The sequence below is a fragment of the Zingiber officinale genome, chromosome 8B (assembly GCF_018446385.1).
Source record: "Zingiber officinale cultivar Zhangliang chromosome 8B, Zo_v1.1, whole genome shotgun sequence".
Taxonomy (NCBI): domain Eukaryota; kingdom Viridiplantae; phylum Streptophyta; class Magnoliopsida; order Zingiberales; family Zingiberaceae; genus Zingiber; species Zingiber officinale.
In genome coordinates, this window is record NC_056001.1 from 18,923,780 (window position 1) to 18,984,727 (window position 60,948).

Below are 60,948 nucleotides of genomic sequence, written 5' to 3' on the forward strand. Positions count from 1 at the left end.
TCAGAACTCTCTACTCCCATAGAATTGCAGATTGGGCGTAAGTCTAGTCTGAAGCATATTCGGATTTGGGTGGTCTAGCATATGAGAGACACTGATAAAGTTGGACAGGAATTCACTTGTTTGTGGGTTATCCTAGAGAAACGAAAGTAGGTTTATAGTCTTAAAAATCAGAAGGTCATTGTTAGCATCAATGACCGATTTTTAGAAAAGGACTATGTAATAAACCACAAGCCCATAAGTAAATTTGTTCTTAAAGAAATTATAAAGGACATGTCTAATCTAGTACCAACTGTACAAGATGAAATATCACAAGAAACTGCAACACGTATCATAAATGATACACAACTACAGACAGTAGCTCATCGTAGTGGGAGGGTTGTCAAGCAAACATAAAAGATTCATGTTTTGGGAGAGTTTTTGGACTTGATCCTAAATGAACATGAGCCTGATCCCGGATATATGATGAAGCACTCCAAGATAACGATGCAACATCTTGGCAAAGAGCAATGAATACAGAATTAGAATATATGTATTCTAATAAAATCTGGAAGCTTGTAGAACCACCAGATGGTGTAAAAGTCATTGGGTGAAAATAGGTCTACAATAGGAAAAGATGGATAGACAGGAAGGTGGAAACTTTCAAAGCAAGGCTTGATGAAAAAGGAAACTTTTTCACTGGTAGTCATGCTTAAGTCTATCGGGATTCTTTTATCTATTTGGCAAGTGGATGTCAAGACAACATTCCTTAATGGAAGTCTTGAAGAAAACATTCATACAAAGCAACCAGAAGGGTTCATTGAAAAGGGCAAAGAGCATCTTGTGTGCAAGCTCAATCAGTCTATGGACTGAGGCAAAGCTTCAAGGTCTTGGAACATCCGGTTTATCAAAGTAATCCATACCTATGGATTTATTTAGTAACCGAATAAGTCTTGTGTATACAAAAAGTGTGATGGAAACATGGTGGTATTTCTTGTACTATACGTAGATAACATTTTTTTTAGTTGGAAACAATATCAAAGTATTGTCAGAAGTAAGGGTATGGTTGTCCAAATAATACGATATGAAGGACTTGGGAGAATGTATATATTCTTGGGATCAAAGTAATAAGGGATCGCAAGAAAAGAATATTTTACTTATCCTAAGCTTCATATATTGAAAAAATCATTGCTCGTTTTAAGCATGCAAAACTCCAAGAAAGGTTTCTTACCTTTTTAGCATAGAGTAACTTTATCTAAAGAGATGTCTCCGTAGACATCAAAGGAGATAGAGGAAATGAAGGCAGTTTTTTATGCTTCAGCTGTCGGAAGTCTAATGTATGCTATGCACGAGATTAGAAATCTGTTTTGCCAAGGGCATATTTAGCAGATATCAAAGTAACCCTGGACTGCAGTAAAGCATATATTGAAGTACCTTAGAGGCACTAGAGATTATATGCTAGCTTACAAGGCAGTTAATTTGGTCCCTGTGGGTTGCACGGATTTTGACTTCCAATCGGATAGGGACATTAGTAAGTCAACCTCAGGATTTTGTGTTTACTTTAGGAGGTAAAGTCATAACTATGGAAGAGTGATAAGCATAGGCATTTTTCTGGACTCCACCATAGAAGATGAGTATATGGCAAGCCTCTGAGGTAGCCATAAAAGCTGAATGACTCAATAACCTCAAGATAGACTTAGATATGATTTCTGGTTTGTCCAAAGATTATTACAATTTATTGTAATAATAGTGGTGCAGTAGCAAACTTGAAGAAACCATGAGTCTATAAGGCAAGTAAACACAATAGAGCGCAAGTACCACCCAATACGAGAAATCGTATAAACGAGGAGAAGTTGTTGCCACCTAGATTGCATCAGATGATGACCTATAGATCTTTTCACTAAGGCCCTTAAGGCAAGAGCTTTTGATGGGCATGTTGAAGGGTTGGGAATCAGATTTATGACAGCAGATATAGTAGCTTAGTCTTTTAGTATAAGTGGGAGATTGTTAGGATGTATACTAAAAGTCTAGCTTTTGGTATAAACATTTATCTAGAAATAAGAATCACATTGGTCAAATGTCTACATTTATGATAAATGTAGTTGTTCAATTAATTTATATTGTAGATAACATGGTGTGTGGTGTCACACACAGAGGATCATGTTATCAGTACCTTATAAATTATAAATAGTAGCTCACGACCAAGATGGAAAGGAACAAACCATTGGAAGGTTGTAGTGTAATTAGGTATTAGTTTATCTTAACTATATAATTACACTAGTACACTTAGAGTGTATTGAGTAGGACCATTAGAGGTCGTTTCTTTTTATACTGACTTTATAAAGGAACAAAGACCTCAGTTATTATGGAAGTGTGTGCTCTTAATCCTAATATAATAACAAGCACATATATTTGATATTTATTTCTTTAATTTATCAATGGGTGAGATTTAGTTCGATAAATCAATAAGCCCGATAAGTTGGGAAATGATATCACTTATAGTGTGTGTTGTTGATTATAGAAGGAAACTGTGTCCTAGTAATCTAGGTTGAGAATATTCCCAAGAGGAGCTCATAAGGATTGTCATGTTAAACCCTGCAGGTGGACTTAGTCCGACATGATGATAAGGTTGAGTGGTACTACTCTTGGACTAAGATATTAATTAAGTGAGTTGTCAGTAACTCATTTAATTAGTGGACATTCATTATCTTAAACACAGGGAGACTAACACACTCATAATAAGAAGGAGACAAAAAAATATAATTTGGGATTGATGCGGTAGTTCAATAATAGTTCTCTAGTGGAATGAATTATTATTGATAAAATTAAGTTGTGTGTTCGGGGCGAACACGGGATGCTTAATTTTATCGGGAGACCAAAACTAATTCCTCCTCTCGGTCCCTATCGTAGCCTCTTAATTATAGAGTACTATACTCACTTATACACACCTTCACACCCATCTAAAGGGGGCCGGCCAAGCTTTGCTTGGAGCCCAAGCAAGGGCCGGCCAAACCATGTTTAGATGGGATTGATTGTGGCCGGCCCAAGCATGGGTTCAACCTATGTGTGGCCGGCCATTAGAAATAGAAAAGGAATTTTAATTTTAAATTTTTTCTTATGTGGAATACATGATTTAAAAGAGAGTTTAAAAATTAAAATATTTCCTTTTATAAGATTCTACAAAAGATTAAGAGAAGAGTTAAATCTCTTTCCTTATTTGTAGATTAAAAAGTTGATTTTAATTTTGGTAAAAACTTTCCTTATTAATCATCCACGTGCTGAAAAGATAAATTTTAAAATTATAGAAATTTCCTTTTATAACATCAACCATGAAGGGATTATTAAAGAGAAATTTTATTTTAAAATTTTTCCGGAAGTAAATTAGGAAACTTTAATTTTTCTAGCGAAAAATTTCCTTGTTTGTTTGTTTTGATGTGGCCGGTCATATGCATTAAGAAAAGGATTTTAATTTTAATTAATTAAAATTTTCCTTTTCAATGGCAAAAGAATTAAGGAAGGTTTTATTAAATTTTCCTTATTTGCCAAGGCTAAGGATTATAAAAGAGGGGGTTTGGGTGCCTTCATTGATACAACCTCTATTCTATTTCTCCCTCTTTTCTTCCTTGGTGTGGTCGGCCTCTCCCTTTTCTCTTCTCTCCATCTTTGTGGCCGAACCTCCTCTTCCTCTTGGAGACCAAGTGGTGGCCGGATCCTAGCTTGGAGAAGAAGAAGAGGAAGTTTGCATCCCTTTGAGCTTGGTTGGTGGAAAAGGTTCTTCATCCTTTGGAGGTTTTGTGCTTGGCCGAAACTTGAAGGAAGAAGAAGAAGGTGCTAGGTGGTTCTCGTCTCGGAAGATCGTTGCCCACACAACATCCGAGATTAGAAGAGGAATACGGTAGAAGATCAAGAGGTCATTATTCACAAAGAAAGGTATAACTAATAATTATTTTCCGCATCATGTTAGTTTTGTTTCTTTGTAAAAAAAATATATCAAATACAAGAGGCATGCGATTCTAGTTTTTCGAATTAGTTTTCGAAGTTGTGTTCTTTTGTTTTTTCTTTTCCTTGTGATTTGATTGTTCTTAGCGGTTAACCTAGGGTTACTATGGGAAGGTTAAATATTTAATTTCCTTAAAAGGCTTTGTCTAATCGGTGGTGGTTGCTCCCATATCCAAGAAGGCCAAGTGCCTCGCCATGTAGTACTGGAAGCCGATTTTGGAAATAGATATTTAATTGTCTTCGTGACCTAGGTGATTTGGATCGAACGTGTTAAGTTCCGTAGGAGATCCAAGTCTAAACCTAAAAGAACAAATAAATTAAACTTAGGATCAAACGTGTTAAGTTCCGCAGGCGATCCAAGTTTAATTTAAAAGAATACATGGTAGCTAGGAAAATGTTCAGACCTTTGTACAAAATTTTTGTACAGTGGAACCGTTAGATTTTCTGAGTAGCAACCAACAGAAGAGAAAGATCAGTCCTACAGAGACCGAGCGGGATCCAACTCATCTATTAGCCGACCGGCCAACCATTCACCAGGCTACTTGTCCAGTTAGTCGGACTTGCAGCCTCCTTCGACTAGACTTGAGGGGGAGGCACGTGATCCGGTGGTAAGATGGGGCTCGCCCGGTAGGAAGTCAAAGTGGTCAACATCCAGGGTAGGCTTCCGATCGGGCGAGCTACCTTCTGATCAGCAGGAAGAGTAGCCAGCCCGGCACCTCGACAACTCGACCTGACACCCAGCTTCTGACGCTCATAAGGCAAAGCGGGAAGAGACGAAGGTCGAGCGGCCATCCCGCTCGACTAACAAGGGACACGACATCGTCCCGGCAGTTAAGGCTCCCTCGATCGACAGGGTGGAGTCAGACATCAAATCACCAGCCGAGTAGACATCCAGATCGGCCCGGCCTTGGTGTCACCTGGAAGGCGCTAGCTGAGCGGTTCCTCCGCTCGACCTGGTAGGGGACAAAGGAAGCAGTTGGCGATACCTTCTTAGGGACCAGTGTCACCGATAAGAGATATGGTCAGCAGCATGGTCAGACAGAGAATCATACGGTGGAAACTTCCACTGTCACATCAGGGATATGCTTGTGCTATTAAGGTATGGCGTCAGACACACTTTTCTGGTACGTCCATTCCAGGTATGTTTTGAAGAGTGTGCACACCTCGGGGAGCGTGCACCCGCCTTTGGGGAGCCCTATATAAGGACCCCCAGACTTCGACGGAGGTACGCTCACTTTCTTACTGTAGCTACAGTTCTCGTTTCCTCTTTGCTCTACTTCTTTCCGCCAGAGATTTTACTTGAGCGTCGGAGGGTTATCGCCGGGGAACCCCTCCCCTCCCTGGCTCAGCGTTGTGCTTGCAGGTCCACGTCAGTAGGAGATCTACATCTTCGACCAATCAGCAGGAGCATTACATCTCCAGCGTCTATCAACTCAGCTCTCGGACAGGATTACTCCCTTTTTTTTTAAAAAAAAATCATATCTAATTTACCCACTTTCATATTTCTAAATCTTAACCACTTCTAGGATATGATAGCTCTTAAGTAATTTTAACTAGGTGATAGAAATAGAAAAATTAATTTAAGAAATTGATATAAATAAAAATTTGAAATATGACTCACTGGTCACCTCACTAATAAGAGCAACTGTTGAAATGTTAAATAACAATAGAAGCTGAGTGGAGATGCGATTGATCGTGACAGATACCAATAGGTAAGAATCGATGGAAGCTACAGATTGTTGATAGGAACAAGAGACGACAAATAAGAGATGCATAGTCCAAAGATCGATGTCATATGAGGATGTGTAAGCTGACGGAAAACTAGATAAGTGTAGGCAAAGATTGAAGGGAGTGGCGTCGACAGAGATCAATGCAAGCGAAGGCTGAAGATCAAAGGGAGTAATGTCGGGCTAGCGGAGATCAATACGATCATGTGAGGGGAGCAAGGATCTTTAGAGTTTAGAGTTTAAATAATAATAATTGATCCTGTCCGAACCGCTGAACCAAAGGACGCTGGGCACGTGGCGCGCTCCTAGTCGATGGAGTGGATCTCCGGCTGGTCAAACGAAGCTCCGGCGATCCTGCACCAAAGTCGAGCCGGGAAGGGATTCCCGGCGGCGACCCTCCGACGCTCAAGTCAGGTAAGTGGTGGAAAAAGTGGCTGCCAAGCTTGTATCATGCGTACCTTTGGCGGAGTAATATGCTCTTTATATAGGACGGAGAAGGAACTAATGCACGTCCACCGAGGTGCATACGTGTCAGCAACCCATACCCCGGTATGCACCTGTCAGAGAGCTTACCTGACACCATACTGCTACATTCTGAGCATGTTCTTCGATGGGACAACAGGACCCCCCGTTGTCAGACTAGGAGTATGGCGTAGTCATACGACTTGACGGCTGTCAGAAGATATTCTCGTCTTTTACCCACCGCCTGACCGGAACGTCCGACCGGCCGAGCGGGCGAAGAACGTCGTCCGGACGGCCTTAATTCCTTGCGCCGACCGGGAGGCACGTCCTTCCGCTCGGTCATTATGTACTGCTTCATTTGAGCGTCGGAACCCTGGTCCTTACCAGGGTGCCTTTTACTATCAGATTTCCCTTTCTTCCGAGTCCGGTCGGCTCGTCCCTTTCCGGCGAGCCACTGGACCCTTTGACCTCCCCGTGGCGTTGACCCCTCCTTATGGGGTTCCGGATTCTTACCGCCAGATCACTTGTCTTCCTCTCGAGTCTAGTCGAAGGAGGCAAAGTCCGACTGACTGGACTGCCGATCTGCCTGAGCCATGATCATCGCATTAGGCCGCTCGGCCAGGCCTAAGGATGCTTATCCGTGCGGCGGTATCTGTCCGTTCGGCGATATTTTGTCCATGCCTTATGTTTTCTTGAAATCCACGCCCGTTGCTACCCATCACGTGCTCTGCGTACGGTAAGGGGAGCTCATTAAATGCGACTAGTAACCGGCTGACACGTGGCGATCGTGCATTTGTCAGCGTATGGCGGTTGCGTCACTTCCGATGGGACAGCCGCCGTTTGAAATGGACGGCTAGATGACAACCTCGATATCAACGACCTGGATCGGACGGTGGAGATCGCTCCCGGGCGGCGATATAAAGTCCTTGACTCCATTTCCGCCGCATTTCGCCCTCTTCGTTTCCAGACCCCTGTCGTTCCTCCTTTCGCCGGCAACCTTGTGCTCAGGCTTTCCGACGACCATACGGCTTCTTCCGATCATCTTCCTCGCTTGTAAGACCTTTTTCTCGCTCCCGACGCTTTCTTCTTTCTGTTAATCATCTTTTTCAGTCGGTTTTCCTCCATTGCTTGAACCCTCCTCTTCTATCCCGCATTCTGTCCTTTCGATCATGACCAGTACCTCGCAGTCGACCGGCGGTACTCCGGGTCTTTGGTACTCGAACATGGAAAGCCGGTTCGACGAGGAAGACGCCTTGCACCTCACTCGAGCATATGACCTACCGATCGACCACCAAATAGTGTTAGCCACACCGTCCGATCGGCCTCACAATCCGCCGCCCGGCACTGTTGTTTTCTTCCGGGACCAATTTCTGGCCGGCCTACGTTTTCCACCCCACAAGTTTTTCTTAGAAGTTTGCAATTATTTCCGCATTCCGCTCGGCCAGGTAGTTCCCAACTCTATTAGGTTGCTGAGCAGAGTGATAGTTTTGTTCAAACTGAACGACGTTCCCTTAACGCCAAAAATCTTCCACTACTTCTACTATCCCAAGCAAGCCGAGTGGGGCACTTTTGTTTTCCAGTCTAAGATAGGCTTCGTCCTTTTCGATAATATGCCGAGCTCCAACAAACATTGGAAGGAGCATTTTTCTATGTACGTTTTCCCGAACGGCCAACTTTTCGCACCAAGTGGCAGACGGCGATGCCATCACAACCGGAGCTCGGCAAATTTAGAGGTGACGCGGCCTACCTTCATGCAGCCGAACGGCTAGTTGGCCAGCGCTATCATATTGACAAACTACTCCTCCCGGGAGTAATGCACATATTCGGCTTGTCCTCTACCACAGCCGATCTGCCCTGCAGCATGAGTAAGTTTCCTTATCTTCCCATTTGTTTTGTTCTAACTGATTTATTTTTTGCTCCTGCAGCTGAAGTCATGTGGCGCGCCAAAGCTACCGAGAAGCTCAAACTGAAGGCCGCTCAGATTGAGGCGGTGACGAACAAGGAGGCCGCCGAACGGGGCCTTGCTCCGGCTGATCCGGCAGGCGAAGAAGGTGAGGGGATGCCAACTGTCCCCGAAGCCTCAGACGCCCCAACTCCTCATGATGAGGCCACGGGCGACATAGAACCTCCTATCGAAACTGAGGTGGAGGGCCGCTCGGCAGATGATGTGCCGCTACGCACTAGGAAACGCCGACGACCGGAATCCGCCCCTGCCTCTACACTTGATGAGTCACAACCCGAGCGGGGCGCGGATGCACCGATGCAGTCTGGGACGGTTTCCCTCGAGAGTACCCCGACCCCTCAGGGTTCTCTGAGGGCCAGTTCGGAGGTGCCGTCTTCCATCCCTCCAAGAACTTTGCGTCGTATCAGGCGTTTAGGCGAGCTACCCTCCTCGTCTGCTGGTGGGCCGTCTCAGAGCGAGCCGAGCGGCCAGAATTTACTTAAAACTGTTCTGCGCCTTCCTTCGGAGGAGTACATGGCTGCTATTGATCGGCCAGTGTTTCCTGAGCAGATGATCACCCTGACGGGCCCTCTCGCTCAAGCTTGGTTGGATGCTCGGCGACGAATAGCCGCGCTAACTCCCGGGCAGCTCGGCGACAGCAACCTTCAGTCAGCCACAGGGGTATGCTCTTCCCCCCTCTTTTTTTTCGTATATTTGAATTAAGTTTTTAACCTGCCCACGTTTGCTAGCAGAACTGGGTGGAGCAGATCGCCATTAGCGATCGGTTGGCCGAACTGGAGGATGAACTGAAGAAACAGAAAGCAGCGGGGGAGGCCAGGCAGTCGACGGCCGCTCTGGAGAAGTCCCAAAAACTGCTGGATGCCGAGCGGAAAAGGGTGTCCGATCTGGCGAGCAAGGTCGTTCGGCTTGAAACAATGATTAAACAACGAGACAAGGAGATCAAGACGGCGACCACTCGGAAGCAACAAGCCATCAATGATATGGACCGCATGAAGGTGGATATCCGGGGGCTGGAGCAACGCATCCAAGACTTGGACGCCCTGCTGACCACCAAGAAGGAGAGCCGCTCGGCTGATCTCCAGAGATTCGATGGGGACTTGAAGGAGCTTCAAGCTGCCAGTGATGCCGCCCACTCCGCGCTCAAGGAATACCAAGAGGGGGAGTCGGCCCGCTCGGATGAAGTGAGGAAGGCGTTCCTTCGTTCGGAAAACTTCGGAGAGAAGTTTACCGAGAAGATATCCCTCACTTTCGAGGAGGCGATCAAGGCGGCGGTGGGCTATCTGAACACCAAAGGTCACCTGTCTGCCGAGCTGACCATCCCCCCCGAGGATCTAGCGAGCGTGATGGACACCATCCCCGACGCTCTTTTTGATTTTGATGTGTGAGGAGCGTTTCTGTAAACTTTTTTGAATTCCCACCGGTCGGCCCCGCTTATCTTTATAATGACTTTTTTGGCTTGCATATTAGATAATCTTCTGTTTCTTTCACTTTCTATTTTGGCAAGAAATTTTTCTCTCGTCCCAACTTTAAGTGTTTTTTTTTTTTTTAACTCTTCCGCTCGGCACCACGCTATGCCAGATAAGCGAATTGTCTTTAATGTCTTTCATCATGCGACTAAGCAGCCGCTCGGCGCACGGACGACGCTCGTTCATTTGCTCGCATTTTTAATTCCGATTAACCATCTTTTGCTTCGCGCCTCGCCTCAAAGGAGTTTTTGCTAGATTTTCGCAAGGCCTTCCGCTCGGACGTTTATAGACGCCGGCCCGTCTCTCGATCTTTAACGTCGGAGCTCGACGGCGCGGATATTTATAGCCGGTCGGCGCGGCTCTCGATCTTTAACGACGGGGCTCGTCGGCCTTCCGGACGCGTTATAGACGCCGCCCGTCTCGATCTTTAACGCCGAGCTCGACGCGCGGATATTCTACAGGCGCGCCTCGATCTTTAACGACGGGCTCGTCGGCCTCCGCTCGGACGTTTATAGATGCCGGCCCGTCTCTCGATTTTAACGTCCGAGCTCGACGGCGCGGATATTTATAGCCGGCGGGCCTCGATCTTTAACGACGGGCTCGTCGGCCTTCCGCCGGGACGTTTATAGACGCGGCCCTCGATCTTTAACGTCGGAGCTCGACGGCGCGGATATTTATAGCCGGTCGGCGCGGCTCTCGATCTTTAACGACGGGGCTCGTCGGCCTTCCGCTCGGACGTTTATAGACGTCGGCCCGTCTCTCGATCTTTAACGTCTGAGCTCGACGGCGCGGATATTTATAGCCGGTCGGCGCTGTAAGACCGTTAGATTCGATAGAGGGGGGGTGAATATCGATTCGAAAATCTCGAGTTAAAACGCAGCGGAAAAGTAAAGAAGTAAATAGATGAACACTGTTGATTTTTACTTCGTTCGGAGCCTGTGACGACTCCTACTCGAAGGCCCGTACTCCTTGAGTACTTTCGTTGGGCAATTCACTAGCAATTCGGATAATTACAGTTTACGTACAAATATTGCTAATGAAAAAGAAAGAAAACAAAGCTAACCGACAAACAATGAATTAAAAAGAGAGCCGGAGTGAGTCGTCGGAGCTTTGTGAACGTTGTTGGAGCGCAGAGCAGCAGAGTGATTGGACTCAGAGTTCTCAGAAGACTTATGTATTGAAGCTCCTGCCTGGGGCTTCTTTTAACATTCCGGCGCCTGGATCCCTTCCGGCGCCGGAATGTGACGTAACACTCCCAACCAAAGATGCTCCAAGTGTCAACGCCGTCTGGATAAAACTTGCCTCCGGCGCCCGGATCCTTCCGGCGCCGGACCTCTTCTCCGTAAAGTCCTTCTCCGCAAGAAAAGGTTAGTCCAAGGCAAATGTACCCTGCAGCAAAGATTGTTAGCACAGCTTTATAGATAAGCAAGTATGACTTAGATTCCGCTTTCCGAGACCGGAATCTAGTCACGATCTCGACTTAGACATCCAAATGGATCTAAGCCGGATCGACGCCTAATGTCCCTTCCCGGAACGCGTCCTCCCACATTCACTCCCCTCAGTGACTTACCGCCAGACGTCCGGTCGACCCGTCTGGACTTCTCGCCAAGTGTCCGGCCAGCCCGTCGACTTCTCGCCAACTATCCGGTCGACCTAGCTGGACTTCTCGCCAAACGTCCGGTCCCGTCGACCCGCTTGGACTTCTCGCCAACTATCCGGCCACCACGACCTAGCCGGACTTCTAAACGTCCGGCCACCTGTCGACCGCTTGACTTCTCGCCAACTATCCGGCCAGCCCGCTGACCTAGTCGGACTTTCCTGCACACTTGATCAAAGTGTCAGACAACAACACAACTAACTTAACCTATTTGTCATTCATCAAAACCTGGGTTAGACCGTTAGTGCTACCCGCACCAACAATCTCCCCCTTTTTGATGGAATGACAACCTGGTTAAGTTAGTGAAAGCATATGTACGAAACAACATGCATTTGTGTGGTTTTAAAGTCAGTTTGTGTTTTCAAATTGGTTTAGCTAACTTAACCTCCTAACCCTTCTCCCCCTTTGGCATTCATCATCAAAAAAAACAAGGGAAGACAATTATAGTGTAGAGTTACTGAATAACACTTAAACAATCATAGTCCAGAATTTAAGGACAAAAGTACAATTTTTCAATCCAAGAAAAGATCAAGTTGACTTGGGGGAGTATAAAGTTTTGAAAACTTGTATAAAGCAGTAGTTTTTAGCTTTTTAGAAAAATTTCAAAATTTACAAACATAAGTGTATAAGGTCTAAATTTTAAGATTAAATATTCAAAACAAGTTTCAACTTTGAAACGCTTTTTCAAACATAAGTTTTCAAAACCAAAAATTCCAAAACTAAGTTTGAAAAACTTATTTTTTCAAAACGGATTTATTTTTCACCACTAAATTTGTAAACGATTTAATTTTCAAAATCAATTTTCAATAAGATGTAAAACCTAATTCTTAAAAACAGCTTAGTTTTATAAGAGTTAGTTTTCAAAAGTAGGTTTAAGAAAACATTTTTCAAACAAAATTTAAAATATTTTATATAAAGGAAAAATTTTTAATTAATTCCTCCCCCTGAACCTGACATAACTTTTGAAAATATTAGCTAAAAATATTCAAAGTAAATTTTTTTTTTTTAAAATAAGGTAGAATTTTCTAGAGAGATTTTTAAAGAGAAGATTAAAAAATAACGCTTAAGGATATAATTAAAAATAAACCTCCCCCTGAATTTGATATTCCTTTATTAATCCTCCTTATTTATTAATTTTTCTAGGGGATTTAAAAGAAATTGAACCTCCCCCTGAATTGGTTACTCCCCTTAATTTAATATCTCCCCTTTAATACTAAGGTTTGGTTGTGTTAAATTTCAAAGCTCTAACACATTTGTCTAATTAGTAATACATATATTATTATCTCTGTATCCTTGGTATAACTGTTTATTTGAATTTGATTGATCAATTATTAATTAATGTTAGATTCAGGTGCTTAACTTTAGTTTAAGGTTAAATAAGATAAGATTTTATTAATTCAATAACAGTTAAGCATTATCAATAATTTATTGATTAGTTTTTACTTGATTTAATAATTTAATAGTTAGTGAAATAATTTAAATTTCATATGACTTTATTGAGTTGGTTAATGAAAGTGTTAGTTATAATAATAATTATTTTTATTTATTTATTTATTATTTTTTTTAAGGGATTTCTAAAACAGCATTTAAAAAGAATTTAAAATGATTTTTATAATATGTTTTATGTCAATTAACATATGTTTGATTCAGTTTTGATTTCAGATTTAAATTAATATTAGTGGTTAATTTAAGTTTAAGTTTAATTTTAAGTTTAAGTTAAAATTTTTTATTTTGATTGTAATTTCAATATTAAGTTTTAATTTAAGATTTAATTTTCAGTTAAGTTAAATTTAAAAATAATTTTAAGGTTAAAATGATGTTTAAGATTAAAAATGAGTTTAAAGTCAAAATAATAATTTTTAAAGTGAAAATAATCTATAGAAATAATTTATTATTACTATTTTTAAGTATCAAAATTTCATTATAGTGAAAAAATAAGAAGAATTTTTCAAAATGATACAAAATTTTTAGAAAGTTTTAAAATTATTTTTAAAATATTTTTTAAATGATTATTAAAAGTTTTTTTTTTTAAATAATTTTTGAAATAATTTTTAAGTTAAAATAATTTAAAATAACAATAATTTTTAAAAGGTTTTAAAAGAATTTTTTAAAAGAATTTTTAAAGTTTTTAAAATGATTTTTAAAAGAGTTTTTAAAATAAATTTTAAAAGAGTTTTTAAAATACTTTTTTAAAATGTTTTAAAAGAATTTTTAAGAGAATTTTTAAAAGAATTTTTTAAAGTTTTTTTTTTAAAATGATTTTTAAAATAGTTTTTTTTTTAAAATAATTTTTAAAATGTTTTAAAATAATTTTTAAAAGAATTTTTAAAAGTTTTTAAAATGATTTTTAAAAGAGTTTTTAAAATAATTTTTAAAATTGTTTTAAAAGAATTTTTAAAATAGAATTTAAAGAATTTTTAAAAATAGTTTTTAAAATAGATTTTAAAGAATTTTTAAAATAGTTTTTAAAGAATTTTTAAAATAGTTTTTAAAGAATTTTTTAAAATAGTTTTTTAAAGAATTTTTTAAAAATAGTTTTTTAAAGAATTTTTAAAAATAGTTTTTAAAGAATTTTTAAAATAGTTTTTAAAAATTCTTTAAAATAGTTTTTTAATGAATTTTTAAAATTGTTTTTTTAAAGAATTTTTAAAATAGTTTTTGACGAATTTTTAAAATGGTTTTTTAAAGAATTTTTAAAATGGTTTTTAAAGTTAATATAATTTGAATTTGAAATTCAATTTGAAATTTAATTTTAATTAATTTTAATTTAATTTGAAATTTGAAAATTAATTTTAATTTAATTTGAAATTTGAAATTTAATTTTAATTAATTTTAATTTAATTTGAAATTTGAAAATTAATTTTAATTTGAAAATTATTTAATTTAATCCTTATTCATCTCACCCGATCTAGATTATCAATCAGGGAATCCTATAATTTTGTGAGATGAATTAGATTTAATTACAGAGTTTGGTTTAACTTGTGTTAGATTCAGGTTTAGCTTTGGTCTCAACAAATAGGCATTCTTCGGATAAACTTCTAAGCTTGGTGAGTCATCTGGACATCATTAGAAGTAACCAACCCTTCGAGGTTTTCCGAATAGTCCTATCCACGGAGCTTAGTACTAAACCTTGGTCTACCTAGTTAGGATCCGTAAGGGGTAGCTTCGGTCAGTTCCACTTGGCCAAATGCACCAGATCGAAGCCATATCTTTCTAGACATGCGATGCCCAAGCTTCCCAACGTACTATCATCCAAAACTTCACCAGTACTACTTGTCAAGTTAAACTTTTGTCCCTGTTTATTCTATTCCTAACTACCCTGCCAGGTAGGTTGGTTTTTGGGTACCCTACCGGGTAAGTTATTTTTGGAGGTGCCAGCTATTCTGGAGTCTCCCCCTAAATTGTTGATTTTTATTTTTAAGATTTCTTGTATAATTAGAGTTAGTTTTAGTTAAGTTTTAATGTTTAATTTGTAATTTAAATTTAAGTTTTTAATTTTGAATTAATTAAATTAGTCAAATTATCTTTCTTTAAGAGAATGTATTTAAAATTTTCTTTCATTTTCACTTTTATTAGGTTAATTGAATTATTTTTCTTTAATAGCTTATTTTTAAAGTTTAGCTTTTTATTTATTTTTGAGTTAATTAAATTGTTTGAATTATATTTCTTTAAGGGTTTATCTTTTAACTTTTTATTAATTGTTAATTTTGAATTTTCTAGATTATTTTTATTTAATATGTTATCTTTAACATTTAATTTTAAGTTTATTAACTTCCGTTTTGATTTTATCAAAGTGTTTGATTTTATCCTTATATTTTCTTTACCTTTTAAGTTGATATAATTAGTGGAATTTATTAAATAAGTCTTATCATTAAAATTTAATTTTTTGTTAATTAAATTATCTTGGGTTTGGATAGAATTTTCTAGATTAATATTGTCTAGATTATTAAATAATTTATTAATTTTATCTAGATCAATATTCACCTTGTCCTCTCTATCATTTGAGTTTTCAGATTTGTTTAGGTTCAAGTTTGAATTTTTTAAATTAATTGGATTTGTTTTATCAGATAATATCTTAGGGGTATTTTTGTAATTATTGTCAACTACATTGTTTTCAAATATATTTTCAGAAATAACCAGATCAATGCTCATATTTTCTAAACTACTATTAGCAGGGGTATTTTGGTAAATATCACTAACCTTGAGCGCAACCCCTAATTCAGTAGGCTTTTCGATTGGATCTAACCCGAGTTCAGATTCGATTTTTACTTGATCCTCAAGCTCCATCGGCTCCTCGTGAAGTTTGATCAATTGGGTCCAAAGCTCATGTGCATCTTTGTACTTTTTTACTCTGCATAAAACATTGTTAGGTAAAACATTACAAATGATTTTACTTACATTTGTGTTTAGTTCTGAGTTCTGAGAAGGTTTTCTCAATATCAGCATATAATCGATATCTACGCTTCCTAAGAAGCATTCCATTCTTCGCCTCCAGTAGTTGAAATCTTCATCGTACGGTGGTGGTTCATTGGGGTTCCATCCTTCTTGAAAAGACATTGTTCTTGCACACAATGAAACAAAGACAAAATCCCAAGACTTGGTCTTGGATTAGCAATGCTGGAAAAAAATAATATTTCACTAATTTTTTTTTTAAAATAATAATAAAATATTATTAAAATATTAATAAAAAATATTATCTCAAATTTTTGAAAATGTAATATTTTGTCGATACTAAATAATAGTGAAAAGATGACGATGTATTTTTCAAAAACCGTTTTGGAGGGAAAAAACGAAAGGCGTTTTTTTTTTAAGACGAATGATATCTAATTTTTCTTTAAAAAAGTCCCCCCTTTGCCTGATTGGTGGTTGCACCAAATCAGAGCGGTACCTGCTCTGATACCACTTGTAAGACCGTTAGATTCGATAGAGGGGGGGTGAATATCGATTCGAAAATCTCGAGTTAAAACGCAGTGGAAAAGTAAAGAAGTAAATAGATGAACACTGTTGATTTTTACTTCGTTCGGAGCCTGTGACGACTCCTACTCGAAGGCCCGTACTCCTTGAGTACTTTCGTTGGGCAATTCACTAGCAATTCGGATAATTACAGTTTACGTACAAATATTGCTAATGAAAAAGAAAGAAAACAAAGCTAACCGACAAACAATGAATTAAAAAGAGAGCCGGAGTGAGTCGTCGGAGCTTTGTGAACGTTGTTGGAGCGCAGAGCAGCAGAGTGATTGGACTCAGAGTTCTCAGAAGACTTATGTATTGAAGCTCCTGCCTGGGGCTTCTTTTATATGCTGCTCCGGGCGCCTGGATCCCTTCCGGGCGCCTGGAATGTGACGTAACACTCCCAACCAGCATGCTCCAAGTGTCAACGCCGTCCTGGGGATAAAACTTGCCTCCGGGCGCCCGGACCCCTCTTCTCCAGAAAGTCCTTCTCCTGCAAGAAAAGGTTAGTCCGAGGCAAATGTACCCTGCAGCAAAGATTGTTAGCACAGTTTTATAGATAAGCAAAGTATGACTTAGATTCCGTCTTTCCGAGACCGGAATCTAGTCACGATCTCGACTTAGACATCCGAAATGGATCTAAGCCGGATCGACGCCTAATGTCCCCTTCCCGGGAACGCGTCCTCACAGTCACTCCCCTCCAGTGACTTACCTCACTTACCTGCCAGACGTCCGGTCAGCCCGTCGACCCGTCTGGACTTCTCGCCAAGCGTCCGGTCAGCCCGTCGACCCGCTTGGACTTCTCGCCAGCTATCCGGTCAGCCCGTCGACCTAGCTGGACTTCTCGCCAAACGTCCGGTCAGCCCGTCGACCCGCTTGGACTTCTCGCCAACTATCCGGTCAGCCCGTCGACCTAGCTGGACTTCTCGCCAAACGTCCGGTCAGCCCGTCGACCCGCTTGGACTTCTCGCCAACTATCCGGTCAGCCCGTCGACCTAGCTGGACTTTTCCTGCACACTTGATCAAAGTGTCAGACAACAACACAACTAACTTAACCTATTTGTCATTCATCAAAACCTGGGTTAGACCGTTAGTGCTACCCGCACCAACAGGCGCGGCTCTCGATCTTTAACGACGGGGCTCGTCGGCCTTCCGCTCGGACGTTTATAGACGCCGGCCCGTCTCTCGATCTTTAACGTCGGAGCTCGACGGCGCGGATATTTATAGCCGGTCGGCGCGGCTCTCGATCTTTAACGACGGGGCTCGTCGGCCTTCCGCTCGGACGTTTATAGACGCCGGCCCGTCTCTCGATCTTTAACGTCGGAGCTCGACGGCGCGGATATTTATAGCCGGTCGGCTCGGCTTTCGATCTTTAACGACGGGGCTCGTCGGCCTTTCAAGGCTAACTCCTTACCAGGCCGAGCGGCCTTGGCCTTCGTATCATATCCCGTGCTCGAACAATATTTATGCCCGGCCGAACAGCACGGGCTATTTGCTTACAGAGTCTTTAAATATATAAACCTCCCGGCCGATCGGCTCGGGGGCCTTCACTTAGTAAGCCATTCGGCGGATAATGCTCAATGTGTTTTCATCTTTCTGCTTCCTGCATTACAAGTATATAGGCGACTAGTATATACACAAAAACGGATTACATTCCTGCACCTTTCATCCAGCTCGATAAGGCTGGAGATGATTTGCATTCCACGGTCGATCCAGCTGCCGACCTTCCTCATCCTCCAAATAATACGCGCCCGAGCGGAGCTTCTCGATGATTTTGAAGGGACCGCCCACGGAGCTTCAAGCTTGCCGACGTCGCCGACCGGCTTGACTTTCTTCCAGACCAGGTCGCCGACCTGGAATGATCTGGGAATGACGCGTCGGTTGTAGTTTTGCCTCATCCGTTGACGGTATGCCATCAGCCGAACGGATGCCTTGGCTCGCTCCTCGTCAACCAAATCCAGCTCCATGTTCCTTCGCTCGGCGTTGCCTTCATCGTAACATTGGACCCGGACGGATTCGACGCCGACTTCAACCGGAATGACCGCTTCGCCGCCATACACCAGATGAAAAGGTGTGACGCCCGTTCCTTCCTTAGGAGTCGTTCGGATGGCCCATAAAACGCCCGGCACTTCATCCGGCCAACTCCCTCCCAAGTGGTCGAGCCGAGCGCGCAGAATATGGAGAATTTTCCGATTGGCCACCTCGGCTTGACCGTTGCTTTGGGGCTAAGCCACGGACGTGAAGTGTTGCTCGATGCCGTAGCTTTTGCACCAATCTTCTAGCACCTTCCCTGTGAATTGCCGCCCATTGTCGGAAACCAATCGGCGAGGGATACCGAACCTACAGATGATGTGTTGCCAGATGAATTTTTTGACCATCTGCTCGGTGATCCTGGCTAGTGGTTCGGCCTCCACCCACTTGGAAAAATAATCGACCGCCACCAGCAAAAATTTCCTCTGCCCGGTCGCCATCGGAAATGGACCCACAATATCCATTCCCCATTGATCGAACGGGCATGAGACGGTTGATGCCTTCATCTCCTCTGCCGGTCGGTGGGAGAAGTTGTGATACTTCTGGCATGAAAGGCATGTAGATACTGTCCGAGCGGCGTCTATTTGTAAGGTCGGCCAGAAATATCCAGCTAGCAGGATCTTCTTAGCTAGTGATCGTTCGCCCGGATGTCCTCCGCACGATCCTTGATGTACCTCTTGGAGGATGTAAGCCGAGTCCTCCGAGCTCATGCATTTTAACAGCAGGCGAGAGAAAGCCTTCTTGTAGAGCTGATCGCCAATGAGTGTGAACCGACCGGCCCTCCTTCTGAGCAGCTGGGCTTCATCCCGATCGGCCGGTGTGGCTCCCGAGCGGAGGAACTCTATGATGGGTGTCCTCCAGTCGCTTGGAAACGTGAGGCCTTGCATCCGGTCGACGTGCGCCACCAGCAGTACTTTTTCAATTGGTTGCTGAATGGCGACAGGCCTTATTGAGCTTGCGAGTTTGGCTAACTCATCGGCTGCCTGGTTCTCCGTTCGGGGAATCTTCTGAATAAGCACCTCTTGGAAAGTAGCTTTGAGTTTTTCAAAGGCCTCAGCGTAGAGTTTAAGCCGAACGCTGTTGATTTCAAAGGTGCCAGAAAGTTGCTGAGCGGCCAACTGTGAATCCGAATAAAGTGTCACCCGACCAGCTCCCACATGTCGTGCTGCCTGCAATCCGGCTATGAGGGCCTCATACTCTGCTTCATTGTTGGTAGCTTTGTAATCTAGCCGGACGGATAGGTGCATCTTTTCTTCTTGAGGTGAGAGCAGCAATATTCCAATCCCACTTCCGAGCCGAGTGAAAGACCTATCCACATATATTCTCCACGTAGCTTCCGGCTCTGGCCTCTGCACTTCGGTCACAAAATCAGCCAAGGATTGCGCTTTGATCGCCGAGCGGGGCTGGTATTGGATGTCAAATTCACTTAATTCTATCGTCCACTTGATGAGCCATCCGGACGCTTCTGGATTCAACAATACTCTTCCTAGTGGACTGTTCGTCCGGACAATGATGGTGTGAGCCAAGAAATACGGTCGAAGGCGCCGAGCGGCTAGAACCAAAGCAAAGGCCAACTTCTCGAGCCCGATGTAACGAGATTCAGCATCTTTTAAAATGTGGCTCAGAAAATACACCGGCTGCTCTTCGCCGCTCGCCCTCACAAGTGCTGAGCCTACAGCATGCTCAGTTGAAGACAGATAAATATAAAGTGACTCACCCCCGAGCGGCTTGGCTAGTACAGGCAGGGAATTAAGATATGTCTTCAATTCTTCGAATGCTCGGTCGCATTCCTCGTCCCAGTGAAATTTAGTGGCCTTGAGCAAAATTTTGAAGAAAGGGAGGCTCCGGTCGACCGTTTTGGAGATGAATCTGGACAATGCGGTTATCCGACCGGTCAACCGCTGCACTTCCCTCGTATTTCTTAGAGGCGGCATGTCTTGTAGAGCTTTCACCTTGCTGGGATTTGCTTCGATTCCCCGCTCGGTCACTATGTACCCCAAGAAACGCCCTCCTTTTGCTCCGAACAGGCACTTCTGGGGATTTAGCTTGACTCCATATTTACGTAGCGTTCGGAAGGTTTCTTCCATGTCCTTGAAGAGATCGGCCGCTTGGACGGATTTGATAAGAATGTCGTCCACATAGACTTCCAGATTCCGCCCGATCTGCTCCCTGAACACTTTGTTCATCAAGCGCTGGTGGTCCCGCGTTCTTCAATCCGAACGGCATCACATTATAGCAATATGTGTCGTCAAATAAAGCTTACTTTTCTTGATCTTTCCCGCGAGCGGCACTTGATGATATCCTTGGTAGGCGTCGAGCATACAAATTAATTCGCAGCCGGCCGTAGAGTCCACCAGCTGATCTATCCGGGGCAGGGGATAAAAATCTTTGGGGCATGCTTTGTTTAAGTCCCGAAAGTCGATGCAGACTCTCCACTTCCGCCCGGCTTGGAAACTAATACTACGTTAGCCAGCCAGCTCGGGAACTGCACCTCGGGTATATGGCCGGCCTCAGAAGCTTTTCTACCTCCGCCCGGATGATGACATTCTGCTCGGCGCTGAAATCTCTTTTTCTCTGCTTTACCGGCCGAGCGTCCGGTCGGACATGTAACTCGTGCTGCGCTATGCTCGGCGAAATTCCAGGCAGTTCATGTGTCGACCAGACGAAGACATCATGATTTCTCCAGAGGCATTGGATCAGCCCCTCTTTCTGTTTCTCCTCCAGATCGGACGCAATAAAGGTGGTGGCCTCCGATCGGATTGGATGAATCTGCACTTCCTCTTTTTCCTCATAAATTAAAGTGGGTGGCTTTTCGGTGATGGCGTTTACCTCGATTCGAGGCGCCTTCCGAGCGGAGTTGGATTATGCTCGGATCATCTCGATGTAGCATCGCCGAGCCGCTAACTGATCTCCCCGTACTTCTCCCACCTTGTCTTCGACGGGGAACTTCATCTTCTGGTGGAAGGTTGAGACGATCGCTCGGAATTCGCTAAGCGCCGGTCGTCCCAAAATGACGTTGTAGGACGAGGGAGAATCAACCACCACGAAGTTTATTGTTCTTGTCCTCCTGAGCGGCTCTTCTCCTAGCGAGGTAGCCAGCCGAATCTGTCCAACCGGCTGGACTTCGTTGCCCGTAAACCCGTAAAGCGGGGTCGTCATGGGCAGCAGCTCGGCTCGATCAGTTTGCAGCTGATCGAACGCCTTCTTGAATATGATGTTGACCGAGCTCCCTGTGTCAACAAATATGCGGTGAATAGTGTAATTTGCTATTACCGCTTTAATGAGCAGAGCGTCGTCGTGGGGCACTTCAACTCCTTCTAAGTCCCCGGGTCCGAAAATGACTTCCGGTCCACTTGCCCGCTCTAGGCTACAACCGACTGCGTGGATCTGGAGCTGCCGGACGCCCGCCTTTCGGGCTCGGTTGGAGTCTCCTCCGGTCGGCCCACCAGCAATAACGTTGATCTCGCCCCGGGAAGTATTGCTCCTATTTTCCTCTTCCCGAGTGGACGGTCGGGACCGTTCTCTGGACGCTCGGCGATTCTCCTGTCTTGGAGATCGGTGCCGATCGGGCGTCTGTTGATGTCGCCTCTCGGTGCGGGTCCGGTCGATTTCATGGGTCCTTTGTCTCCGGTCGATGGAAGGAGACCGTCGTTCGGCCTTCCTGGGAACGGGATTAGCCACGAAGGGAAGACTTCGACAATCCCTCGTGTTGTGCGTATCCGTCCGGTGGAAGGAGCAGAACATAGGGGTCCATCTCTTCTTTGGCTTGATCCGAGCGGCAGCTACTTCTTGCACTTGGGACCTCACACGAGGGGAGCGGATTGCTTCGGCCCTTGGTCCTCTAGGCGGTTGATGAGCGGCATGCTGTCTCCGTTCAGCATGAATAGGCACCCTCTCGGTTGGAGTTTCCTTTTTCCGGGCGGCTTGCGCTTCTTCCACGTTTATGTATTCGTTGGCCCGATGTAGCATGTGATCATAATCTCGGGGCGGCTTTCGGATGAGCGACCGGAAGAAGTCCCCATCCACTAGGCCTTGTGTGAAGGCATTCATCATGGTCTCCGATGTGGCCGTTGGAATATCCATTGCCACCTTGTTGAACCGCTGGATGTAAGTTCGAAGCGATTCTCTCGGCTCTTGCTTGATGGCGAACAAGCTGACACTTGTCTTCTGATAACACCGACTGCTGGCGAAGTGGTGGAGGAAGGCCGTTCGGAAGTCCTTGAAGCTTGTGATGGATCCGTCCGGCAGCCTCCGAAACCACCGTTGAGCCGATCCCGAGAGAGTGGTAAGAAAAACTCGGCATTTTACTCCATCTGTGTATTGATGGAGTGTAGCCGTGTTATCAAACTTACCCAGATGATCATCCGGGTCTGTTGTTCCATTGTACTCGCCGATCGTCGGAGGCACGTAGTGCTTGGGCAGAGGGTCTCGTAGAATAGCCTCCGAGAATTGGCGATTGATCCGCTCGGGAGATGAGTCCGCTCGGGGGGCTTTCCCCTTTCTGTCATCTCGCCTAGGCATCTCGTCTGAAGAAGATCCTCTATCTCTTCGAGCTGGTACGGCTTCAGGGGTGCGAAATAATGCTCGATGGAATGCGACGGTGGCTGGAGGTGCTTCCGCTCGGCCACCTGACGCAGATGTTGCTTGTTGCTCCGGCCGCTCGGCTACTACTTTCTGTTTTTGCTCCACAAGTTTGGCGGCCCTCATCTCAACCAGAGCGTCGAGTTCTTCTGTTGAAAGCGCCACCGTGTGTTGTCGTCTAGCCTCGTCCATCGTTCCCGTTCGGATGCAGGTACGTTCCCACAGACGGTGCCAAATTGATCCTGTCCGAACCGCTGAACCAAAGGACGCTGGGCACGTGGCGCGCTCCTAGTCGATGGAGTGGATCTCCGGCTGGTCAAACGAAGCTCCGGCGATCCTGCACCAAAGTCGAGCCGGGAAGGGATTCCCGGCGGCGACCCTCCGACTCTCAAGTCAGGTAAGTGGTGGAAAAAGTGGCTGCCAAGCTTGTATCATGCGTACCTTTGGCGGAGTAATAGGCTCTTTATATAGGACGGAGAAGGAACTAATGCACGTCCACCGAGGTGCATACGTGTCAGCAACCCATACCCCGGTATGCACCTGTCAGAGAGCTTACCTGACACCATACTGCTACATTCCGAGCATGTTCTTCGATGGGACAACAGGACCCCCCCGTTGTCAGACTAGGAGTATGGCGTAGCCATACGACTTGACGGCTGTCAGAAGATGTTCCCGTCTTTTACCCACCGCCTGACCGGAACGTCCGACCGGCCGGACGGGCTAAGAACGCCGGGAGGCACGTCCTTCCGCTCGGTCATTATGTACTGCTTCATTTGAGCGTCGGAACCCTGGTCCCTACCAGGGTGCCTTTTACTATCAGATTTCCCTTTCTTCTGAGTCCGGTCGGCTCGTCCCTTTCCGGCGAGCCACTGGACCCTTTGACCTCCCCGTAGCATTGACCCCTCCTTATGGGGTTCTGGATTCTTACCGCCGGATCAATAATAATAATAATAATAATAATAATAATAATAATAATAATAAGACGAGTTCAAGGATAGAGATGCTATTCCAATTTAAATACGGGGATTTAAAAAATCTCTGAACCTATCCATATTTTGAGTTTTCTTTCACAGGTCCTGAATATGTAGAAAAAAACTACCATCCCTATCCTAATTACAGTGCGCTATATGATCCGACCGTCCCTCTTCGAGACTAATTGGATGGCTGAGATGCCTGAATATATATTACATTGGTTATTCTTAGGCAGCGGGCCGGAACCGCTACCATGGACCCTTTTCGTATGTAAAGTGCATCAACCTACACACGCCATTTTATTCCCGTTACTCACCGGTTGCCGTACCTCGCTAAGTTCGGCTTCCAATCAGTTGCTCTTCCTCCTCCTCGTCGCCGCCTCCGCAAGTGATTGTCTCGCCCTCCGCTCCTCCGATGGCAGGTTTGCGATCTATCAGTCTCTTCTAGCATCTCAGTTCCGATCGTTGTCGAATTTTCCCTGGTTGAATTGATGCCTCTGGTTGTACCTAAATTGCCCTCTGGTCGACCTGTTTATCCATGGAAGCCTCCTTCCGGATGGACGCTTATTTGTGAGCAGTATTTACAAAAATTGGACGGCGAATTCTGTCTGATGCTTCAGAGTGTTGTTACGTTATCGTCGTGCTGTTTCTCTTAGATTCGCCGCCCTTCCGCGTTTAATAATAGAAGTGACGGATTTAGCCGTTCTGTGTTCGTTCAGCAATTAGCAAACAATTTAGAATGATGTGCGAGCATAGTTCACTAGGTCAAATCCTGGAGGCACCCCTTTATTTATCTTCCAGGAATCAAGCTTCCAGAATTTAGGTCGTTAGTGATACTGAGTCATCAATATGGGAGTTGTATATGTGATGCCTATAAACTGCCCAACTTATTTATTTATTTATGTTTTAGTTTCCAGTTGAAGAATGGGCTGGTATTGTGGAATCAAAAGTTAAGAATAATGTGACAGAACTATCAAAAAGTTTATTTTCAAATGGATCAAACAATTTTTTAGCAAGCCAGAATTGCTACTGCAATTAGGCACCCTCAACTGTGCCAGGATACTGCCAATGCCACTCCCCAAGTTGGTCCTCATGACTGTTGGTATCACATGGAACCCAAGATAGTCGTGCAACAATCTCTTTTGGTACCTATGAAGATGGAAAATCACCATGCATCAAAAATACAAGTCCAAAATAAAATTTAATATTTACAACCACATTCATTAAATAACACAACAAAGAATCCATTAAGTAAAAAACTAAAATTACATAGATATTTCCAAGGTTCAAAATCTCGAGCCGCATCACAATTATGAATTTTGACTAGAATGATACTATTTTGGTACCATGGCGGCGTTTTGACATTAGGCGCCGATGGAAAATTGGAGGGGAAGGAGGAAAGAGATTAAAAGAAGAAGAAGAAGAGAATACAACTATATATCTAAGTTCTGACTTTGTGCACCATTTGGAATGGTGTACTTTTGATATCATATTGTAGAAACACAGGCTAAAAATAATAAAATTATTTCAGTTCATCTTGACATATTTTGTGTAGCATGTCAAGGGGTGTTGAATATAAGTCTGACATGATCCTCAAATTGAGAGCATATTTAATACACAGACTGTGCTTCCCATAGAAGTACCCAGACTCCCATATCTATTATGCTCATTGGAAGGGAATTCCTTATATAGATGATTCTTATACTACCAAAAATGAACATTGGCAAATTATTGCTGAGATGTTTGATGCTATGCAACAAGTGCTAGAACCATCTTTTCTAGAGGCACCTCCTAATCATCCACTTTGTACCTATGCTTGGTGTTGTAAAGTCTGATTTGGACTATTTCGTCTCCTTATTTGATAGGGTTGAGTTTTCTTGGTGAGGGCTCTTTTTGGTGGGAGTGAATGATGCAAAATATGAATTTGTTTTATTTGAAGTTTTGATTTGGAAGGATTCGTTTTGGTAAGTTCTTCTATTTAGGACGATAATTTGTTTTAAGGGAGAGTTTTAAGATTGTTTTCGTTTTTATTTTCTAATTTGTTTAAGTTAAGGTCTTGAAAAAGTCTAATTCTCCCATGTTTATCATATTTTAATTTAATGAAAATTCCTATTCTCAATGATCTCTATGAGACTTGTGTTGCGTCAAACCTACCAATATATGCTGTGATTCATCAGAACAATGCCAAATTAGCTGCTACAAGAGGAAGAAAAGACTCACTTGCTATTAGGATGACAATCTTGCTGACTCAAGGGCTACTGAAAATAAAGAACAATGGGGAAACAACATATTAAAGTTACAATACATAAATACAAGCTATTGCCCTGGAAAACCTTTACTGTTCGATCAAATTGCTGGACTTTGATTATAATTGTTGTCTGAGTGTGCAAGAAAGGAGATGAAAAAAACAAAGAATATAGTTAAACTTAATTGATTCAAATCCATACATATCACACAAGTTAGTTGCTTATTGTTTACAAGGATCAAGGTATATGGAAGCAAGCAACGAGCTTACTACCAAAGAAAAATGTAAACAACAGCAGTCATTTACAAGTTAAGATATGTAAACTAGATATCGTACCTATAATGCATAGTCTTTTGCTTCACCAACTTAGTAATTTTTTACCAATTTAATTTTAGCTCCATACGATGATTGGCAGACATTCTAAGCTTGAATTCTTTCTATTTTCATTTCATCTAGATTCTTTCTTGCTGTTCGGATGTTATTGGCTAGCAGTATAATTGTTCTGGTTTTTCTGCATGCAAATATAATTAACAAATCAATTGCCTTTTACAGTTCTTGAATCTTTTTTCTAGTTCATTTTTGTTTCCTCTTGATTCTTAGAAATTTGTGAATATTCTAGTGATAGAGTTATTGAGGGGTCACTTTAATCTGTTATCTCCTTAATAGATTCTCGAATACTTACGTCAGTTGCTCAGTTGCACTGTGAACTCTTCATGTTTTTTGATTGTTCTTCAAAATCTATGTATTCATTTTGGTCTGTTTGGTACTGGCTTGTACCTGTACTATTCCACAAGGATAACAGGTTTGACTTCCAAGTAGAAATTGCTATCTGTAGTGGATTTAAACTTATTTATAGAACTCTATTAGTGTTGTAACTTCTATATGCTTCAAGTTTCATTATACCTGACCACCTGTCTAGTGACTGCTAGAAATTTTTTGGATATGTGACTGAGGTTTTCCCTAGGTGATGTAGCATCCAAGTTGGAAATACATTTAATGCTTGAACATAATAAAATAGAATTTAACTAACATGCTAGAGATGAATCTTAGCCCCTTGAGATGCTACAATACCCATAAGAATTTCATGGTTGAATCCTCTATCATCTAGCATGTCTTTGTATGGGAAAGTGAAATAGTAAGAATAGGTAGAGGTTAAGATATCTTTTTCCTTGTTGTGTGTTTTTTCAGTCCTTGTTGTGTGAAGGGGAGCCTTGGCGCAACGGTAACGTTGTTGCCATGTGACCAAAAGGTCACGGGTTCAATCCTGGAAACAGCCTCTTGCAAAAAGCAAGGTAAGGCTGCGTACAGATCCGTCCCCGGAACCCCGCATGATGGGAGCTTCGTGCACCGGACTTCCCTTTTTTTTACTCATCTAGTTTCCATGACAGTTAATTTGTACGTAGCAAAACATCCCATGTTGGCTTTGGTTTCAGTGGAAGTTTGACTTTTAAAATATTCTTCTATCTACTAAGAGCAGTAGGGAGTTAGGTTCTGCTTGATAACTCACCTACATTCCAACATCTGTTTAAAAATTGTTAGAACATGAGAAAACTTCACTCCTAGATAGTGAAAGACTGAAAGTCCACTACGTAAAACATCAAATAAGTTATAAAAAGATCAAACTGATGCAATTTTAGATTTTATGAAAATTTACTTTAACTTTCTCTTTCATCATTTTTATGCAACATTGTCTTCACTAAGTTTGTTAGTTAAAAGAAAAAACAGATCCAGATTTATCCATTTATTTATTTTTGATCTAGCCGCATAATATAGCTAATTTCTTGGATCCTAAATATAATTGTATTAACTTGAAATCTGTTTGGACTAATTTACTTTGAAGTCATATGTTAAAAGTAACCTAACAAACTTTTCTACTATTTGAAATTCATGGGAATCTAACTCTACATCTTTAACAAGCCTATTTTTCATTCATGAATATTAACATTACTTGTCTAGTCGAGGTTTAAATTATAGATCTAATAGATTTTCCAATTTGGTGCAGTAACGTCAGGGAAGCCTATGTACAAATTGTTTCTGGCACAACACTGCCAACAAACTTGGCAGTCGAACACCACAAATCTGTGTGTATCTTTTGGTCTTGGTACACGCAGAACATATCCTTTGCCAGGGTTGAAGTTAGAATGGACTGGCATGTCATCCATCCATTCACATTTTTTACCAACACCAGACACCAGTGTGAGGAAACGAATAAGTATTTCATGCAATGGTCTGCTTCAGACTCCCACTATTTAGAGTCGTTACAAGTATATGATGTGATTCTGAGGAGACTGTACAAATATGCATCTTGTTTGCATAGTCTGATAGAGCTATATTTCAGCATACCATTTTTGGTCCTTGCTAATATAGTTTGTAAATGCTCATCATTTTGGTTTCCTGTTTCAATTTTGTAGGAGTTTGCTTTCAACTTTTCATATTTATTATCATGATTGTCTTGTTATGAATTTTGGTCTCCTGTAATTAGATGCCTATGTATTTTCTTACAGCGGCTCAAGGTACAAGTGCTGTTTCATCTCATGAGAAGGTTGATTTTCTCAAGCTTCAAAATGGAAGGTGCAAATTTGATTTAATTTATCTTGCTACATCATGGCCTCAGCCTAAGGATAATACACACAAGTGCGCTAATTAATTTGTTTAATTGAATTTCATATTCTGTTCACGCCATAAGTTTATTGTTACAAGTGTTCCTGGGATACCATATGAGTTTCAAATTCCATGCTTTCAATGTTGACACATATTGCCATTCTCCAAAGAGATGTAGTTCTACATGTTTCTCTCTTAAAAATATGGTTGGGGTCTTCTTATCTTGTGGATACAGACAACTGTAAGAGTGTCAAGGAAAAGCAATCCATGCTGCACTGATAGAGATTTTCAGCATGCTTGTGTACATTGAACAAATAGTAGTATTCAATCAAGTGATTATGATCCAAACCTAGTGATTAGGAAGACATGTATTGTCTTTTGCACAATCTCTTTTGTGCTTTTTGGCTGCATCTTGTTTTACTACACTGCTTTTCTCATATTATTACGTGGCTCATGATAGCTCATTCATGGATTCCATTTAGAGTGTTATGCTTTAGGTGTTTTATACGACTCTAGCACTAAGACTAAAAGACATGGCATTGGTAGGATGTCCTAGACACTAATGGTAATGATCTTAATTTGTGCACCCAACACCTTATGAACACATGAAGTATTTCTTTACAGATGGATTTTTGCTGTTGTTATCTGTTTAACCAAAAATTGGCTGAGATGTGACATGATCCTGCCATAATAGTTCTTGAACTATGCACTGTTCTAGTGAGTTTTTGAGAGTGCTCAGTGGCATCTATTTTAATGCTGCAATTTTGAAAAATTCGATATTCTGTGAATTGCTTCAGTGTATGTTTTCTTGTGGTTTTTTACCTTTTGTTTGTCACTAGACTCGTAGCTATTCGAGGAGAACATAGAAATGTTTTATGCTTGAACTGAAATTCCTCAAAAGTTATTGGGAAATCAATTTTTTCTTTTGTCAATAGTAGCTAGGCACCTCAGGAATGATTCTGTCCCTTTTGTTTGATTAAAAGGAAGGTTCTTTTAACCTCAATGATGATCTGGGGTTCAGACCGTCCATTATTCTCGCACTTCTCTTTAACTCTGACTGACTCTCTGACGTACTCTCTAGATTAGTTATAAGTACTAACTCCTTGGCTTCAAACTTTTATGAGTTCCTGATTACATAATTGTGCTGCACTTTGTACTTGTAAATTGTTTTCTTTTTCCCTCGGTTCTTTGTTTATATGATATTAGTTTCTAATTTGAACAATTCTGCTAACATGAACAGATGATTTTGTTATTTCATTGTGCAGCGATATCCGAGGTGTTGCTGTTACTGATGTTGAGGGTGAGCCGGTGAATCTAACTGAACCGGTTTCAGAAGCTATAGGTGCTGCTTTTGCTGCATGGTTGTTGGAAAGGAAGAAACCAAATGAATCAAGACGATTGAGAGTCTCCATTGGTCATGATTCACGAATATCTGCTCAGAAAATGCAGGTCTGGTTGGACATGATATTAGTTCTTGATTTTTAAATGAGCTTTTCTGCATTACCTAAGATGTTTTCTATAATGACTGTTTAAAAACAAATTTGCTGGTCTGAGTTCAGTTCTAGTGAAAACAGTTGAAGCTGAGCAATTTTTATACCACTCTCAATCAAAATCTAGCAGGGTTTTGATATTTCTTTTAAGTTCTATTTTAACATCATAATATATCAATAGTAAACAGCAATTGTTTCTAAGTTTTAAACTTTATTTTATAAATTTTGGTGATCTTTGAGCTTAATATCTGATCATTTTAGAGTTGGTAACCTCAGGATGCAATTTCTCGTGGACTTGCTGATGCTGGTGTAGACGTCATCCAATATGGGTAAGTTAGAGCTTAGAGCTTATGTCCGATGAGGGAGTGGCTTATTTCAGTTAGATACTCCATTCCACAGACTCTGAACTGTTTCTGGTGGTTTTTATTCTCATCAATCCAGTCGTATGCTAGATTAGTTCAAATTTTGCTATCTATCATTTTATCTTTACTTGATGAACTTGTCAAAGTGTATGACCTTTCCTAAGCATGGTTCACTAGAATTGCCTTTAAAATCACCAAATGATCCTTCTTTATATCTCTCCTATGCACTTGTGTTGATTTGCCTGCATCAGAAATAATTGGATAAGCCTTGAAGCTTGAGTGGTCAACAATAGCCTCACAATGTTTGTTGACAAGTTACATGTAATACTTGGTCCATTGCAGTTGACAATGAATCATATGTCTGTTCCTCATGCAGATTGGCATCTACACCAGCAATGTTCAACAGCACACTTACAGAAGATGAAAGTTATCTCTGTCCAGTTGATGGGTCCATAATGATAACAGGTAAATCTCAAAAATACACAACTATTATGCTCGCAAGATTGTGCCATGTGATTTTGAGATGAGTAGCTTAAGGGTGTTTTAAAACTTTACTATCTGTGGTCAGAACTTTCTGATGGCATTATTAAATGCCTCTATTATAAAGTGACTATAAGTGCTACATGGTGGATGGTGGCTGATGGGCAGGCAGTGATGTACAATCAATTTTACTATACTAGATTCTCAACTATTTCTAAGCAATTGCTACTTTACTATATTCCCAGTATTCAGATTGCCTTCCCTAAAAAAAAGAAGTATTTCTAGGAAATTTTTGTGTGTCATTTTTTAAATGGAATAATATGATTTATGTTCTCAATCTTGATGGTAAGATTGAAAGCATAAGTTTAATATGTTCATGCTTACAGTTTTGTTCATTTTCCAACATTCGATGTTATTCTGTTTATTCAATATCTATCAACTAGTAGTGATATCCTAACAGATTATTGTTCCATACAGCAAGTCATCTTCCCTATAATCGCAATGGCTTCAAATTTTTCACTAATGCTGGCGGACTTGGAAAAGCTGACATTAAAGACATTTTGGTTCGTTCTGCCATTTTATATGAGAAGTTCTCAGTTGCTGGCGTGAAGGAATCAATTCAAACTGCTATTAGCAATGTGACAAGGGTAGATTACATGTCTGTTTATACTTCAGATCTGGTAGCTGCAGTTCGTAAGGCTGTGGGAAACAAGGGTGAGCCATTTATCTGTGTTACTATTTTTTTTTTTGGATAAGTAAAAAATTGTATAGCATGAACCATGAGTACAAGAGCTAGTCCTTAGGAGTTACTCGTGTTTGACAAAGTATCAGATTAAAGTAAACTCCCAATGACCGGTATACATGAAGTTGTACACTCCTGAAAATCCTCTCAATGTCTAACCGCTCTTCACCAAAAGAGACTACAGTTTCTAGTTTGCCATACATAATAAATAGCATATGACAAGGCTAAATAATGAGCCTTTGTAAACACGCTGCTCCCATAGTAGTGTCCACCGAAGACTCATTGCTCTTCAATAGGTGGACATCTCCGGTGTCATATGCAACCAATTTCTAATCCTCCTCCATAATCCAGCAATAGAGGGATGCCCAAAGAATAGATGCTCTCTGTCTCCAGCACGTCCACATACAGTGCAGCATCGATCCTCCAAGTAATCCTGTCTGTCCCTTGGTGGGAAGATGCCTCTGTGCTAGCATCCAAAAGATAACTACATGACTAGACTATAAGTATATCTTCCATACTATTCGGGTCCATGACTTTTTTGTTCTAGGATACCTAAGGAAGTCATATGCCCGAGCCCTAGGTTTGTAAAATCGAGATCCATATCCAGATTGTAGGATCATATGATCCTACAATCCGGAAGTAAGAAATCGATCCGGATCGATCGAGAATTGGTTTTGAAGTGGAATCGAAATGGAATCGCCGAAATCGTACTGTATCAAATAGAATTGGCGCGATCTTAACGTTACTAATGATTCAGCATCGGAATCTAGCATCCGACGGGCAACAAATCAGCGACAACAGAGGTGATGTAAGGAGGCACGCTGGGGGGACGAAGTTGAGAAGGCGTCGGTCAAGAGCGGCGGCGATGCGCGAGCATGTATATATATATATATATATATAAATTTATTTTAAAATTAAAAAATTATAAATAAATTATATTTATTATATATATTTTCAACCTGTTATTACCATTAATATATTATTATTATTATTATTAATTTAATTTAATTTATTTTAAAAGAAATTTTAATTGAATATCAAATTGATTTAGTGTTCATTGATCAATTTGATCATCCTATCAAATACTAAATTAAATTCAAAGGGTTTTTGATAGGATCATACGATTACGATTATAGGATCTGATCCCAACCGATCCAATTCTGACTCCAAATCGATTCTGTGTAGGATCGTCATCCTATAAACTATGCCTGAGCCATCCCCCAACTTGAGTAAACCAATCTGCTAACCTCTGTCCAACCGCCTCCGCGGATCCAACAACCGATAAATAAGACCGCATAGCTATAGCAATCACTTAATCAGAGGGGAATTTAAGTGGGCTGATTCCCATGTCCATCCATATGTTAGCTTGCCGTAAGTATGATGAACCCATTTGATCCAAAGGGCGTCCTCCTTTTCCTGTATCCGCCAAAGGACCTTAGCCCAGAGCTAGGTTCCAAGCTCGCAAGTCACGAAATGCCATGCCACCTTCATCATTAGGTCTGCACATATCCACCCATGACAGTGGAGGATGCTTAGATGTCCACATGAAAGACCGGTAGATGCTGTAAATGCAATCAATGACACCCTAGGGTATTGGCAAAATGGACAACCAGAAACACTTCACTCCCTACAATACGGAAGTGATGAGTTGTGCCTTGCCAGGATAGGATAGCGTCCTTTGTGGTCAAGCGTTGATCCTTTGGATCAAAGATTCAAGTAGGGGGCTGTAATCATAAATCTAAATACACGTAGCAGCTAGCGGAATTCCCAAATATCAGAAAGGGAACCCTCTTGAAAACCAGTAATGGAAAGAAGCTTTCTGCCGGTTATGTCATCAACTCCAGCTAGATAAATGTTCGACTTAAGTCTATTCACTTGAAGTTGTTGTTGCCCCAAACCCTTGTATACAGGAAGACAATATATCATCTGAATCAATATCACCTCTGCAAAAGAGAAGTATATCATCTGCGCAAGCTAGGTGTATTAATCTGAGGTGAGCAGACTAAGGGTGGAAATTGAAACCCTATCTTAGTGTACTTTGTTGTATCCGTCTCCCAAATACCTCAACACAGATACGAAATAAATAGGGCGATAGTGGTCCCTTGACATAGTCCTCTAGCCCCTCTGAAATGCCCAAAATTCTCGCTATCGATGGCTGGTAGTCACATACTCCATAATCTATGAAATAAACTGCTCATGAAAATGCAATTCAATAAGAGCCTCATGCAAAAGATCCCAATGCACTAAATCAAACGCCTTTTGGAGATCAATCTTCATAATGCATCTGGGAGAGATATGCTTCCTGTTATATTTTCGAAATAGCTCTTGTACTAAGTGAATGTTATATGTAATGAGCTGACCTTGCACAAAAGCTGCCTGAGACTGATGAAGGACACTATCCAATTTATCAGCAATACGCCCAGCCAAAAGCTTAGAAATCACCTTGTAGAATACCAGATAGTATGAGATAGTCTGAGAATCTGTCAGCTTACTAGCATGTGCTGATTTTGGAACAAGAGCTATCAAAGTATGATTCCATTTTCTTAACAATTTGCCACTATTGAAGAACTCCATGACTGCTAAAATAAAATCTGCCCCTACCGTGTCCCAAGTTTACGTGAAAAATTTAGATCCATACCCATCCGAGCCCGGCGCCCGTTGATCACCGATGTGGAAGAGCGTCGTCTTGATCTCGCCTGCTGTTGGAATACGGAATAGCTGAGCATGATGATCTACTGAAATATGTCGGCCAAACTGCGTACACGTGTGGGAAAGCTGTCCGGTCAGTAGCAGTACCTAGATGACCTTGAAAGTGGGCTGTGAATCCTTGTACAACCTCCTTAAATGACGTCATAAGAGTGCCATCAAGTGTCTCCACTACTTTGATTTTGTTTCGCTTGTTATTCCTCTTAACAAGAGCATGTAAGATGGAGGATTTGCGGTCAACTTGTTTGAACCCCAGCTTTGCTCACTGCATACAAAAACTGTGTTCTGCGGCATTAAGACGAGTTGCGGCATGCTGTAATTCTTTGTGCCATGGTGCTATTTGTTAGTCCAGCTTCCTGTGCTTCTTCCAGACGTTGACGAGCAGCAGCCGCTCTTGCTGAGATGTGCTGGAAATGCATAGTATTCAACTCCTTCAAACCACTTTTCAGCAACTTTAAAATTTGCTCAAGGCGGATTTGCCTAGTGCCATGTTGAACTTGTTGCTTATATGCTGACCATTTAAAAGCTACCAAGTGCGAAAAAGTATCGTGTAGCCCACATGTTAAAGAACTTGAAGGGCTTAAGGACACGAATGCCTTCATCCAAAATAGAAACCAAACAGGCTGAATGATCTAAAAGGCATCCCGTATAAGGTAGATTATACTAATTTAGAGTTATCATTGTCATGATTCAATCTCTTTATTTGTTGCTATGAACTCTAATCATAATGCTTCCGGATATGTTCAGTCATGTACCTATTGTCTTCATATTGCAAAACATGCAAGGATTTGGTAGTTCTAATTTTATTCCTGTAAAGTCTACTAACTTTTATGTTCTTTTCCATATTCTTCCTTGCAACCAAATAATACATTGTCTTAAGAAGGAAAAAACTTCATGGTTTTCAAGTTTGGCACATCCCTCTCTTGTTTCTAGTTTCAGGTGCACTAAAGTTGTTTTTCTGTTATTTCCAGAGAAGCCTTTGGAGGGATTTCACATTGTTGTTGATGCAGGGAATGGCGCTGGCGGCTTTTTTGCTGTAATCTCACCCCTTCAAATAGAAATCATGCACATATAAATATTTTCAGAACCCTTCACTATTGATATCCTGTCCCTCTTGGGACTATGACTTGTTTATTCATTCTTATTCTATTAACTCGTGGTAGTGTTTTTTCAGGGAAAAGTGCTTGAACCTTTAGGCGCTATTACTACTGGTAGCCAGTTCTTGGAGCCTGATGGTAACATTCATGTGTACTTGTTAAAAAATAGCTTCATGTGAAGAAAACCTGTTGCACTTGTTCCATTATCCTACCTTTATTTTGACACCAGGTTACTTCCCAAATCATATTCCCAACCCTGAAGACAAAAATGCTATGAAAGCAATAACCAAGGCAGTTGCTGAGAATAAGGCAGACTTGGGTATCATATTTGATACAGATGTTGACAGGTGGCATTGATTCATAAATGAACGTGAAAGTATGCATCCAAATTAGTCTCTTATGGCATATTTGTTTTCAGGTCTGCTGCTGTAGACTCAAATGGGCGGGAGTTTAACCGGAATCGACTGATTGCTTTGCTGTCTGCAATAGTTCTCAAGGAAGTAAGATGGAGAAGAGAAAAACATCTTTCGTATCTTTGAAGCTTAATTTGTATGTTTATTTTCGTCATTTTTTTTAATTGTAGCATCCAGGGACTACTATAGTAACAGACAGTGTTACCTCAGATGGCTTAACAACCTTCATTGAGAAGAAACTTGGTAATGACTTTTGTACATGCTTTTACTCCAGAAGCATTTTGAGTAACCATTGTTCTTGTTGCTTGTAGGTGGAAAACATCACAGGTTCAAGCGAGGCTACAAAAATGTAATTGATGAGGCAATTCGCTTGGTAAAGTTCCAACAAGCATGATTCTTGCATCTGATAGACTAAATTTCGTGATCTTTTCTCATATTATCTACATGATAAAAATAATTGTATTGAACTAGAATTTTGTAGGTTTACTGTACTTAAGCTTTAGAATTTAAGGTCACTGAAATTGAGTGTATAGAGGTGCATCAAATACTACTTCAGTCTCCTACAGAGTATTCTTGTTGCCTTCTGATTTCAATTTCTTTTTGCACAATTTTCTTGATCCACACTATGAAAAAAATGAAGGTCTTGATCTGATTTCTCTGTGAATTGCCATCTTAATGGATTGTTGTTTTTCAAATGCTTGGTTCATGTTGCTGAATCTGACACTGAAAGGAATCATTGCAGAATTCTGTTGGTGAAGAATCACATTTAGCGATCGAAACAAGTGGCCATGGAGCTTTAAAGGAGAATCACTGGCTTGACGATGGAGCATTCCTCATGGTAGACATATGTATTATCTCTCTGTAACGCTTTGCCACACCTAAGAATCTGATGGGAACAATATCTCCATTGCTAATTACTAATCTGTAAAAGTTTCATTTACTTTTTGGCTGCAAAATCAAAAGTATGAGATAGTTATCTTCTGTTTATGATTCTTTAATCAATTATGGCAATCTTCTTGTGGTCAAATCATTGTTTCTGAAGGTTCATTATATGCACAATTTCTCCATGTGAGGATTATTCATTTAGTAGGAATCATGATTATAAAACTTGGGCCAGCATTCTTTTCTTCCTCATTTAGCTTCTTCCATTCGTTATCTGACTTATATAATTTCATTTCCTTCCTATACATGCTACAGTATTCAATACAAGACGATAACAACAACAATATTAATCATATATGAAAGTGTCAACTAGCTTAGTTGGTAAGGGTCTTGGAGGTCGTTGTTAAATCTTGGTTCAAAATCCGCCTTTGCTCTAATGTGAGTGCTTGAGGGTTCTCATAGTTATCTTTTCTAAAAAAATAGTTGTCAAATAGTTTGCTGGTATGAAGTTAGCATAGTTATTATTTAGACTGCTGTCTTTGGCATACCATACTAGGCCACTATTAGGTGTAAATTTTAAAAAGCTTACCATAGGGTAACTTTATTAGTGTGATAAAAATTTACGTCTTCTGCATCCTGTTCTCTTTTCCACCATGGTCCCAACCAATGCAAACGCATCATGATTGAGAGCTCAAGGTTGAGTTCTTTAAATGGATTGGATCCTTTCTGTTTTAGCTGACTTAACTAGTTCTGCTGAGAGATAACTAGTTCTGTTGAGAGAAACCTGTAGAAGCATCTGTTGAAGCTTATACCCAGCCTGATCAGCAAAATTACTTATGTCTAAGCCAAAGTATGTGAGTCAGAGTTCCAGTGTGCACCTAGATTGGTATAGCACCTAGATCTCAAGAGATGATTAATTTGATGAAAAGGGACAATTTTGATACTTGTTTCTAGTTTTCTATTCTATCTCTCAAAGTTCTATACTGCATGCAGGTCAAGCTCTTAAACAAACTTGCTTCTGAGAAAGCTTCAGGTTCAAGTAGTGGTAGCAAAGTGTTGACTGATTTGGTTGAGGGTTTGGAAGAACCTTCTGTCGCAGCTGAATTAAGGTTGAAGATTGATCTGAACCATCCAGATCTTAGAGGGTATGTCTTTGCCAGATGATCTTCATGGGAGTCACTTAAAAATGTTTACTTACGTTCTTATTTTGAGCCCACCTGTTGCCATCCCCATCAATCTATTGTACCAAAGAAACTTATTATTATTGCCATATTTGATTTAGAGGGTCAATAAGGATGTTAGTTTTTTCGTTTTACTTTTCAATTTTAACTAGAGATAAGTAATCTGGCAGACAACACTTGACTGAGGAACATGATAATTATTGTTCGGAATGTTACCTCATGATTTCTCTGTTCCATAATCAAGAGTGTAAAGTAGGCAAGACTAACAAGATCATGCATAGTAAAAGATGAATGATGCATATATTGAAGAGTTGAATTTAAGTTCTCTGGAAAGCATGAAGAACCTCTATATCCTTTCAGCGGAAGCAAAATATGAAATGAATGAATGGAAAACGATTAGGTTGTGATCTTTGATGAAAAGCTTTGTTCTCTTAACTAATTGTTGATTTCTGATTTCTTTTGACATTTTGATGTAGCAGATACATTAATAAGTTGATTTCCTCTATATTTCTGGTTCCAGATCATTCCATGATTATGGAGAAGCAGTTTTGAAGCATTTGGAGAATAGAATAACTTTGGACCCAAACTTGAAGAAAGCACCTGTCAATTATGAAGGAGTACGTTACCCCTTTTTTGCCCAAGAAATTATTATGAGATGAGTTACTCTTTTTTTATTGATTTTGACATATTCAGTCAACTTTCTATGTGATGGTTCTAGCTTTTAATGGTCTACGGAAATGCATTGTGGATTCAGGAGGCACCTTGAATTTCTGTGGTTATGGACTTTGGCCATTTAGCTTAGGAAACATAACAAAATTAGTTGCATCTCTATGGTGTCCCTTGAAATATTATATTGAAGGGTGATTATTTATTTTTTTTTGAAAAAAAAAGCGAGTGAACCTGAAGATTCAACTCAGGAATGCATTTCATGATAGAGCTGGCCAGTGTAAATCTCAAGACTGATTAGTTGACCTATATATTTGTAGTTATTGCTGAATTCTTAGAAGCTGACCTAGTTTCATATCAGGAGCTTGTTCTTTTTGTGGTTTTTCTTAAAAGCAGTTACCAACCTCTTGGTTGATTTCAGATCAGTCTTTAGAATACACCATTATCCTATTTTACTTATTTAGCTATTTACATTCCAATTTCTGAATTAGATTATCCTACTGTTCAAATACAAGTACAATTCCTCTTGCAAATCAGATGGGGGACTTGTAATAATGTAATATCTAACTGATGTTTTGTTCATGCTTATGGAACAGGTCAGAGTATCAGGACATGGTGGATGGTTTCTCCTAAGGCTGTCACTCCATGATCCAGTTCTCCCTCTCAACATTGAGGTAATTACATGCAGTCTATATCCAAAATATTTCACTTCATCCTCCTAATTGAACCCCCCCCCCCCCCCCCCCCCTTCTTTTTTTTTTCTGTAGGCACCTAGCAAGGAAGATGCTGTGAAGCTGGGGCTCGCAGTTCAAGCGGCTGTTAAAGAGTTCTTTGCTCTGGAAACATCAGCACTCGACAAGTTCGTGCAACAACAACAATGAAATATTGTCCAAGCGATGCAGGGTTTGGCCTTAATTTTCTAGTGTATTGGTTTTCCTTATAGAGTCAGAATTGCCAATAATGTTTGAAGTGCAGAAATTAAAGGACACTACTTAAAAAACTCCTTTTCCACACGCCACTGATCCTATTGCCCGGAGTTGCTACTGTAGTTGATGAGCCAGACGATCAGTGGCGGTATCACTGCTTACAGCCTCTGCCGTCCTGGACTCTGGGTTCGTTGCTGTCTCTGTCATAATCGACGAGCAAATTTCTCACTAAATGGCAATCAAAGAAAGCAACTCCTTTTCATGTGCAATTTGGCAATGGGTGCATCACTGCATCATTTATTCTCTTAATACCTATTGCTTGGTTGCTGTAGTTGATATTATTTTATCAAGAATAATTTGAAATTTTAAAATGTGTTTGAATGAGGAGTGCCAGTTAAATATTTATAGGGATGAAATAAAAGTTTTAATTTTGAGAATTTCTTTACATTTTTTATTCCGTGAGCAATTAGCAATTTTTTTCATCAATCATTATTTTTTTAATTATGATGATCATAGAGCAAAATTTATAATTTTTTAATTAATATTAGATATTTAATTTTTTGAATTGATTAATTCGGCCTTATTCTATGAAAAGTTTTCACCGGTATCATCTATATTCTTTGATTTCCTTTGTAAGCATACATTTGTTAGACCATCTCTAATCTTTAACATCGTATTTGATGTAGTTTTCACATCAAACATTATTTCACTTCTTATCTATTCATATCGTATTATATCCAGACAGAAATGTTTTATTTTTTTATTCATAATTAAATTATCAACCTACATTTAAATCTATTGATATTTTTATATAGTAATTATTGTATTTAAAATTAATATTTCAATAATATTTGATAGGTTAATTTTTTTTAAAATTCACCATCTAACTATGTTACTAAATACACTTAATCTAAATTTATTGTCCCCAGGGCGTAGCGTAACGGTGGACGCATGGTATCTCTGGCGTAATGGTCAGGGGTCGATTCTCAGGAACTGACGATCTAGGGTTTATCCCGCCATGCGCCTATGGCCTGTGTACCTGTATGAACCTCCGTTCATATTCGTGGGGTCGACACTAGGGGGGCCGCTAAGGTAGCGGATCTACCTTTTCTTAATCTAAATTTATAATAAATAATAATTACATTTAAATATTCTATAAATTTATAATAAATAATAATTACATTTAAATATTTTAGGGTTTATCCCGCCATGCGCCTATGGCCTGTGTACCTGTATGAACCTCCCTTCATATCCGTGGGGCCGGCACTAGGGGGGCCGCTAAGGTAGTGGATCTACCTTTTCTTAATCTAAATTTATAATAAATAATAATTACATTTAAATATTCTATAAATTTATAATAAATAATAATTACATTTAAATATTTTATAAGTAAAGATAAAGAAAATAATAATTATAAATTAATTATATTTAATTTTATTAATTATATAATAAAATTTAAAAAAAATAAAAACTCTCTTCCAGGGTGATGTAAATAGTGAAATACCAAAGATATACCCTAAGATCTTATATGTTAATATCTCATATGTAGAGGGGACTGCAGATTAAGCAAACGAGGTCGAATTTTTTCAAAATTAGACAACACATAAAATCGTTGTTTAAGTTTGATTTTATTTATTTAAGTTAGCGTGGTTCCATCTTTCAACATATGAAAAAGAAATCGAAAATGATCGGAGCACTCGGTGCTATCCCCATTAAATTACTAACATTATTTAAAAGATATTGGTAGATTTCGAGGTTCTCGTCCACGTACGCTAACCAGTGACGCCGCGCCACGTATCCCTTTCTCTTTCACCCACACACGCCATCGATCTTCTCCCATTCATTGGTGGACCACCTCTGGTCCCACATTCCTATCCTCTCACATCCAATCAGGTTCGTGGCTGGTGAGAAGAAGAGGAGCTCCCACTCCGCGTGCTCCCTCCGAGCTCGCATAGCGCAAAGCGCGCTGCCACTGCCTGCTCGACGCGTGTCCCGCCCTCCGTTTTGCGACACAACCCCGCCAACCCACGCGCAGCGCATTGTCGCCACGTAACTGTACAATTACTTTACTACCTCTATCGAATCTTCTTCATCTAGCCCTACGAATTTCAATCCAACGGTTAGATTCAATGTCATCTTTGTCAATATAAACGTCCAATAAGGGTATAATAGTCAGAGTAGGAGAGAGAAAGTTGAACCTTATCCACAGCGAACTACCTCTCTCTATAAATGAATCCCTTTCCCTTGTTGAAATCATTATCAACAGCCGGAGAAGAGAAAGGATCTAACTTTCTCTTGTTTTTTTCTCTTTATCACCCTCTTTAAACTTCCTTTTTTGATATAGCGCCTTCAAGCCTCGCGTAGTAGCTGAAACCGAGGGCTTATTTGTGAAATTAATTTGTAAGGGAGGTGTTTATCGAAATAATAGCAGAGGCGGAACACGCCGATGATGGCCGGGCGGAAGCAGCACAGGGCGCACCGCCTGTTCGCGGCGCCGGCCTCCATCTCCGACGGGGGATACGACATCGAAGAGTTCGAGGAGTCCGACGTCTGGGGGTGCGCCGTCGAGCCGCGCCGCGTCGCCGAGCTTCCCAATCCGCGGGGCCAGGCGGGAGACGGCAAGCGTGGGGATCGCCCTGGCGGAGGAAGGAGGGCGTCTTCTTCGTTGCCGGTGAACATACCGGACTGGTCGAAGATACTCGGGAGCCACTACGCCGGCGGAAACAGCGGCAGGAACAGGGGATGGTGGGAGGAAGAAGGGGGCGGCGGCGGTTCGCCGGGGCCGGTGATCCCCCCGCACGAGCTGGCGTGCCAAAGCCAGACATCGCCGTTTTCGGTGCACGAGGGGGTCGGGCGAACCCTCAAAGGCCGCGAACTCAGCCGCGTCCGCAACGCCATTTGGGAGAAGATCGGCTTCCAGGACTGACAACGCCATTCTCGCCACCACTTCCCCTGCCGGGAAAAATGCAAGAAAATCGAATAAAAATCACATTTTTAGCTGCATTTGGAGAAACTACAACTGCGAGGGAATTTTTTGTTGTCACTCAAAATCCCTTTTTTTTCCTACATATATATATTTATATATATATATTGTTGTATGGGAGAACTAATACATGGATTACTCCTTAAAAATCTTCTTTTGTTTGGAGAAAACATCATTTCTTACTAATCAAACACTCGATCTCTTCCTCAATCTGTATTTTTTGGAGATTTTTTCTAGACACTAAAGCATTGGATTGTGTTGTTTAGAAGAAAAAAGAAGAAGATAACTTTGGAAGACAAAGTTATCCACTTGATCCCACTGTTGATACAATAATTAAATATCTCGAGATCTAAACGATTCTTACAAGGAGATTGTAAATCATAAACTGGAGCTCATCTTTGTGTCTTCCATTATTGCCTCCAAAAAACCAGACAGAGAAAAGCATATTTTACTGAAAGTTTGTGGCATTCAACAAAAACTGTGCACTGCTTGAGTTCATCTCAAAGTTGTATGCTTCCGATGCATATAAACTAAAGCAGCACATATAACAATAACAACAGTCGATCATATAATAGAGTGAAAATCAAACAATTTGCTGCCCACTTTATGCTTAAACCTGAGTGCTCTGAAGCATCTGAAATGGCATTTTAGAAGGAAATATTCGTTCCATAATATTGCCCTGCATAAATCCCTTTTAAAAGGAGATGGGCATTATCAGAGACTCTCCATCAAGTGACAGAAACAGGTGAAGGAATCCATAGACTAGCCACCAAGGCCTCAGTCTGTGCAAGGGAATTGATGTTGCTGAGAAGGTTAAGTGCATGAGAGAATAATCCATTAAAAGAAGCCAACAACCTCCATCTTCTTTGACATTTGCATATATTTTGTATTGGAAAGAAGGCAAATGCATTGCTTGTAATGGTCGTATACATTTGTCTTGGTGATTTTCAAGATTCACTTCGAAAGATTCTATCTTCGTAGTTAGACCTACAATTTGATTCATTTGAATATTAACTAATCCCAAATCCTTATATTATTCCTCTGAATACTTTATCAGTAAATAGAGAAAATAACAGAATTTAAGAAATTTATTGCTCAGGTATATTTCTCATAAAAATGAAAATGACTTTTCAACCGAATCAATATCACTTCTTTTTTTTAAAGAAAGATAAAGCATATCAATAATTAGGATCTAAATACATTAGGTTAAATCAATAATTATTAATCAAAGTGGAACCACCAAAGCCATAGTTATTAATCATGGATTGTTCAATTAGTGGTTGTGATTGTGTTCTTTTGTTTCATATCTTTTTTTTAATCCGTTCTTGTTTCCAATCTACACTCGACCTCGTTCTATTGGTAAATACTTCAATAGGTTTCCAATCTGTTCAGATATTTTTTTGAAGACCTATAAACTTTCATACAAAATCTTATAAGTAGATAGCAATGTGAAATATATATCATTTTAGTATCCTAAAGTTTCGAGGGAAAAAAAACATAGTATATTTGAATTTTAATATGGATGAATATTTTAAAAATCAACATTTAAATATGCATAGGAGAAGATTAGAGGGTAGCTCGATGCACGAATCTTTCGTCGTACAAAGTTTTGAGAAAAGATCCATTGTACACAACTAAACACTGAAAATAACCTTTTACAAAAAGTAAAATAAGTTTGTATATAATAAATTTTTCCTCGGGATCTTGTGAGTTTCCTACATCAAACTATCCTTTTCCATGCCTAAGGAAAAGATTGTTGGATTAAATTTAATAGAATGAAATTTAAAGATCTAGATAATAAAAAATTAAAAAATATTTTTTAAATGAAATAAATATTTATTTATAATTAAAATAAATTTATTAGAAAGAAAAATCATCAACCTCCAAAATACAAAATTAATGTATGATTCCGACAGGTGTCCCTTCCCTTCCCTTCCGACCAAGTTGCAGTCTTTTTCTATGCTAGAACTGTTTTTGGAAAGGAACAAGAAAATGGCGAAGGTGAGGAGGCAGAGCCACAGCGACCAAGTCCGAGTGCGTGGAGTGGAAACAGACATCGCCCTCTTGAGCTGGGTTGTTGTAGCAGTTCCGTAATTGCGGTTTTGGTACTTGTTAGGGCTGCTCGCCTTCGCCCCTGTTGGGAAGGAAAATGGAGAGCCGGATGGAGTCAACTGAGGTGGAGGAGGAGGAGGAGGAGATGCATCACTGCGGTGATGAGGAAGCCACAGTCGCCGCCATGGCGGAGGAGCCTAGCATCGACGCCGACAAGTTGAGCTACGAGATCTTCTCTATTTTAGAAAGCAAATTCCTTTTTGATTACGACGACCACAACAAGCTCTGGCTTTCCGCCGCTCCGTCTGTGGCTGACTCCGCCCCGCCTGCGCCGGAGGAGGCGATGCAGTCGTCCTCCTTCGGGAACCAGAGGGGCAAGGTTTGCGTTCTCTGCATCGACGGCGGCGGGGGAGGCGGCATGCGGGGTATTCTCCCTGGGAAAGCCGTTTCTTACCTGGAGCAGGCTCTCAAGGCCAAGTCCGGCGACCCCGACGCGCGAATCTCTGATTATTTCGACCTCGCCGCTGGCACCGGCGTCGGGGGTGTCTTTGTCGCCATGCTCTTCGCTAGCCGCGACGGCGTCCGCCCGCTTTTCGAGGCCGACGACACCTGGCGCTTCCTCGCCGACAAGGGCAATAATCTCTTGCGGAAGGCATCGTCTTCGCGCAGCGCGTTCCTCCGCTGCCTCTCGCTCCGCGGCGGCGCGTCGACGACGGCGGCCGTGGACAGGGCGATGAAGGAGGCGTTTGGCAAGGACCTGACCCTTCGGGACACGGTGAAGCCTGTGCTGATCCCCTGCTACGACCTGCTGACCTCCGCTCCGCTCGTGTTCTCGCGCGCCGACGCCGTGGAGAGCGAGGGCTTCAACTTCCGGCTATGGGAGGTCTGCCGCGCGACGTGGGCCGAGCCGGGGCTGTTCGCTCCAGCGGAGATCAGCTCCGTGGACGGGACCACCGCCTGCGTCGGCGTCGACGGCGGACTGACGATGAGCAACCCTACGGCGGCGGCGATCACGCACGTGCTACACAACAAGTACGAGTTCCCCTTCGTGCGCGGGGTGGAGGACCTGATGGTGCTTTCCCTCGGATGCGGGGACGCCGTCGATGGCCGGCGAGGGGCCAGGGAGTGGACTATCCCCGTCGCGCGCATCGCGGCCGGCGGCGCCGCAGACCTCGTGGACCAGTCCGTCGCGCTCGCCTTCGGCCAGTGCCGGAGCTCCAACTACGTTCGCGTGCAGGTAGGCGCGCGCCAAATCTCGCTTCCGCCTCTGAAATCTGATCTGTAGCCACGCTTTTGGATGCTTCGTCAGGGTAATGGCCGGAGAATCAGCGGCGACGCGGACTGCTGCGACGTGAAGGCGCTGTCGCAGGCATCTGAAGAAATGCTGAGACAGAAGAACGTGGAATCTGTGCTGTTCGCCGGGAAGAGGGTGAAGCAGGAGACGAACATGGAGAAGCTCGAGTGGTTCGCCGGGGAGCTCGTGCTGGAGCACCGGAGAAGGAGTTGCCGCATCGCTCCCACCGTCGCATTCAAGCGAGCGATCCCAAAGCCCACAAATCGGTCTTAGCAGGGTGTTGTTTATTTGATTATGCTCTCGTATCGTATCCATCGTTTTTTTTCTTCACCAGAACATCGTCTCGATCAGATCGACCTCAGAATTGCTGGAAGGAAAAGGATGTTTTCTTCTTGCATCGATCTCGTGAGATTCTCCCAACTGTAAATAAATTGTCTGATCCTATCGCGGGGAGAAGACGCACTGACTAAATGAATGTTGACGGAGGAAACATTTTGAGCTGGGAGCTGCGCGGACTTAGAGCTAGAATCTGTGGATCTGTGCACGTCATAGAAACCAATAGAAATGTTAGATTGAGAATTAGGGAGGGGTCTCTCGTAGAGACACTTCGAAATTCATGTCAAAATAGTAGTGGACTGAAAATGTAGAAGATGAATTAGTAGAATAGTAATATGAATGCGTGTGTGCGTTTACGTGTGAGCATTTGAGTATACGTGGTTAATGAAGAAGATCCTCATTTTATACCATTTTTCATAATCTTTGTAGTAATGAGACGATAAAAATATCTTGTGTCGGGATATATCTGGTGGTGGAGAACATACAATAGTTTTCCTCATACTAGAATAAGGGAATATTCTCGGGTGAATAGCTGCTATTATTTGATAAATTATTATGATTTTCTAATAATATTGTCTCCTGGAGGAGATTCGATCGAGCGGATATAGGTTAGGAGTTGCGCCCTGAAGAGACGAGAAATTGAGTCTAGAGGTCCTGTTCATGAGTGGGGAGTTTAGCCCATATGTTCGACCGGCTCTGGGGCCGCTCTGGGGTCGCTTAGGTTTATGCTGAGAATCTTGCATTGGAAGAGTGGGGAGCTAAGCTCCATATGTCTGGTCGGCTCTAGGGCCCAATTAGTTGTATGCTGAAAGACTTGCACAGGAAAAAGTCAGGGAAGCTAAGACAATTATGTTCGGCTGGCTCTAGGGCTCGACCGGTTGTATGCTGAGAGACTTGAGTGGTGAAGTGAGGAGCTAAGCCCTATATGTCCGGCCGACTATAGGGCCTGAGGGCTGCATGCTAAGAGACTTACACAGGAGAAGTGGGGAGGTAAGCCCCGTATGCCCGGCCGACTCTAAGGTCCAACCAATTGTATGTCGAGAGACTTGCATAGGAGAAGTGGAGAGCTAAGGCCCGTATACCCGGTTGATTCTAGGACCGCTCGAGTTTATGCTAGGAGTCTTGTCCATGAGAAGTGAAGAGCTAGGCCTCATAAGTCCGACTAGCTCTGTGGCCCGACATTTGTATGCTGAGAGATTTATACAAGAGAAGTAAGGAGCTAAACCTTGTATGCCCGACTAACTCTAGGGTTCGACCGACTGTATGCTGAAAGATTTATATAGGAGAAGTGGGGAGTTAAGCCTCATATGCTCGGTCGGCTCTAGGGCCGCTTGGATTTATGTTGGAAACCCTACATCTGAGAGGTGGCTCATTTAGATATTTATACCCAACTGTCATTTCATCTTAACTTTGACCGCGACATCATTTTGACTATCGACTCCATATTACCTTTGGAGTCACTCACAATTGTTGGTGCAACATCCCTCAGGTCAAGGTTAACCTGGTTGACCAAGCTGAGTCCTGGTTTGAGTTTAGATGTTTGACAATAAGATATTGATTGAAGAAAAGTCAAGTAGGTCAAGGGAGTGACCGGATACTTAACTGGGAAGTCCTAGTGAGTGAAGCTAGGCAGATGGAAAGTCCTAGTGAGTGAAGCTAGGCAGATGGAAAGTCCTAGTGAGTGAAGCTAGGCAGATGGAAAACCCTAGTGAGTGAAACTAGGTGAAAGTCCTGGTGAGTGAAGCCAGGCAAGGGAAAATTCAGATGGATCAAGGATGATCGGACATCTAGTGTTGGGAAGTCCAAGTAGGTCAAAGGATTGACTGGATACTTGGCATGAGGAAATCCAGATGGGTCAAGGTTGACCAGACATCTGGTGGAAGTCCAAGTAGGTCAAGGGAGTGACCGGATACTTGGCACGACTAGAAAAGTCCAAGTGGGTCAAAGGGATTGACCAGACACTTGGTGGGAAGTCCTAGCAGGTCAAAGAAGTGACCAGATGCTAGGCATGATGTACCAACGGGTCAAGGTTGACCGGGTGTTGGTTTGGTAGGCTTGGGACTTGGTTTTGGGCAAAAACCAAGTACTGGATCGATCAGTGGATCGATCAGTGGATCGATCCAAGCCTTTCCTAGCGAACAGAGAGCCTCTGGATCGATCCGTGGATCGATCCAGATGTCCCAATCGATCAGTGGATCGATTGGGACGCGGCTGCTTCGCGCGATAAGCGCTGGATCGATCCATGGATCGATCCAGACGTTTTTCCCAGAGCACAGAGGCGCTCTGGATCGATCCGTGAATCGATCCAAAGCCTCCCCGATCGATTGGGAACATTCGAATCGATCGAGATCCGACCGTTGGCGTCGATAAAGGCCGCAGGCGCATGATTCCTTCGGCATCGCTTCTCCGATTCACTCCAGATCTCTCGCCAACTCCTCCACAGCACTCTCAAAGATCAGATCGCCAGTTCTTGAAGGATCTTGGAAGCTTTCCAAGTCAAGAGGCGGATCAAAGGCAAGAAGAGAAGCTAGGATTAGGGTTTTCTGTACTCATTGTAAGCTTTGCGCTTGTATTTTGTTTCCCTTTCCTTTCTTCTTGTACTGAGAGTCTTGTAGGGCTTCTCAGCCCTCAGTAGTTACCGAAAAGGAGTGTTTTCATAGTGGAGGGTGCGTGCGTGGTGTGGATCCTTGGATTAGTCACCTCTTGTGAGGTGGATACCAAGTAAACCAACCTTGTTAGCGTTGTGTGATTGTTTCTGTTATTTTCCGCTGCATATCCTTGAAGAAACGAGCAACGCCGAGCAACGAGCACGCGACGAGCTATTCACCCCCCCCCCTCTAGCTACTTTTGGTCCTAACAAGTGGTATCAGAGCGAGGCCGCTCTTCACCGGAATCATCGCCGGAAGGGTCAAGCATAACAAGAAAAGCTAGAGGGTGAAGAAGTTGGAGCAAATTCTTCAAGTTCAAGACTTTATCAAGCTCAACTTCAAGATGCAATTCCAAGATGGACTTGGATTTGACACAAGGGTGGCTCCACCATACACTTCTACGAGTTTCGATTCTTGGAAATCAAGAATCGAAAATTTTCTTATGATGGAGATAGAGCAATGGTTTGCTCTAATGGAAGGCTTCAAGGCTCCAAGAAATTCAAAGGGTAAAGTTCTCAAGAGGAGCAAGTGGAGCCAAGAGCAAGTCCAAAGGTGCGAGGCTAATGACAAAGTGACCAAGCTTTTGGTCAATTTATTGCCAAGCATCATCCTTTGCAAAATTGGAGAATTTGAAGATGCAAAGGAATTATGGAGCAAATTGGACAAGCTTCATGAAGAGATCCCCTCCACTGTACAAGATCATGAAGAATCCAGAGAGGGTGACTCTTTGGAGCAAGACCAAGAGGAGGACTCCGAGGTTGAGAGATGCTCAACCTCCGAAGAAGAGGAAATCCGAGAAGCTTCATCCTCAAGGGAATGCAATGAAGGGAACAAGGAGGGAGCATACTCCTTGTTTCATGTTCAAGATGATGAAGCCTCCACCTCTAGGATTGAGGGGGAGCAATCCTTGGTGACGCCGGATCAAGAAGAAGGAGAAGCTTCGACATCCGGGTCAAGTGAAGAAGAAGAAGGTGGTGCCACCTCCGAAATTCAAGAAATAGCAAATGGAGGAGGAAGTGCCATCCCTACACAAGAAGGTATAAATGTTTCAATTAAAAAAAAAAAATCATATAATATGTTTTGAGTGTAGGGAAAGTGGGCACTACAAGAGCAAGTGTCCCAACTTGGCCAAGAAGAAGGACCAAGTGGCAAAAAAGGGCAAGGAGAAGCCCAAGGAGACCATCCCCGGAACAAAAAGGAGCAAGGAGCACATTGTGTGTTTTTCTTGCAACCAAAAAGGGCATTACCGAAGTCAATGCCCCAAGGGGAAGAAGATGGTCAAGGCTCAAGGAGGCATTAGTCAAGGGGGAGCCTCCAAGGTAAAGAAGAAGGTAACATTTATTGAGCCTACCCCTTTACATTATGGTAAAAAGCATGATAGTTCTAACTTTTATCATTTTAATGCGATTTACCATAAGAATAGGAAGCATGAGGGCTTTAAGGAAAAGCATGTGGCCCTACATGCCAAAACTACTACACCTAAGGCTAGGAATGTAGGTAAAAGTCTAGGCAAGAACTCTAAGGATTGTAGCTACAAGCCTAGAAACAAAAATGCTCATGAACTTAATGGAAAAACAAAAACTAAGGACTTAGTGATGGAAAATCAAGTCTTGAGGTCAAGACTTGATAAAATGGAAAAGACCCTAAAAAGGATGGAAAATATCCTATTAGGGCAAAAAGAGCATAACCTAGGTTTAGGGGTACAAAAGACATCCAATGGCCATAGAGGTTTGGGATACAAACCAAAGGCTAAGAAGGATGTGCCCTCTTACCATAGAGTTCCATATAGTTATGGAACAAACCCTAGGTCTAGTGGTCAAGCCAAAAATACTAGGGAAGTCATCCCTAAGAGTATTTTTGCAATAAATGTGACTAAGGCTTCTAAGAAGTCTAAGAAAGTCACAAACAAGGTCACAAGGGAGGCTATCCCTAGAGTTGACCTAGAAAGTGTGACCAATGCCTCCAAGAAGCCAAACAAGGTCACTAGGAAGGTATCTAGAGAAGTTATCCCTAGTGAATACCTAGAGCATCCAAGGAGCACCAATAGGTGTTGGGTTCCTAGGAACATCTTCTCTACCCCATAGATGGGTTAGAGAGTGTCAACTCCAATTAGAAGGGTAGTTAACCCAACTTTGAGGAAATTGACACTCAAGGAGCATTTTCAAGGTTTTTGTTAACCTTTGAAAATGAAATGGAATTATTATTTACTCCTTGAAAGAGTAAAATGTGTCTAATGGTGGAAAATTGATTTTATCTTAAAAAGGCATAAATTGGGAAAACCTAGAGAAATACCAAGTTGGGATTTTGGTATTCTCTTATAAATTTTAAGGCACTCCGGGCCTTGATTTATGTGATTACTCTTGAGGAAAAATGGAATATGCCAACATTTGAGGATAAACTTAATTTCAATTGGCATAAATTAATCAAGAGAATTAGAAATGCTCATTTAGGTTTTGGCACTCTCTTGAAGCACTTTGGGCAATCTAGGGTTTAAGTTTTAGGATTAGCTAGGATTAACGATACTTAGATAGGTAATCTAGGTATATTTTATTTATGCTAAACCTTGCCATGATTGTTTGCTCATAATATGCCATGACATCATATTTTATCTTATTTGTATTTTGCATTCATGACTTATCATGAAAAATACAAAAATACCATGTCATGCCATACATGCATCATGTAGTTATAGGAATCTTTCTTTTGAAAGCTATTTTATTTTGATGTATGTCATAACATTATCATGCATTATGTTTATTTCCTTAAAAATTAAGGACATATGGCATTAGTTAAACAAGTGGCATTTGTTTACAACAAGTGGAATAAACAAGTGACATTTGTTTAACAAGTAAATCAACAAGTAACATCCTTTGTGGATGTCTATCTCTCAAAATGCCTAGATAGATATGCATGATCCCTAGAATAGGGCAAAACCAAAATCTTACATCTCACAAAGACCTATAAGATGACTTGTATGTGTTTCAGTGCACATTAGATACAAGTGAGATGTTAGGATGATGAACAAAACTCAAGATGTTGATTTAGTACATTCTTTTGAGTTTTAAGTTCATCAAAACACATAGTTATGTGATTTTTCCCATCATTGGGAAAGCTAATGTACAAGTCATGTGCATTATGCCCAAGGAACATGATGGGATATTGGTTTTGAAAATGTTTTTAAAATGTTTTTTGAAAACCTTGGTGAAGACTATCTTTTGATAGTAATCACCATTGAATAGTTAGACACAAACTTGAAGAAAACGCTAAAGTTTTTGCAAGTTTTCAAGTTTGTGTCAATCTTTGAAAATATGAAGTATTTTCATAGAAAACTATTTTTTCATGATTAAGTATGCCCTAAATAATGTCTACACGAAATTTCATGATTTTTGGATTTTTGTAGAATTTTCTAGGGGTTTCTGAAGTTGGCTGAATTTAAAATTCAGCAACTATCAGAGGCTCCGATCGATCCATGGATCGATTGGAGTGCCTGAATCGATCCGTGGATCGATTCAGAAGGCAACTCTTGCGAGCAGAAGCTCGCTGGATCGATCAGCCGATCGATCCACACATCCTGAATCGATCAGTGGATCGATTCAAATAGGTTGAATCGATTGGAACCCAACTCCAATCGATCCAGGACGCTGATTTTGGCTGGGAATGTCTGATTTCAGCACTCTAAACCTATGTTAGTCTAGGTAACCATTCCAAACCCTTAAAATATATTTGTTTACATAAAAAGGGTGTTTTCGTGTTGAAAACAAGGATGGAATGGTTAAGGAAGACTTCATTGAAGTTTAGGTTGAGGTTTGTTTCAAATTTTGAACATTTGAACCTCAAAACTTCTAAATCTGGGTTTCCTAAAGGTTTAGGGATTCCAAGTCATTGTTGGTGCAATGACAGAAGTTACCACCATGTCTTTAGGGGGAGGGACTCTTTAAAGGCATGAAAATTATTTTTCATGAACCTTGGAAGGTGGTTAACATTCTTTAAAGAAAATGCTCATGGACGAGCTTTTGAACTTGAAATGGGGAGTGGATATCCTCATTATTTCAAGTGGAAACTCAAGTGGTTAGAAAATGCTCAAGGTTGGGTATTTGTCTACATTGAGGGAGAAGTTAAGGATAAATGAAGGGTATGGGACCTTCATTGTCGTGTTGATCACAACGAGTGATGTTGTGAACAACGATGAGCAACTCTTCAGGGGGAGAGTTGTCAACAAATGGATTTGTTGATGCATACCCAAAATTGGGGCATGGGTTGATGTGTGCCCAAAGATGGGTTGATGTGTTTTATCAGTAGGGGGTTTGATGTGTGCCAATAGGGGGAGAATGAAAGGACTTGTGAATGGGAGTAAGTTAGGCTTTCATTACCTAGAGGGAGTTTGCCCTCTTAGGGGGAGAATGAAGAGTCTAACTTATGTGTTCATTACCTAGTGGCATGAAGAATGAGGCTATGAGATTAGCTTAACTTACATGTGGTATTGTAAGTGTTATTGTGGTATTGTCAAACATCAAAAAGGGGGAGATTGTTGGTGCAACATCTCTCAGGTCAAGGTTGACCTGGTTGACCAAGCTGAGTCTTGGTTTGAGTTTAGATGTTTGACAATAAGATATTGATTGAAGAAGAGTCAAGTAGGTCAAGGGAGTGACCGGATACTTGACTGGGAAGTCCTAGTGAGTGAAGCTAGGCAGATGGAAAGTCCTAGTGAGTGAAGCTAGGCAGATGGAAAGTCCTAGTGAGTGAAGCTAGGCAGATGGAAAACCCTAGTAAGTGAAACTAGGTGAAAGTCCTGGTGAGTGAAGCCAGGCAAGGGAAAATTCAGATGGATCAAGGATGATCGGACATCTGGTGTTGGGAAGTCCAAGTAGGTCAAAGGATTGACTGGATACTTGGCATGAGGAAATCCAGATGGGTCAAGGTTGACCAGACATCTGGTGGAAGTCCAAGTAGGTCAAGGGAGTGACCGGATACTTGGCACGACTAGAAAAGTCCAAGTGGGTCAAAGGGATTGACCAGACACTTGGTGGGAAGTCCTAGCAGGTCAAAGGAGTGACCAGATGCTAGGCATGATGTACCAACGGGTCAAGGTTGACCGGGTGTTGGTTTGGTAGGCTTGGGACTTGGTTTTGGGCAAAAACCAAGTACTGGATCGATCGATGGATCGATCCAAGCCTTTCCTAGCGAACAGAGCCTCGGATCGATCCGTGGATCGATCAGATGTCCCAATCGATCGCTGGATCGATTGGGAGGCCGTTGAGCGATAAGCGCTGGATCGATCCATGGATAGATCCAGCGCTTTTCGCGCAGGACGCCGGATCGATCCGTGAATCGATCCAAAGCCTCCCCGATCGATTGGGAACATTCGAATCGATCGGGATCCGACCGTTGGCGTCGATAAAGGCCGCAGGCGCACGATTCCTTCGGCATCGCTTCTCCGATTCACTCCAGATCTCTCGCCAACTCCTCCACAGCACTCTCAAAGATCAGATCGCCAGTTCTTGAAGGATCTTGGAAGCTTTCCAAGTCAAGAGGCGGATCAAAGGCAAGAAGAGAAGCTAGGATTAGGGTTTTCTGTACTCATTGTAAGCTTTGCGCTTGTATTTTGTTTCCCTTTCCTTTCTTCTTGTACTGAGAGTCTTGTAGGGCTTCTCCGCCCTCGGTAGTTACCGAAAAGGAGTGTTTTCATAGTGGAGGGTGCGTGCGTGGTGTGGATCCTTGGATTAGTCACCTCTTGTGAGGTGGATACCAAGTAAACCAACCTTGTTAGCGTTGTGTGATTGTTTCTGTTATTTTCCGCTGCATATCCTTGAAGAAACGAGCAACGCCGAGCAACGAGCACGCGACGAGCTATTCACCCCCCCCCCCCCCCCTAGCTACTTTTGGTCCTAACAACAATGTGCTGTATCACTGATAGAATTGAATCTCCCAAAATCAATCATATAATTCTAACTATGTCATCATCTAAGGAAGAGAGGGGGGGTATTCAATGTTGGACTTTTAATTACTTTAAATGACTTTCGTGGATTATAAACGTCTAGATGTATTCAATCTAAATTTTTATAAACTTTATAGAAATCTAGTAGTATCCAAATTAAATTTTTATAGAGTTTTAAAAAGTCATGTGGTATTTAAACTTGACTTTTTAAAACTCTATGAAAATCTTTTGGTATCCAAAGTTTCAATAGATTTTCATGGATTCTTTTAGAAATCCTTGGATATAAATTTTAACCAATAAGAGCTCTCCAAAACACTTGATACAATTTTAAAAATAAAATAAAAAGTCTTCTCCTCATCTTTGAGATTTCTATAGACTTCAAATCGTTTTAATTTTTTACAAATAAGTTCTTTCTCTTCCCACTCCTCGATTTTGATTATTTTTTTATCTTAAAGGTCCTGACCTCATTTAACCTCTTAGCGGCCTGCATCTACCTCTCAGCATGCATTTCATGCGAAGCTAAGAGCCCTCTTAAATGTCGTTTTCTGACATTATAACGGTAAAAGAATGGATCGAAACGGCTGGAACGGAACAGCAACCGATTGAAGCCTTTTCTTCGGCGGCAATTCATGGCGGTGGGTTGCAGGCGGAGATTTTTTCTCCGGTTGCTCGTGATGGGAAACAATGAGTGTCATCTAGTGAAGCCTACGGTGCGTCGGAAAGGAAAAAAAGAAGTAGAAAAATTGTTTGAGGTGGTCGGTGATGCTTCTGTCGACTACTTGCGAGCGGGTCAAAGTCGAAGTCGATTTGGACCGCAGCGCTGCGCGTAGAGAGAAGAGAAACATGAGACAGTAGTTTTAATATAAAATATGTATTAATAAATCAAATTAATTCTCAAATTAATTAATAGATAATTTAATAAAAGTCTAATAAAATTTGATGTAAAAATATTTTATAAAATTCATTAAATTTTAAACATTTCTAAATAAAATTTATATATTTATATTTATTTATTTTAATAATATCATTACTAATCAAATTTATTAATTTAATATTTTATTAAAAGTTTGACCAAACTAAAGAGTTTGACTAATATTTCAAATTAACTTGGATCAAAATTATAAATAAAAATATTTAAAATTATTATAATATTGTTGAATTTAAAATTATATTATAAAATTTTTTTAAGTGAGACGTTATCTTTTCTTTATTTTTAACTAAAACATGGTAAAAATATAAAAAGTTGAAAAAGTTTTCTATAGACAAGTATGCTATTTATTATTTTATTAAAAAAATAAATTCAATTAGGTATTTTAGATTTTATTTGAAAATAAATATTGTATAAAATCATGACCGCCTATGCTTTTCTAAGATTGTATACACCTCTTAAATCCATAAATTTTCATAAAATTTACAAATGTATGTAAAAGTCTGGTAAAAAAGTATATAGAACTCTATGTAATTCTTTTAACAACTATACGAGATTCTATAAAAGTCAATAAAAATCTATTAAGGGGGTGTTTGGTTGATGAGTTTGAGAATGAGGGAATGGAATGATAGTAAAAGATAGTGATTGGATTGTTGGTTTGGGAATAATAATTTAGGAATGATTTCTAGATTTATGGGAATCAACAAAACTCATATAACTAGTTGGGTTTCATTCTCATCCTCATTCCCATTCCACCTAACTATCAAAGTCATACCTATAGTCATTTCTATTATTTAATCAAACGCCACCTAAGTCCACAAAAGTCTATCATTAAAAAAAATCAATAAAAATCATTCAATCTCTTGATTAAATACATCATAAGAAAGATTTAAGGGTTGTCCAATCATACGGCTTAGGTTTTTTTTTAGCCATATAAGAATTAACCTAAGAATGTCATCCATTACGAGTACTTTCTTACTAGATCTATGAAAACTATTCACAGAGTAAGATCGATCACTCTCTAATTAATCGACATAAACTAAATATATAGTACAAATTAAAAAAAGTTTTAAGAATTTGTTTTGATCGAATTAAAGTTTAGGATGAATCGTCTTTTAATGCTCTTGATAATAATAAAAATATAAGCTATTAAAATTTTTAAAAAATATATAAAAATAAAAATACACCTCATCCTAAATTTTTTTTTTTAAAAAAATATTTTAAACTGTTATGATGGTTATTATCCTATAACTTATTTAAGATTGTTGTACATGTTTTTCTTCATTGATACATCCTCCCATTAATGTACGGTGAGATTTGAATCCTGCAAGTTGGATTCTATCGGTAAGGGATCTGAACTCAATCATATTATTATAGCAGCCCCAGCATTTACTCCTCCGTAACAACTAGAGTTTATCATTACCATCACCCCATTCCTAAAATATTCATCTTCATGTTAAATATTCATGAATTCGGTTTGAATTACGGGTGTCAAACACCAAAGGATCTAAGTTCTTACATATCTGAATCTTGAGCATTGAGCACCATGATGTCCGATGTCCAATGTCCGAGTGCTGAACACAATATTATTCTTCTTCCAAGTCCGTCCTGACCCGACCCGACCCGACCTTAATCCATCCTTCAGCCCGTCCACGTATCTCAACTTTTCAAACTTTCCAACTCTTCAATAGTAGATCATAATTACGAAGGTATCATAAATTTATGCATATTATTTATTTTAAAAAATAAATATTTCAGCAGTTAGTGCGACCTCAATGCTATTTTAATTTTTTTCAACTTTGTTTTTTTAATGATTTTGATAATCTAAGATGACTTTTTAACCATTGCCCTTAAATTCTTGTCCAAACTAATGCGGGGTGTGATTTTGTGAAAAACCAAAACTAGAAGTGGGATGTGAAAAAAAGGGCCAACAATAAATAAAGAGGAAGCTTTGAGATGACCCAAACGTTTCAATCAGGGTGGTAAAGAAAAAGCCAAAGTACGGTAGGTGTGCGGTCCAAAGAAAACGTTAATGTTTATTTATCCTATTCATTTCGTTTTTTTTAAGAAGAAATTGGTTAGTGGGCATTATGTGCCATCATTTTTTTTTTATAAATAAGATATTCAACTTTCGTCCGATTCATCAAAAGAGTAAATAATTTATTATAATGGATAGATATCTAATTTTTAGAACAGATTAATTTTAAAGTTGATAGATTTATAAATATTTTTATTAGTTGTTAGAATAAATTATTAAGTGTTCATAAAAGCTCATCTAGAAAATTAGCATTCGTCTTATTTTTCACTAAATGAAAAAATTAAAATTTTAAATTTTTTAATTATTCTTTGAAGGGTCTAATCATTACAACATTATTATGGAGATAGAAATAGATGATCGCCCTGATTTATTTACTAATAAATCTGAAAAATTATTTTTTACTTATTTTTTAAAATAATTCAAATATTCAACTTGTTGAACCGATTAATCTTGGAAATGACTAATTTAGCGTCATAAAAATTTTTCATCATCCATTAGGATAAATTGAGATGTGTTCGCAAAGACTCATATAAGCGGCTAACGTTTTTAATTTTTTTTTTTTTTTAGTTAACACCATGTTTCTAGTTTTTCAAACAACTCAGTGTCACAAAAATTTTACATTAGCCATCAGAATAAATCGTAAGGTACTCATAGGGCCGACCTTAGATTTTAAAGAATCCGATGTAAAAAAATTATGTTTAAGGATTTTAAGATTTAGGAGGAAGAAAAAATCGCGCAACTAGTCTATGTAAGTTTTTTTTCACTTTCAAAAAAAATTTGTTAATGTTTTAGAATTTATAATTAATTTTTTTTAAGTTAGCATTTGCTTTAAACAAATATATAAAAATTATAAAAAATACAAAAGTGCCCACTTTTTAATTTAATTTTTTTAGTGAACTTAACCTTTAATTTAACAAAAAAATTAAAAAATTTTATTAAAAGAATATGGACCCCGCCGAAGGTGGGGCCTTATACGAGGCCCCACCTTGACCACCTCAGGGCTAGTTATGTATGTATATTATATATGTTTTTTTTAAGTAGTGTTAAACGCATATTTACTTGTATTTCATAAATATAATTTATATTTATTGTATCATATTTCATTATTATGTCATATTTCCATTTCTTTTATTTCAAGATCAGTTCTTTACTTATTTCAATGACAAGACACGATTTGGAACAAAAATAAAATTTAAACAGAGTATAGAGCCTCTAAAATGTCTGGACCATACTTACGAGGCAAGACTGCAAGAAAATCTAGCACAATCCGTATATATATATAATTTTATAGCCTTGAACAACTTGGATATATAATTAAATTATTACTCCCCACTAATGATCTTTTATGGTCCATTTACTCTAAAGAGTGGGTGAGAATGGAAAAGAAATTTATGATGAAAAATTATGCTCGGAGGAAGAGAAGAGAAAGGGTGAAGAAATCTCTTCCTTTACATGCTTGTTTATCTTGAGAGGGGAAGATGGATATATGTGACGTAATTTTATAAACAAAAAGGATACATGCATCATTTTTTTTAGTACATAAGGTAATGTAAGTTAAAAATGCATTATTTTTTTTGTATATAATATAATTTTATGAATGAAAATGGGCACATGCATCATTTTTTTCCCATCCGCTGCTTTATGTCCGATTTTAAGGTGATCAATTTTTGCTCCAAAACTATCCGTTGATGGATTATGTTTCTCTTCCATCTAAAAATTTTAATAAAGTAAACGACGAAAACTTTTCCACTACAAAAATTTTTTCCTTAGTTTTGCTTTCCACTCTCCTAAGTAAATTAACCCTTAATTATAAGCATAATTTAATAAAAATATCCAAGTAATATCCAATTGATATCACATACCAATAAATGTACCCATAAATATAATATACACATGAATAATATTTAAAGAAATTATTTTGAGGGCATATAATTTTAACACTTGTATTCTAACCTAGGGTTCTCCCTCTTAGAGGAACCCTAGAGCCTCCATCTCCAGTTGATTTTGACGACCTGTCCACCTCCGGAGCTAGATGGTGAAGATCGATGACGCATAGATAAGTATTCCTCTCTTCTCTATCTCGTATTTTGGATTATAGGATACTTAATTTCTTATCTCTTGGTTACAATTCCTACGCAATGGAGTAGATCTCTGGATGTAGGATGTAAGAAGTAATTGTAATGCGTTATTGATTTATGAACTATGTATTTGGATATTTTCTTGTGCGATGAAATATTTTATGGACTTGTTCTTATGTGTTGTGTCTTATATGTGTTTGATGAAATGTGTATGAGGTTAATACATTTAGATGTAGAGTTTTGGTCACCGTGTAGAGGGGATACTTGGGTTTGTTTACCTTGGGACCTGTGACAGAGGTGTTAGTTTTTTAGGGATGTCCTAAGGCAATCGCGTTATAGTTTTTTCTATTTATTTGATAAATATATATTCACTATTTGGGTACACATTCTCTATGTGTATGATTGGATCTTAAACTCACATACTGAATGTCCGTGATACTATTCATAGCATGAGAGAACTTGTGATTGGATCACATCTTGTGAGTATCTTTATGTGTGCAATTACGAATGTATTGGAATATTTTCTAGTTAATGAATTGATGATTTCAGACATTATCAATTTTGATAGACTAACACGGGTTATACTCTTTGGTCTAACCAAGCAGCTATTTCTCACTAGCTGGAAACATTGGGACATTGAGAGTTAAACGTGGATGCTAGTTATGGTAACTAGTTCATTGGAGTGATCTACTATAAGACTTTATATGATTCTCTCTCTCTCTCTCTCTCTCTCTCTCTCTATATATATATATATATATATATATATATATATATATATGTCTATGAAGTTCTTACTGCAGCTCGAGTGCAAGTTTCCTTCGACTTGAGATATATAAGTCATCTTAGTCATGGAAACTTATACTTTGACATCTTAAACAATCATCTTATTCAGATATGGATCCGGGATAATTGGGTATAAGTCGAAGTGTCCGAAGGTGTTTGGATAACCCACAGAGGATTCATCGCTCCTTGCGAGGAGACGTATACCCTATGACCACTCGTTAGGATTATTACTCAAAGTCTTTAGCCAAAGCATCACATGTTAAGAGTACAAGACTCTTAGACACATGTTAGAGTAATTT

At 40.5% G+C, this 60,948-nt stretch overlaps 3 protein-coding genes across 4 annotated transcripts; all 3 read left to right on the top strand.

Annotated features, from left to right (window-relative positions):
* Window positions 1–24,050: 24,050 nt before the first annotated feature.
* LOC122014849 (phosphoglucomutase-like) lies at window positions 24,051–40,011 on the top strand. Of its 2 annotated transcripts, XM_042571307.1 has the most exons (18): window positions 24,051–24,205; window positions 28,031–28,255; window positions 28,533–28,599; window positions 29,895–30,078; window positions 30,396–30,448; window positions 30,858–30,946; window positions 31,439–31,675; window positions 35,381–35,445; window positions 35,584–35,644; window positions 35,736–35,853; window positions 35,925–36,006; window positions 36,090–36,162; window positions 36,231–36,292; window positions 36,662–36,757; window positions 37,795–37,946; window positions 38,503–38,599; window positions 39,245–39,322; window positions 39,416–40,011. In XM_042571307.1, the coding sequence occupies exons 1-18, from the start codon at window positions 24,199–24,201 to the stop codon at window positions 39,527–39,529; spliced, it is 1,860 nt and encodes a 619-aa protein (XP_042427241.1). In that variant the 5' UTR covers window positions 24,051–24,198; the 3' UTR covers window positions 39,530–40,011. The 2 variants fall into 2 exon arrangements, with proteins under 2 accessions (XP_042427241.1, XP_042427243.1); XM_042571309.1 differs by lacking the exon at window positions 28,031–28,255 and having other exon boundaries at window positions 24,055–24,205.
* Window positions 40,012–41,829: 1,818 nt separating this feature from the next.
* Window positions 41,830–42,767, top strand: LOC122017975. The gene has a single exon (XM_042575706.1). The coding sequence runs from the start codon at window positions 42,021–42,023 to the stop codon at window positions 42,498–42,500; it is 480 nt and encodes a 159-aa protein (XP_042431640.1). The 5' UTR covers window positions 41,830–42,020; the 3' UTR covers window positions 42,501–42,767.
* A 1,748-nt stretch (window positions 42,768–44,515) lies between these two features.
* On the top strand, window positions 44,516–46,408 carry LOC122017167 (patatin-like protein 6). Its single transcript, XM_042574704.1, has 2 exons — window positions 44,516–45,846; window positions 45,919–46,408. The coding sequence occupies exons 1-2, from the start codon at window positions 44,707–44,709 to the stop codon at window positions 46,174–46,176; spliced, it is 1,398 nt and encodes a 465-aa protein (XP_042430638.1). The 5' UTR covers window positions 44,516–44,706; the 3' UTR covers window positions 46,177–46,408.
* The last annotated feature ends 14,540 nt before the right edge of the window (window positions 46,409–60,948 follow it).

Excerpts from the sequence above, each read along its gene's own strand:
- LOC122014849 (XM_042571307.1), top strand. Across the intron at positions 37,947-38,502 it reads AACCATCCAGATCTTAGAGG|ATCATTCCATGATTATGGAG; the intron begins GTATGTCTTTGC and ends TTCTGGTTCCAG. Across the intron at positions 39,323-39,415 it reads TTCTCCCTCTCAACATTGAG|GCACCTAGCAAGGAAGATGC; the intron begins GTAATTACATGC and ends TTTTTTCTGTAG.
- LOC122017975 (XM_042575706.1), top strand. The coding sequence starts at position 42,021 with ATGATGGCCGGGCGGAAGCAGCACAGGGCGCACCGCCTGTTCGCGGCG.
- LOC122017167 (XM_042574704.1), top strand. The coding sequence starts at position 44,707 with ATGGAGAGCCGGATGGAGTCAACTGAGGTGGAGGAGGAGGAGGAGGAG. Across the intron at positions 45,847-45,918 it reads CCAACTACGTTCGCGTGCAG|GGTAATGGCCGGAGAATCAG; the intron begins GTAGGCGCGCGC and ends ATGCTTCGTCAG.